Consider the following 72,089-nt stretch of genomic DNA (forward strand, 5'->3'; position numbering starts at 1 on the left):
GTCAGGGGAGGGAGGAGACCTGTATCGCTCTCCCTCGCGGGGATCCCACTCGACGTCGATTTCAGCGCTGTCGCCGGCACACTGCTGCGGCTGGGTGCTGTCGAGGTCGTCAGTTTGCGAGATGTCAACGTCAGCGGCTCGCTTGCAAGCGGCGGCGGCGCCGGAGGGTGGAGGTGCGGCCAGAAGCTGGCTCAGCTCGACCTGTCCGGGAACATCATGCTGCGTGGATCCGTTGCTGATGCCGGCGCTCTCGCCGACGCGTGCGACGGACTGCGGGAGCTGAACCTGTCTGGTAACTCGCTCGTTGGCGGTGGCGGCGGGAAGGGAGATGGTGTGGACATTTTTACCCGCCTGGATGTCCTTGACCTGTCGGACAACAAAATCACCGGCGACGGCGAGCTCAACTGGATGGGTAGTGTCCGCCGGCTGAACCTCGCCTGGAACAAAATCTCTGGGCCACTCCCGGTCCCGGTGTTCGCCAACTGCTCCAGGATGGAGTGGCTTGATCTGTCCGGAAATTTATTGTCCGGCGAGGTGCTCCGAGGGGTCCTGTCTAGCTGCACTGCTCTTGTTTTGCTCAACCTCTCCAACAACCACTTGATGGGCGCTTTCCCGCCGGACATCGCGTTCCCAGCGTCGCTCTCCTACCTCAACCTGTCGAACAACAACTTCTCTGGTGAGCTCCCTGGCGACGCACTCGCTGGGCTCCCGCGGCTGTCGTCGCTCTCTCTATCCTTCAACCACTTCAGCGGCTCCATACCTAACTCTTTAGGCTCGCTTGCCGAGCTCAAAGTGCTGGACCTTAGCTCGAACTCGCTCGCCGGCGCTATACCAGAATCACTCTGCCCGAGCACCGGCTCCAAGTCCAAGCTCGAGGTGTTGTACCTGCAGAACAACTACCTCACTGGCGTCATCCCGCCGACGATCTCCAACTGTGAAAGCCTCGAGTCCCTAGACCTCAGCCTCAACTACATCAATGGCTCCATCCCCACATCCCTCGGCAGCCTTGCCCGGCTCCGAGACCTCATCCTGTGGGAGAACAAACTCAAGGGTGAGATCCCGCCGTCGCTGGCTGGTGCTCGCGGACTCGAGAACCTCATCCTCCAGTACAACGGGCTCACTGGCATCATCCCAACGGAATTCATGAACTGCAAGAAGCTGAGATGGATATCGCTCGGGAGCAACCGGCTCTCCGGGTCGGTGCCAGCATGGCTAGGGCGGCTAGACAACCTTGCAATCTTGAATCTCAACAACAACTCCTTCTCAGGGCGGATACCGCCGGAGCTAGGAGACTGCAAGAGTTTAGTTTGGCTGGATCTGAATGACAACCAGCTTATTGGATCGATACCACCGGAACTGGCAAAGCAGTCTGGGAAGATGGACGTCGGCCTCATCATCGGGCGGCCATACGTATACCTGCGCAACGATGAGCTGAGCAGCAAATGTCGCGGCAAGGGGAGCTTGCTCGAGTTCGCCAGCATCCGTTCCGAAGATCTAAACAGGATGGCTAGCAAGAAGCTGTGCAACTTCACACGAATGTACATGGGCAGCACAGAGTACACTTTCAATCTCAATGGCTCCATGATATTCTTGGACCTGTCGTTTAACAAGCTCGACTCCGACATACCCAAGGAACTTGGGGCGATGTACTATCTGATGATCATGAATCTTGGGCACAATCTACTTTCTGGTGCCATCCCAACCCGGCTTGCAGGTGCTAAGAAACTGGCTGTGCTTGACCTGTCACACAACCAGTTGGAAGGCCCAATCCCCACTTCATTTTCGTCACTATCATTGTCGGAGATTGATCTATCATACAATAGGCTGAATGGATCAATACCGGAGCTGGGATCCCTTGCTACTTTCCCGATGAGCCAGTATGAGAACAACTCAGGCTTGTGTGGCTTCCCTCTGCCAATGTGCCAAACATCTTCTCAACTCCACCCCCCACTAGTAAGCAACACCTTCAGTAATAAGTACCATCTGCTAAAAATCCTACTCCCAACTATCACACTAGTTTTTGTTGTTATTGTTATTTTCTTATACTACCCATCGATGAGAAACAAACTCAAGAAAAGCAGGATCAAAGCTTCCGATGATCCCACAGATCCAGCAAACCATCAGTTAATCTCACATCTTGAGCTTGTTCGCGCCACTAATAATTTCAGTGAAGACAACATGTTGGGATCTGGAGGGTGTGGAAAGGTATTCAAGGTTCAGTTGAGCAGTGGTTTGGTGGTTGCAATAAAGGTTCTTGACATGCGGTCCAAGCGTGCCTTTAGAAGCTTCGACGCAGAGTGTGGTGTGCTTCGCATGGCGCGGCACCGTAACCTGATACGAATAATCAACACATGTTCTAACATGGATTTCAGAGCATTGGTGTTAGAGTACATGCCCAATGGTAACTTAGAGGCACTACTTCACTTCTCACAAGGGGGCAAGAGACAATTCGGCTTCCGTGAGAGGCTGCAGGTTATGCTCGAGGTGTCGATGGCAATGGAGTATCTACACCATGATTACCATGAAACTGTCTTGCATTGCGACTTGAAGCCAAGCAATGTGTTGTTTGACAAGGACATGATTGCGCATCTGGCTGATTTTGGCATTGCAAGACTACTGCAAGATGATGATAGCTCTGTGTTCTCCTTGAGCATGCATGGCACTACTGGGTACATGTCACCAGGTACTTAGTAGTTAGTACTAATTATCCTGCTCAATCTATTGATTTCTTGTTTTATAGTTGATTAACTATTATTGGTCATTCATGTTGGAATTTGTTTTATCCTTTTCTTCCACAGAGTATGGGTCGTATGGGAAAGCATCACGAAAGAGCGATGTATTCAGCTATGGAATCATGCTCCTTGAAGTCTTCACCGGAAAGAGGCCGACAGATGCTATGTTTGTTGGAGGACTGAGCCTTAGACGATGGGTTCACCAGTTATTTCAGGCGAAACAACTTGTCCATGCCGTGGATAGACGGCTACTGCAATGCTCCGACATGGACATTGGTTTTCTTGCACCAATACTAGAGATTGGTCTGCTCTGCTCCGGTGACTCGCCACGCGATAGGATAACGATGAGCGATGTAGTCTTGAGGCTGAACAAGATCGAAGCAGAGTACGCTAAAAATACAACATCTACTTCAGGAAGTGCGTCACAGTGACTGGCCGCACTTACTTCATGGCCACATGCAGGATTCTGGAGAAAGAAAAAGAAAAGGGTGAGCAATAAATATCTGGATATACTTGGTAGCCTCCTTTTGTTTTGTTCATCAGAACGATTTGCTACCGACTTTGGAGCTGAAATCTGCGTGTTCTTAGTCAGTATCCTTTTTGTTGCATTTCTGAGTGTATTGTCCAATTTTATGCCAGCAGCACGACATGATTCCTAAAGCATTTGGATGTTCATAAACTTGCACACTTACTATTGTTTTGAGGACATGAATAGTATCACTTTCTTTGCTGGTTCACCTCAAGGTTCTTACCTCTTACCGTGGCAAATGTAAAAAAAAAACATCTCCTTGTCTAAATTCTCATCGTAATTATCATACTTCAAACTTCAATCCATATCATGCTACCAACTTCGCAACCAATTCGGCAGCCCTTGCTTTGCTTCAGGGCCACATGACATGCACAACCGTTCTTGAGAAAGAAAAATGGAAAGAGATGAGAATATATAATTTGGACACAGGCTGTAGCACTAAGTTCGTCAAGATAATGATTTGCAACCAGTTTTGGAACTTAAATTTTGTGTATCATTCTGCCATGTGTGCTTCGTACTGTGTGAAACGAAACACAAAATGTTCATAGAGAAGTCGGCATTATGTTGATCTAACTAAACCTAGAAAACAGGGGTATAGTTTATCTCTTACGGAGGACAACAGGATCAGCCAATTTGTGCATGGCAGTCATATAAGCCAATATTTCAGTTGTACAATCAAGAAAAATGCCGAGTATATGTCATATGGTAGTATGCTGGAAAACGGACAGAATTTGCAGGACAAGGTGTATGATAAACCCTCATAATGCTTTACAGAGGGGAAAGTGTCGATGTATCATTTCCATGGAAAGGAAAAATAACCTTGATTCCTAGAGATGAAAACTAACCTCGATACCAAATCATTAAACACTCCACAAACAGTAGAGCAGCAGATTTATTACAGATTTCAGTCTGCTGACAACACATTACCTGAATGTGAAGTAAAAATGTCATCAAATAAGGCATATTATACAACACTCACAGCACAAAACACCAAATAAGAATTGCAAAATAATAACACGTTCATGCGCTGCTTCAATCCTTCTTCTGGACCCTGAGTGTGAAGGCCTGGAGGGACAAGAGCACCTGCTTGATACGCTCTCTGATTTCGGCGTCAATCAGATTACCATCACTGTCAAACTTGGGCGGCTGCTGAAATGCTTGGACGAACAGCTCTGGCTTGTTGATGAAATGAAGATCTAAGAACACCCCGACCTGCCGGAGATGGTACTGCGATCTACCTCCTCCAAAGCCACCTCCTGCGCTGACAATCGCAGCAGGTTTGTCTGCCCAGCAATTCTTTCCCCTAGAAGCCCAGTCAAGTGCATTCTTCAGAGGGGCTGCAGTTGAAACATAGCATGTGAAGCAAATACATATACGAGCATCAATGATACAGTACAATCTAACAGGAAAAGCAGCGCCTCTGTTCCCAGTTCAGGAATCACTGAACTAGTGTCTATTGGGCCTTCTCGCCTAAGCCATTTTCTACAACTACAGTTTGTCTCAAGCTTCATAATAGCTGAATTTTTCAGGTTAGTTATTTGTCCTTTTGCTCCAGAGTCCAGACAATAAGGTGTTACGTCAACTGATTATTTTATTTCGCACGCAAACTAAGCATGGTATTCCATCACACCTGGTATTTATGGACTATGGACCAACCACATCATAAAATTATTGATTATGACATTTTTCAGAATTCCAATTTTATGTCCCAGATACTGGTTCAAGCACTAATGGCTCAATTTGGCTGCCATGTTTTTCTAAAAAATTTGGCTGCCATGTTTTTCTAAAAAAATTGGCTTCCATTCAGCAATGTTGTATAACAGAGTGTATTAGGCTCAACATCTTGGTCGGGTTCATCAAAAAAGGCACAGCAAAGAGGGAAAACAGCAAGATAACTTGATGAGAACCATTGCAAGGATCAAGAGAAATAGGGGCAACCACTGTCAATTAATAGTACTGAACAAAGTTTTACAGTCAGTGTGAGTAGTTCACAGCAACACAGTCTTAGGATATCTGGCAGTGCTGAGATATACTGCTAAATTACTTCTATAGTCGGATTGCCAGTAGGAGCTAAATGCAATAGATGGCTAGTAATATCTTAGATCCATCCTGAAATTAATATAAGTGAAACAGCCAAGTATCAAATTGCCATAATTGTTTGTTAAGACTGCTCAATTATCTTATATAACTACTGAAAGACAGAGTAAGATCTGGAGCTGTTACAGGACGGGCAATCATGTGAAGCAAACTTAACTGAGCAACAACTAGTACAAGAATGTTGGTTGCTGTTGGGCAGGGGTAGAGGGAAGATCAGCTGGGTATTCGGTGCGGCAGAATTGGATCGGGTCGTTTTTCAGCTGTGCCAGTTATCACTGAACTACATTAAAGTGAGCTAAAAGGATAGGATAGAATATCGACGCCCTTTTTCTTTATATAAAAAATTTGCAAGAAAGGAATAAAGGAACTTCCAATACTAGATGATGGCATGTTTACTGTCCCAATACTAAACTTTCGGCAATCCTTAATCGCTACTTTAGCGACATCTACTGACAGGACTGCACTAACTGGGCATCATGAGAGAAATTGGGCATCATGGGAATCAAACGAAACCCACCACTTCAGCACCACGAGAACAAAATGTGAATCCACCTTGTCAGACGTCGCACTATGCCACCAGAGTTAGTCTCTATTACCGACAGTTCCGGATAACAAAATCCTTCGTGGAATTGAGACGAAACAAGTGCACGCAACATTGCACATCACTAAGGAGAGACGCTCCAAATTAGGCTGGCCGATATAAATTGCAAATTATATCCATGTCAATTTGTGTGGCAGCAGCGACTGCCAATTTGGGCGACATATATATGGTTTCAGCAATCGAGGAGTGCTAGGCAGGAAAACGAGGCTAAAATTACAGAGATGGGGAGGGGGGACATTCGAGCACTTACTCGCGATGGAGTAGTTGTACTCTGGCGAGCCGAAGAGGAAGCAGTCGGCGCTGGCGATGCGTTCGCGGAAGGCCTCGACGGCGGGCGGGAAGCCCCCGTCGGGCGTCTCGAGGTCGGTGTTGAGCAGCGGCAGCGCGGAGATGTCGACGTGCTCCACGCGCATCCCCGGGACGGACTCCTCGCACACCTCCGCCGCTAGCCGGTCAACGGCGGGTCAGCAGACGACTAGTGCGAGTAATAAGAAGGGGAGAAGAGGATGGGCGGGAGAGCGTGCGTACCGGCGCGGAGGAGGCCGCGGTTGTAGGAGGCCCTGCGGAGCGAGCCGCAGACGGCGGCGACGCGGAGGATGGGCTTCGCCGCGGCGACCTCCATGCTCTCTCTCGTCTGCCGGCCTCTTCTTTCTTGGCTTTGGGAGGGGGGGGGGGGGGGGGGGGGCCTTCGGGTGGGTGGGTTCTGCTTTGTTTTTGTCCGAGTGAGTGTGACTGTAACCTGAACCTGATTATGTAAGTGCAACCTGCAGCGGTCAATGTAAACAGGAGGCTCGCACATCAGCTTGGATGGATGACGGTCAAAACTTGCCAAACAAAGCCATAAAATTCATCAGCAAAACAAAGTGCTGTGCTGTCGTTTTTTGAAGCAAACCAGAGTAAATTTCAAAAACAAAAAAACTCGGTCTGTGTCATAATATAAGAGCATTTTTTATACTATAACGGTGTAAACAACGCGCTTATATTATGAGACGGAGGGAGTACTAGACTAATAAAACTGGACGGACTTTTGTGTGCAGTAGGTAAGTTGATGGCATTTGCTCGTACATCAACATTCATCAGCCAATCAACATACATCAGCCACGATGACCATTATGATGTTACTTTAGCATTTGCCGGCGCCTAGCCGCCTGGTGTTCTACTATACTTACCATCTTTTCGATTTAAAATGGATTTTTAGCTCCCACGATGACCAATGGGCTCCGCCAGTTCCATGGCGTTGCCTCGATTGAGATGCGCTGCCACACCAACCGCCATGGGATCATGTCAGCAGCCGGCAGCGAGAAAAGTCCATGACGGATGTACCAAAGAAACAACAACAACAACCTGCCCCTACAGATGGATATAAAAAGTAAACATGTGTGGAAATGCAAAATGGAGACTGAGCTTCATGAAGGCCTTAATTTAAGAACTTTGAAATTCAAACTAAGGCTTTTTAGCACATGTAATGTTCATCTTTACAATGCATGATTTTTTTGTGCGGCTCGCAATTCACATGTATGAACTAAGTATTTCTGCTATAGAAGGGGATAAACAATGTAAAAAGGGTACCTATGCCTTCTTATATGCTGATGATGTTGTGATCTTTGTAGCTCCAATCAAGGGTGACATTCAGTTTCTGACTTTCACTGTGCAATCCTTCGATGAGGTCACCGGTTGGATTACCAACTGTCAAAAAACTAGCGTGGCACCAATCCGTTGTGGGGGGAGTGGACCTTGAAGACATCCTTCAAGTCTTCCTAGCCAGCAGAGCTACCTTTCAGATGAAGTATCTTGGACTGCCTCTTTCGGTGACCCGCCTTAGAGCAATCCATTTCCAGCACCTCAAAGACGAAGTTGCTGATATGCTCACTCCATGGCTCAGAAAGCATGTTGCTTCCGCTGTCTCTTCGCTATCAGTCACTAGGATCAACCATGACAACGGTGGGCATGGCGGGGAGCTTGCACTGTCCCCTTAACTTTGCCTAATACGGATTCTCCGGTGGCAATGGAGGTGGGACCATCTTTCAACAACAACATGCATAGCCACTAAACTCAAAATGATGGGTCGCTCGTCTTTTCAGTCCAGGTGGATCTTTCTTCAAGTGCTTGTCGGCAAAGATTGGTCCAATTGCCTCGAACTCGATGGCAAGGCTCAGCGATGGTGGGGGAGCCAACCCTGGAACCCCAAACTCTAACCCCCCACACCCATGTACAGGTCGCGGTGGCAGTGGCGGGAGGAGTCCTCCATGTGGTTTGTGGCAAGGCTAGGTAGCGAAGGCAGTTATTGCACTAGCTCACTTACTCTGACTTCCTTACCTCCTCAGATGTTGATGCTAGGATGGTGCTTCCCCACGAGACTCTAACCATGCTCTGACCCTTGGCAAATCCGATGGAAAATCCTCGCTGCCATTTCTTCAGAGGTGAAGAAAACCAGTGGCAGCGGTAGAGTAGTTGGTGCTTAGGTTATGTAGAGGATAGGTGATGGGTATGATCACAGGCGGTGAGAACATAGAAACCACCTCCAATAGTTACGGACTACATGAAATTTCAGATTCTAATCGCCTCCACATTTCTATAGACGCTTTCAAATTCCTATTCACCTATGATGAGTTATAAATTATAGGCGACTTAGTATTTCACAGCACAACCGCCTCCGAAGGCTAACTCTAATGCCCGTTTTTTGTAACAATGAAAATTTCCATTATTATTTAAATCTACAGACATCGCCATGTTAGCCAAGTCGCCTTTTAAATCCTCGCTCCAGCATACCAAATACATTGAGAGACCAATGAATGGCTCTATGGAGCTCGCCCGCTTCTTGATCACGATGATGGCGTCGGCCTAGTCCGTGGACGAAGGCTTCACGGACCTAGTGCTCTTGTTTGTCGTGCTTTGCCCCGATTCAATATTTTGTAATTACTCCAGCCGTAAGAAATATAAGAGCGTGTAGATCAGTACTCTAGTGATCTAAACGCTCTTATATTTATTTACGGAGGGAGTATATATTTTAGTTAAGACAATATATAATCAGCATAGCGAGTTTAGAACAATAGTTTCCACTTATTTATATTAAAAAATTACATGCTAAGTCAACATGAAAACCTATTTTTTTTAAATGTACATTGTTTTCAAAATAATAGTGTGCTAAATTCTAAGGTTAGGTGTTTTATGTTACAACTCAAACATGTATCTTCGCAAATTGAATCGAGCTAAATTGATATTGTATTTTGTGGTGAAATTATGCTCATTTTCCTTGGAATCTCGAATGGGACATTCTTAAGAAAATTCGTTGAATTGTGTCTCTCATAGAACTAAAGAAAATATTTGACATAATCATATTCCTTTTGTTATAAACTAGCGGTGTGACCTGCGCATTTGCGCGGCTAAATTTGTTGGTTATTGTTATGTTCATTATATAATCTCCAAAGTACTATTATGGTATAGGGTAATTAATTATATCCGTAGAAAACCTGGTAGTAAAATTACTTATGGAATTCTTATCTTCTCAAGTATTTTTATGCCCACACCCTTTGCTGCTCATATCCACATATCCACATAATTCCCGTTAGTTATTAACACTTGTGTGACCCGCTCCTCATATCCACATAATTCTCTACTATATAAATGTGGTAAAATATCCATCAAATAAGTTAAATTGTGGTATGAACATTGTTGTCTTCCAAAAGGTTGATGGTCTTTTGGTAGTCATGAAAAATCATAACATTTCAGACTAATTTTGAACAACAAGTAGTGCGTAACTTTTCAGCAATAGATATATTTTTGAGAAGGTTTCCACTAATAATTAAATCCAAATATCAGGCTTAACCTTTTAATTTGCTTCCTCCTTCTCCTCTGGACATAGTGGATTGGGTTTTTAAATTTTGTGCAACGTCATGTCTGTACATGCTTTCATGCATCTATACTTAACTTTAATTTGTATCCAGAACTTGTCCACCTGGAGGATATACCATTAGAAATGTTAAAACATTGCGCTCTTGCTTACTCTAAACATAACTTATTCTTTCTAATTACATCCATGCTAACAATAATGTTTGGTACAAAAGATCTCTCTCCCCCAAGGCGGTGGCGCCTCGCCGGCCCCGGGGAGTCCCCGTCCACACTGCCCACAGCCCTCCCCCCTCCATCGCCTCCCTCTACCGCCGCCGTCGTTGATGACACTGCGGGGCGAAGCCCATGTGGTGAGGCGGCGGCGGCGGCGCAGTCCTCAGCCAGTGGTAGCGCGTGGGCGCAACGGCGTCCATCTCCCTCCTCCTCGAACGACAGTGCGCAGTGGGTTGGCGGTGGCCAGGAGATCTCCGGTGGCCGCTTGGCAGATGAGAGGTTGCGATGAGATCTGATCTGGGCCCGAGGGGTTTAGATCGAGATCCACTGCGGATGCGCCTCGTCTTGACAATGGCAAGAGGAGATTGAAGGAAATATGCCCTGGAGGTAATAATAAAGTTGTTATTTTATATTTCCTTATATCATGATAAATATTTATTATTCATGCTAGAATTGTATTAACCGGAAACTTGATACATGTGTGAATACATAGACAGAACACCGTGTCCCTAGTAAGCCTCTACTAGACTAGCTCGTTAATCAAAGATGGTTAAGTTTCCTAATCATAGACATGTGTTGTCATTTAATGAATGGGATCACATCATTAGGAGAATGATGTGATGGACAAGACCCATCCGTTAGCTTAGCATATTGATCATTCAGTTTTATTGCTATTGCTTTCTTCATGTTATATACATATTCCTTTGACTATGAGATTATGCAACTCCCGGATACCGGAGGAATACCTTGTGTGCTATCAAACGTCACAACGTAAATGGGTGATTATAAAGATGCTCTACAGGTATATTCGAAGGTATTTGTTGGGTTGACATTTTGTCACTCCGAGTATCGGAGAGGTATCTCTGGGCCCTCCCGGTAATGCACATAATAATAAGCCTTGCAAGCAATGTGACTAATGAGGTAGTTGCGGGATGATGCATTACGGAACGAGTAAAGAGACTTGCCAGTAGCGAGATTGAACTAGGTATGTGGATATCGATGATCGAATCTCGGGCAAGTAACATACCGATGGACAAAGGGAATAACGTATGTTGTCATTACAGTACGACCGATAAAGATCTTCGTAGAATATGTGGGAACCAATATGAGCATCCAGGTTCTGTTGTTGGTTATTGACCGAAGAGGTGCCTCGGTCATGTCTACATAGTTCTCGAATCCATAGTGTCCGCACGCTTAACGTTCGATGCCGATTTGTATTATATGAGTTATGTGATTTGGTGACCGAATGTTGTTTGCAGTCCAGGATGAGATCACGGGCATGACGAGGAGTCTCAAAATAGTTGAGAGGTAAAGATTGATATATTGGATGATAGTATTCGGACACCGGAAGTGTTTCAGAATGTATCAGGTACATATCGGAGTACCGGGGGGGGTGTTACCGGAACCCCTCGGGGGAAGATATGGGCCATATGGGACATAGGAGGGAGGCACACCAGCCCACATAGGGGTGGCGCGCGCCCCACAAGGGAGGAGTCCGAACTGGACTAGGGGAGGGGGCGGCGCCCCCCTTTCCTTCTCCCTCTCTCTCTCTCTCTCTCTCTCCTCCCCCCTTTCCCCCTCCGATAAAAGGAAGGGGGTTGAATCCTACTAGGAGTCCAAGTAGGACTCCTCCTACTTGGAGCGCGCCTAGGGCCGGCCTCCTCCCCTCTCCCTCCTTTATATACGGGGGTGGGGGCACCTCTAACACACATCAATTGTTCCAAGCCGTGTGCGGCGCCCCCCTTCACAGTTTACGCCTCCGGTCATATTCATATAGTGCTTAGGCGAAGCCCTGCGCGGATCACTTCACCATCACCGTCATCACAACGTCGTCTGATGAAACTCCCCCTCGACACTTTGCTGGATCAAGAGTTCGAGGGACGTCATCGAGTTGAACGTGTGCAGAACTCGGGGGTGTCATAAGTTTGGTGCTTGATCGGTTGGATCGAGAAGACGTTTGACTACATCAACCCCGTTAAGCTAATGCTTCTGCTTTCGATCTACGAGGGTACGTGGACACACTCTCCCCCTCTCGTTGCTGTGCATCTCCTAGATATATCTTGCGTGAGCGTAGGAATTTTTTTGAAATTGCATGCTACGTTCCCCAACAGAGATCCCCCTGGGTAATCTTCGCGGCACGAGGACGTCCGGGTCTCTTGGCCTGGTCATGGTGGTGGTGGCTGCCTTCTCCACCGAAGGAGGTTGGCCAGGCTGGTAGTGACGGATCTTGGATCCCACAATTAGCATCGGCGGCGAGTTGGGGAGACATAGTCGCTGGTGAAAACCGAGCCGACTTCGGCCATGGCAGGCGATGGCGACGTCTACGTTGTTACCTTGATGAAGGCATCGTCAAGCAACTATCGTCAACCTGCTTGTGCCGCTCCGGGAGAAATCCTAAGATCTTCGAATCGGACGATGGCGGCGATGTGGTGTCGTGTTCCCTATTGGGGGTATCATTGTGGAGCGGCGCCGGATGGAAGTGGCGTGAGGTGGTGTGGCGTGCCTTCGCTTGCGTCGACGACGGCAGGTCTCGGTGACATGGAGCAGCGGGGTCTCGCCGGTGGGCGTGTGATGATGGACGAGCACAGGATGGTGGCGTTGTCTGGCGTCGTGTGATAACCCACAAGTATAGGTGATCAATTGTAGCCTCTTTCGATAAGTAAGAGTGTCGAACCCAATGAGGAGCTAAAGGTAGAACAAATATTTCCTCAAGTTCTATCGACCACCGATACAACTCTACGCACGCTTAAAGTTCGCTTTACCTAGAACAAGTATGAAACTAGAAGTACTTTACATGTGTAACGGGATAGGTTTGCAAGAATATAAAGAGCACGTAAATAAAAACTAGGGGCTGTTTTAGGTAAAGAAGCAATAAAGTTAGTATAGTGAGTGTGGAAAAGTGGTGGTAGGAGTTGCGAAATTGTCCCTAAGCAATTGACTACTTTACTAGACCGATAGCAAGTTTTATGTGGGAGAGGCCACTGCTAGCATGTCATCTCTGGCTTGGAATTCTATGCACTTATGATGGGAACTATTAGCAAGCATCCGCAACTACCAACGTTCATTAAGGTAAAACCCAACCATAGCATTAAGATATATTGGTCCCCCTTCAATCCCGTAAGCATCAATTTCTATACTAGGTTGAAGCTTTTGTCACTCTTGCCCTCCAATACATAGTCCTATCAACATACAACTAACCCTATGGTGTGATCCACGTGCGCGCTCATATGATGGGCACCAAAGGACAGCAACATAACCACAAGCAAATTAAATCAATCATAGCAATTCACCAATTACCAATAGGACAACGAAAATATACTCAGACATCATAGGATGGCAACACATCATTGGATAATAATATGAAGCATAAAGCACCATGTTCAAGTAAAGGGTACAACGGGTTGCGGGAGAGTGCACCGCTGTAGATAGATGAGGGAAGGTGATGAAGACAATGGTGAAGATGACAGAGGTGTTGGTCTAGATTGCGGTGACGATGATGGCCCCGGCGGCATTTCGGCGCCACCGGAAGAGAGGGGGAGAGGGGCCCCCTTCTTCTTCTTCTTCTTCTTCTTCCTTGACCTTCTCCCTAGATGGGAGAAGGGTTTCCCCTCTGGTCCTTGGCTTCCATGGCATGGGAGGGGCGAGAGCCCCTCCGACATTGGATCTGTCTCTCTGTCTCTCTCTGTTTCTGCGCTGGCTGATTCTGCCCTTTCACCGTTTCTTAAATTTCTGGAGATCCGTAACTCCGATTGGGCTGAATTTTGGACACGATTTTTATCCGGATATTGGATTTCTTGTGGCGAAAGAAGGGCACCAACTGCCTTACGGGGTGGCCACGAGGGCCCAGGGCATGCCTGACCCCCTGGGGTGCGCCCCCTGCCTCGTAGCCCCCTCGGGCATCGTCTCGCGTTGATTCTTCTTCCCAAAAATCACATATATTCCAAAAATAATCTCTGTCAGTTTTTATCCCGTTTGAACTCCGTTTGATGTGGATTTTCTACAAAACAAAAACATGCAACAAAGAGGAACTGACACTGGGCACTGGATCAATATGTTAGTCCCAAAAATAGTATAAAAAATTACCAAAAGTATATGAACATTGTATAATATTGGCATGGAACAATCAAAAATTATAGATACGATGGAGACGTATCATCGTGGTGGCGTCGAGTAGCTAGACCGGGCAAGGTAGATGCAGCAGTACATCACTGAAGATGGATTGGTGCCAGGTGGCTGTGGCGGCCTCATACCCGGCAGGCGTCCTGGTTGAGGAGTGCGCCGGACTGGTGGGTGCCCCATACCCAGCAGGCGTCCTGGTTGGGACCTTAGGTCTTAGATGTTAGGTTTGACTGCGAGGTATGTTTGGTATTAGGTCCAGACTATCAGCAACCCTACATCAACTGGATAGGAGTAGCGACAGATGTTGCCTAGACGGTGGCTTTTGTCTTATTGTTGTATTACTTTGTAAAGTCTTGTGTGAATAATTAATAAAGTTGTTGCATGCATCGTCCAGATGCAGAGGCCGGGGGTCCTCCTTCATTTCTAAAAAAACAATAATGTTTGGTTTCCTACATACAATATGATCGCTTGCATATGTGGAACATTCCTGTTGATATTGGCATTCCTGGTGTATAACTTGGTCAATCATAAAGTTGTTGAATCTGAAACTTCCCACAATTTTCTCGTAATTGTTGAATTCCTTCTTTTGCTATAAAATTTTCTGTTTATTTTTTCATGTACGTGCTACAATGCTTATGTATTAGTAGCTCAGATAAACATCATTTTGTCTGAAACAGAATGAACTGTATTTGCAATAAATTGTACCACCGGGGATACACCATTTTGAGAAACAATTGTACAACTCCACTAAATATTTTCTTTGATGCACAACAACAGATTTTTTTTTTGTTATAATGAATATGCAAATAATTTATTATAGGTTTGGAAATAAGATTAACCATTATGTCCGAGTAGAGGTTGCTATGTCATTGTCGTGCAACAAAATAAATTGACGAAAACAATTATTATAAGGGCCCTAAATGTTTTGGTTTATGCATGTATTGTCACACTCTAAACTTTATTTACATAGGAATGTCATTAGTCGAAAGATGTAAGCACATCAATGGAGAATCCAACAATCTGCATTCATTAATTTTAGTAACCACTAAATTGGGATAAGCAGAAGATGAACAAACCTGAAAACTGATGAGCCAAAGATGAGTCAGAGCTCGAGCATCACGTACATGACATACTTGTCAGCTATGGTGGCCTGTAAGCAGATGTGTCTCGGACCTAAGTCATTGCCGCTGGTACATGGTTCCATGCATCATCGTTTGGAGGCAGTGGGCCTGGGAGATATGCATGAGCAAGGTGAAGAAACGAACCAAGGGAAAATAAGCGGTCTCTACCTCACTGTCGCTGCGTCGCTCCTTGAGATCCCACCGTAGTTACAGCCACCGTGTCCTCCCTCTCGAAGATTTGGACCTGACCACTTCGGATGTAGACGGTGGACGTCCATATCGATCCCTATGAGCACACGAGTGAACCTTTGATTATCATGTGATGTTCCCTTTGCTTCGCGATACTTCACAAAAACCGGGATGCATCTGTATGCTCCTGAGTATCACCATGCTCATTATACCGAAATCCTCGTCACCTTTTTGTTCTTCTTTCTTGTTATTGTGTTCCGGCATCCCCGTGAAGTCACATGTGTTTGGCCAGAGGATGATTGGTGCCGTCACACTGAGAGGGCCCTAAGAATATTTCTCCATCGTCAAAGGAGCAAATCTCACTCTCGAGCTATCTCGTCCCCTGCCAAACTTTCCGATGAATCTGTAAGTTGTTGTTAGACTGTGTTACAAGTGACGTTTGAGCGGTCCCAAAGTCCACCATACAGTAAGAAGTGATTACGAAACTCTCATGGTCTAACGAGCAAATTCACATGTTAACACTTCGTGTTATTATAATTGATTACAGACGATATTAACTCAATTCATAGAAAACAAGTTCGGGTCGATTCAATATGATCGTTCTTCCAACATCATAATCTCAATGTTGTTTTAGGACTATCGTTACACTTAACGATATCCTAAGATCCGAAAAATGTGATCACCAACAACACTTGAGGTAGTCCTAGAGGTAAGACTAGGAACCTTTTATTTAACCGCTATTCCACATGTGCATATGAGTTTTCCACTGGATCACATATTCCATGATCATAGCAGTTATAGCATAGAATATAAACTCTATAATTATGAACATTGAAATATAATGATACAGACATTATTGCCTCTATGGCATATTTCCAACAAGTACCTAGTGCTTAGGTTGATGGGCATGACCGCAGGTGGTGATAACTCAAAAACTGCCTCCAATACTTACGAACTACATGTAGTTTTAGATTTCTAATCGCCTCCACATTTCTATAAGCGGTTTCAAATTTCTATCCACCTATGATAGTCAGTTTCTGGAACAAAAATAATCTCCTTCGATGAGTTAAATTACAGGTGGCTTAGTATTTCAAGCACACTACCACCTGTGAGGGACGCCTCTAATGCCCGTTTTGTACCAGTGAAGTTTTTTGTTATTTTTTAAATCGATAAGCATCTCCATGGTAACCTAGTCGCCCTCTAAATCCTTGCTCTAGCATACTAAATACATTGAGATGACACTGACCAATGAATGGCTCTGTAGGGCTCGCCCGCTTCTTGATCACAATGACGACGTCGCCCTAGTCCGACGATGGAGACTTTCTTGTCGGTCGTTCTTTGCCTCGATCCAATATTCGTAATTATATTTTTAGTTAGGAGTCACGCTTCAATAAAAACCCCCCACTAAGGGGTATAAAGGGTAATATGAACCTTTCGAATGGAACTCCAAACCTCATCGTTATATCCTAGCCACGGTAACCGTCTAGGACTACTAGTTTGATATGCCAACTCCTACCACTTTTACTTCTTGTTCTATGTCAAATGTGACACTAAAAAAGGTAGTGCCTTCTTTTTTTTTCAGGTTTGGTTTCTCCGGTTTTCTATTGTTTTATTTTTTTTCCTTTCTCTTTCTTCTTTCATTTCCTTTTTCTTTTTACAAATTCATGAACTTTTTTCAAATGGTGAACTTTTCTTAAATTCGTGAGCATTCTTTAAATCCCTCAACATTTTTAAAAATTTACAACTTTTTACAAATTCATGAACTTTATTTTCCGAAATGTTCTCACTATTTCTTTTAATTTTACTGTTCTTTTTTTCTTTTTCAAAAAATACTCGCACATTTATATTTTTGTTCAATATTTCAATAAAATGTTTGCATTTTCAATTTTGTTCAAAAATACAAATATTTGCATTTTATAAATTGTACAGAAAATTTAAAAAATGTTTCTTGTCTTTGAAAATTGCTCAGAATGTCAAAACACGAATAGTTTTTAAAAAAGAGTGAATAAATTTTTCAACAAGAACTTTTTTTGAATTTTTCAAATATTTTATGGAAAACACTAACAAAATTGGAATTAAAAAACATAAAAATATGAACAAAAAATTGAAACCAACCTTTTCAAATTTCACCTAACATTTCTTGTGTTTGTGTAGAGAATTCTTGAAAACAAGAATATTTTTGAAATTCTAAACATATTCAAGAAATGGAGGTAGTCATTTGAAGAATGTTCATTGATTTGAAAAATATATTCCCGTTTTAATGAAATTTGAACAGAAATAATAGAAATGTTCGATGAAAATTCAAAAAAAGTAGTTTTAGGTTTTGTTTGTATTTTTTTCTATTTTTTCTAATCCAAATTTGTTAGTGTTTTTGGCATGAGTATTTAGATGTCCGCGAATTGAAGAACAACCAATGGCTTCCGTGAATTGAAGAATAAGAACACAACAAAAAGAAGTAATTGGCATTAGTGTTTAGATATCCTAGTTGGTTACAGGTGGTATGTACACATGCTGCCTATCGGCGCGGGCGACATATTTTTTTAAAACAACATCCCGCCCTTTATTATGAAGGGATATAGAGCCCGTTGATATGTTTAGGGGGTTGTACCGAAGCAGAAGTGTTTAGTTAATACAATCTATAGCCAGCATAGCGAGTTTAGAACAGTAGTTTTCAATTAATTATAATAAACTTTTTTACATTCCAAGTCAACATAATAGTGTGCTAAAATAATAGTGTACATTTTTATTTAAAAAGGAACGTTTTAAAAATAATAGTGTGCTAAAATGTAAGGCTAGACGTTTTTATGTTACAATTCTAACATGTATCTTCGCAAATTGACTTGAGCTAAATTGATATTGTATTTTCTAGCAAAATTTATGTTCATTTTCCTTGAAATCTCGAATGGGACATTCTTAAGAAAAATCGTTGAATTGTGTCTCTTAGAGAACTAAGGAAAATAGTTGACACAATCATATTCCTTGGTGGATTACTATGCATGTTTGGATATGATATAGTGTACTTTTATGTGTTTGTTGTACTTGCATATTGTTATAAACGTATGTGTATTAAGAGCTCTACAGATTATGCCTAACTAATATCTTTGTAGATATTTCTGGAGTATGATTGTCTATGTAAAATGTAAACAAATTGAAAAACAGAATATAAGATGTCCACAAGTATCGTGAGATCACTGGAATTGCTTATTTCGTAGTGCTCCATGGACAAACATAGCTTTCATGATTCCACAATTAGCCGCCAGCACATGTAATTCATAGTTGGGATCAAACATGAGTTGTGTGCAACAAATTTATATGATAAATTAGAACACATTATAGTTTTGTCCATAGTCCGTGTAAAGCCATGGAGCAACAACTCGAAAGGCAAGGTACACAGGTAGCATATTGACACGCCAAGTGATGGAGAGTGTTTCATTGGACTTCCTCTTCAGTTTGTGTGTGTGGGGGGGGGGGGGGGGGAGGGGGGGTTATAGTCCTCTTCAGATTATACCTGAAATGAGACGTCAAAGGGCAAAGTCACCACTATAACACATATGTGTCGTCCGAACAAGGAGCGAGCAGTCGCTCGGAATTGACAGATCGTGTCAGTTTTCTTGATTCCCTGGTCACACGGTTGATAGTTGACCTTTTGAGAAAATGTGATAAAAAAGGATTCAGAAAAGAAGTTCATGAATTCAAAAAACTTAAAGGATTTGAAAAAAGTTTGCAAATAAAAAACGTGCTTTTGGAAAAAAAATCAAAAAATTGAAAAAGTAGGCAAATTTGAAAAAGTAATCAAATTTGAAAAAAACCATGGATTTAAAAAATGCGGATTTGAAAAACTCCAATGATTTTAAAAAAAGTTCACAAATTTGAAAATTTTCATTGATTAGAATTTTTTTATCAATTTTTAGAAATGTTCACAAAATAGAAAATTTCGTATATTTTCAAAACATGCTCACGGATTTGGAAAAAAGTTCATCAATTTTGGAGGAAAAACTCACGAATTTTAAAAAAGTTCATGGTTTTTTTTTGGAAAAATCATAAATTTGAAAAAAGATTGTGGTTTTGAATATATTCATACAGTTGAAAAAAATTAAGCATTTAGAAAAAGAAAAACAAAAGACTTAATAAAAACCGACCAGAAAACCCAAAAAAGGTTAGAAGCTTCTAAAATCTTCTCAAAAGTGGCTAGAAGCTTCACAAAACCAATAGGTCTCGTTTCCGTTAAAAAAAGAAATAACAAAGTTGCAGTCGAAAGAAGGAAAAAAATGATATGGGCCGAGCTCAAGTGAAAGATGGGCTGTGCGCCGGTTTGCACTATGTACTGTAACTGGCGCCTGAAGTGCCAGATAGGGTTTGGGGGCCTGCAGAGAGAGCCGTCGATGGTCGCCATGTGGAGGATGTGCGTCACCAGCGCGACTGAGACGGCCTTCATGCTTCCTTTTTTTTAGTGTAGCCTCCATGCTTCCGATCTGGGCTTTGCAATGCGTCGCGTGGTGCTTCCGGGTGTGTGGGCTTGATTGCTCTCCCGCATTGGTGTCCGAATGGGTCGAGACTAGGGGTGCAGAGCGAGGTCCAGCGTAGACCCGCCAAAGTGCTAAATTAGCAGTACAACTTAGCCTTACAACATCACAGCCTAACTAGAACTAACGTTTTCTAATTTGTACTAGTAAGCGTGCACGTGCAACGCACGTATCATAATCTAACTCTTATAAAAACATTTATTTTGAATATAGTTTCTCTTTTAGCAAGTTATTTTTACCGAAGCATTTAAATGTGTTATATACCAAACAACATGATCGCACATGTAACATACAATCCGCGGGATCTGTGTTGTTTGCATCATTTTTCAAGTCTCAAATTCTTAAATTATCATAATTCAAGTCCACTAAAATGGCAGCTAGTTTTGTTCTACAATCTGGTGTATGAGCCGATAAAGTAGTAACCAGACTTAGTTTCGAAATAGTGGTACAACGTAGGATAAGTATAATGATACGCGGCGGAAAATACCTGTGTAGGAGTGTCAGAAAAAATATCTCATGTGAAGTACTTCACAAAATTTAACATCCATAGACCACAAGATGATCTGCATGATTACAAAACTTAAACATATTCAATAAAAAATATCAACACTTATAGAGATTCATATAATAAATTTTAAAATCATCAAACAAAAATGAGTGTAACCAGCCCTGATGATTTTTAGAAGATAAAAAAGATGGCAGGCATGCGGGCGAATCAGATAAAAAAGAATGGGTCTTTTTAGAAGATAAAAAAATTGATTTGGACAAGCCGCACAGTCACAATCTCTCTCTGGTCACTGCATAATTTTATTTTAAAAAATGTTAGTTATCCTCCCCACCGCCCCCTCAGTCCCTCACATTTCTGTCCCCATTCCCCATTCTCCCATGGTGGCCACACCCCTCACTCCACAGCCGGCCCTCTTCATCACCAACGCCGGCGCTCCCTGGTCTGGACGCCGCTCACCTTGGTCACCAACGTCGGTGCTTCCTGGTCAGGCCGGCTCCCCTTCGCAGCCGCTTCTCTTCCTCCCCTTCATGTCGAATCGGTCGCCGAAGTGGCCGAGGAGGCCCTCGAGCTCGGCATGCTCGCGCCAGCGCTAGGCGCCGGCGGAGGTGGACGCGGAGGTGTGGCACTCGCACGCGCCTGCTCTACCCTGCACCTTCTCCGAATCCGTTCGCTGAAGTTCTCAAGAAGGCGCTCAAGGTCGGCATGCTCGCCGGTGACACTGGGCCCCTCCCTCTTCCTGATGCCGTCTCCGTCGCCGTCGCCGCCATGAGCCTCTCCACCCTCTCCCATGCGGTCATCCGGGTCCAGGTATGTCCCTCTCTCCAAACCCGCCACCTGCTCCACCTATTGAGAAATCACCATGAATGTTCCCAAGACTCTGAATAATTGTTCTGTTATAGGGCTTTGTTAGAAAAGCTGATTTAACTGAGTATTATTCTGCTCTAGATTGATGCACCTTCTGGTTGTGAGTGGATCCAAGAGTTAACATGATACAATACCTTTTCAAAATATGATAAGATTATCTTCATGAAAGAAAGGAAGTTGGAGAATTATTATTGAAGAGGAATTCAGTGCCATGTGTTCCTCAAGAGCTAAAATGGAACAAGAAGCACAAAATTGGCAATTCTTTTTGTAATACTATGAAGCTCGCCATGGTGGTTACCATGAATGAGTGTCTGGTTTAATCTTTAGAAAGTGAGTTTTCTGTTACAATGTTCCCTTTCAGGACTGTTATATGAGAAATCATCCGCTTTGTTGGTGGCTATGCTGATGATAAGGCCCTTAATGGTTCCGATTTCCCGAGGGAGGAGAAGGAGGTGCCGAATGGGGATGGGAGCAAAAAGTATAATTCGAAGAGTATGTCTTGATTCTGAGTTGCATTGCACAGTATTTTTATTGCTCTAAGAAATCCATGGAGTTGTCTATGGAACATTCCTTCATGTGATAGGCATATTTATTTACAAAATCAAACTGCGTAGTTCCAACAAACAGACATTCAAATGCACCATTTTACACTCTGGAAGTAGGAAGTGCAACTTCTTGTGCTTAGAATGGATCAGGTGTACTTCAGACGATGTTTTCAGTTTTAAATAATTATGCACATCTCAATCATCATGTGTGCAAAATGTGGGTTTATACAGATCTATACAATTCATTGTAACGTCCTGGAGCTGAAACTAATTATGATTAATTTGTAGTTCGCTAAGCTAAATTCAATATTTCAGGTGTTTTGCGACAACTCAAGTCACCTTCGTAAATTCTGGAAGCCAACTTTTCTGACACCAGTCCGAGGAGATAGAGTGCATGATTCAGTCAGTTACAAAATTGTAGTACCCAAAACACTAACCATTTTCCACATAGAAAACCATTAATTACCGTTCCCTCTCCATTTTCCTCTTCTGCTCCTTACGGTCTACATCTATGATACATTCTAGTTAGTTTAGCATCTCACCAGTTATCTGAATAATACATAAGCATCCAGTAGAAGGGCATTTTTACCTTGGTACATGACATCTCATCAGTTATCTGAATAATAAATAAGCTTGCAGTACAAGGGCACTTTTACCTTGGGACATGGCCAGGGGTGTATATGGTACATTTAGCTCGTCATTAAGCAGTGCTGTTGAAGCCAGTTTCTTCTCACGGGCTTCACGGCGTCTTTTAAGAATATCATCTCTATCGCGTGCAGAATACCCTTTTTTCCTCTGCCTCTTCAATTATTCAGGGTCTGTATAAATACATACCGCAAGTTAGCGCATAAGCAACAGCAAAAACAGTAGCGCAAAGTAGGAACTGGTTGATGATAGTTACCCAATGATTGGTTGTTGCTTATATCCTGAAATGGTGTGCGCGCCCCGCACTATTGGGAGATGACATACCTTCGCCTTCATGTGAATATTCATGCCATTAAATTTTGAGAAGCATGGAAATTGTGGAAATTAATCATGAACACCACCATCAGATGCAAACATAGTGCACTGTCCGTTGTATTGATATTGTGTTTCAGCAGAGTTCTACTTAGACATTAATAACAACTTTGAATGGTAGATCCCCTTACTGGACCACATTCAGTTGTTGGCCCTGCTGTTTGATGTCCATGGTGATGCTGATGATGATCTTGGCAAGGGTAATGCTTTGATTCCATAAACCTGTTGCTTTGATAGCTAGAGAATTAATTTCTCAAGAGGACCTTTGTGATTTAGTGCACTTATGATATTTTCTAGCTGGGGCTGTTTTCCTTCATGGATTTTCTCTGTCCACTACATCATGAATCTAGTAATATAGAAGTAATATCTATTTCTGATTAGGTAATGACCAAGTGCTATCTTGCTTCTTACTCATGTATCTTCAGATTTTATGTATCTGCCTGGGGTCTTGGTATGTCCTTGAGCACGCATCAGGTATGTATGTATCTGTTGGTATCTTATTGCACTTTGTAGTTTCAGGTATATGTATGTGCATGTGTACTGGCCATAGGCCCGAGCTGAAACTAATTATGATTAATTTGCTAGTTCTGTGATGTGCGCTTACATTAAGCTAAATCCAATATTTCAGGTGTTCTGTGACAATTCAAGTCACCTTCGTAAATTCACAAAGCCAAGGAGATAGGGTGCACGATTCACTTAGTTACAAAATTGCAGTAGCCAAGACACTAACCATGTTCCACATAGAAAACCATTAATTACAGATATAAAACGAACGGCTTATAGCATTGTAATGTGCAACTGTTTGGTTTTTAGAACTCTATTCTAAAAATTCTAATCCTGTATAATGCCGCAACAGGTCAAAGGAAGAAGTTCAACCTGAAGAAGGGCAGGGAAGAATTACAGCTTCGTGTGGCCGGCTGGTTCAGGGGATGTGCAGCGCGGGCGGCAGGCTCCTGGGCGCTGGCTATCTCGCGGACGGGTCACGCTGCGAGGGCGGGTCATGGGCGCTCACTATCTCGCTGACGGATTGCTGTGAGTGGCAACAATCGGCGGTGGCGATCGTGCAGGGAGGCGACTGAGCGGTGCAATGTCGTGAGGTATCGATGCAGGCAGGAGATAGGGTTGGAGGGAGGCATCGAGGTCAAGGGCGAGGGGAGCTGATTTAGTTAAATTTCCTTATTAGTTTGCGATCACAATTGCGTGATTGCAGGGACGTGGGCTGGTAGTTGGAATATTCCTCCGGTGGTGGAGTACGGTCAGTCATAGGAATTTGCTAAGTGCACACCGTGGAGGTATTAGATCAATGATGGCCGTTAGATTGATATTTGTGGGTCTAACTGTGTGGCGTTGATTGGTTTGTATGTTTTATGGGACTAATTGTTGAATGCATATAAGAAAGTTTTTATTTGATTGTTTAATAGTAGTGGAGATACGGAGCGGGACGAATTCGAGCGCCGCCATGCATCCTAGTCGGGACGATGCTTGTAGACGGAGTCCCGTCAGATCACAACTCCGATTGATTCCTTGATTGTCAAAATTTGTCTGTTTTCCCCCTTTGTTATCCTACTATATACATGCCCTCTTTTTCTTTGCTAGTGGTCGAGGCGGCAATCGAGCAGCCGTCGTCACAATGTGGTACGCAGTGAATGAGTGATCCTACTCGTTTGCGTGCAGCGCAGACATACATGCACGTGCAGTCCAAGATACGACCGCGGACGAATCAAGGTTCGTTGGCCCCGGGAGGACCAATCACCAATGAGCAATGGCCTCCACCAGCTCCATAGCCTCGCCAAAATAAGTGTGCTCGACGATTGATTAACTAGTGTCTACCCCAGAGAATCACAGGCACACCGGCCACCACAGAACGTGCAGAAAGAAAAATGGTTACGATAATGGTGTATAATTATACGATGAGGGACCGTATCACTTTGCGTACGTTTGTCGTAGAATCGTGGAGATGATGATTACTTTTGCCCATCACCAAGCTTGAGCAATACGTATGACATTACCCAGCTACTTACTGATTGGAAATATGCATGATGCCAAACGGACACTTGTGCACAATACATATATAGAATATAAAATGGTAAACATCTCAATGAAATGAAGATGGGTAGATGAAATCTGAAGCCGGCCAGGTCGCTCTCTCCTTGAAACCAAAAGGTTCTCTACAAAATGACGTCGGGCTCTCACTCATTGCTCCGTTTTATAATACAGTATATTGATAAACACTGTCGGTGGGTGAATCAGCGAGCGCAGCCCAACGTTGACGATGAAACCCAGTCGTACGCCCATTTATACCAGAGCATATGACACACGAGAGGATTCAACCATGGAAGCCATGGCGTCATCGCCGGCGGCTAAGCCTAAGCCCACCACCACCCTCCGCGTGGCCGCCTTCAGCGGCTCCCTCCGCAAGGGCTCGTGGCACGGCGGCCTCATCCGCGCGGCCGAGGAGCTGTGCGAGGAGTCCATCCCGGGGCTGCGAATCGACCACGTCGACATCTCCGGCCTGCCCATGGCCAACCCGGACCTGGAGACGGACGACGGCGACGGCTTCCCGCCGGACGTCGAGGCGTTCCGCGACAGGGTCCGCGCCGCCGACTGCTTCCTCTTCGCCTCGCCCGAGTACAACTACTCCGTCACCGCCACGCTGAAGAACGCGCTGGACTGGGCGTCGAGGGGCAAGCACAAGGGATGGGCGGACAAGGCGGCGGCCATCGTCTCCGCAGGCGGCAGCTGCGGCGGGGGCAGGGCGGCGTTCCACCTCCGCCAGATCGGGGTGTTCCTCGACATCCACTTCATCAACAAGCCGGAGCTCCAGGTCAGGGCGTACGAGGACCCGCCCAAGTTCGACGCCGACGGGAACCTCGTCGACGCCGAGACCAGGGAACGGCTCAAGCAGGTGCTCCTCTCGCTGCAGGCCTTTGCGCTCCGGCTCCAACATTAATTAGGAGGAGTGGACGACTCAGTGAAGAAGAAACTTGGCGCCGTATGTGGTTCTGTAAGAAAGAGTAGCGCTGTTAATGCTACTGTAAACTACTGTGCTTGTAAGAAATCTGCGAGTAATCGATGACTTTGAGTTTGATGTCCATGGTCGGTTGGCGGAGTCGGGGAAGAAGCCATATGACGGTTGGGTGGCTGCGTCAATCCCACATTCCCACAAAGCCATAAAAGTGTCATTTTTTCATCACTTTGGAGTCGTGTTGTGACTGTGTTTGTCTACATTTCACATCGACTGATGTAATGACCTTTTCTTTTTCTTTTTTTGATTCTCAATACAATGCTACAATGTTCTCATCACTTTTTGTGGTGTGTTTGTTGTGATCCGAATTGCGAGTTTATGATCAGTTCTATCTATGAATATTATTTGAGTCTTTTATGCTCTCTTATATACATGATTATTATAGCCTCGTAATTTTTTTAAAACTTTGATTTGGTTTGACCAACTAGATTGATTTTCATAGATAGAATTAACTAAGAGGTGCTCCTCTCGCTGCAGGCCTTGCGCTCCGGCTCCAACACTAACTAGGAGGAGCGGAGGACTGAGCGAAGAAGAAATTTTTTTTTTTTTGCGGGGGGAGCGAAGAAGAAACTTGGCAGTTGGCACTGAACGTTACCTAAATGTTAATCTGCATTTCCTTTGGGTGTTGGATATATATGTACTGTTCATTATTTCACTTTTTTTAGGGTTTATTTTTCACTTTTGAAGTTTGTATATGTGGTTATGTAAGAAAGAGTAACGCTGCTAATGCTACTCCCTCTAGTCCTTTTTACTTCGTATATTAGATTTGTATCAAGTACAAAGTTTGACCAAATTTATATTGAAAACTATCAACATCTAAAATATCAAATATATATATATATATAGTGTTTATATATATATATATATATATATATATATATATATATATAGTGTTACTATTCATCACCCAGGGTGTAGAATAAGTTATTCTTCATCCGAGGTAATCTTACGATCATTTCATAATTAAATTATGTTTGGAATTCAAATAGTTACATTTCTATCGATTCACTACGTAAAATTTGACATAAGAAAATAAAAATATAGGTCATAAGATAAGAAAATTTGCAGTTTATGTGTATTTTAGACTATATTTTTACGTTTGTAGTTTTACATAACATAAAATATTTTTTACGGCGATTATATATTTTCTTACGGTCTCTTTTTGCGTCGAAAATAAAACAAAACTTACGGAATGTAAAATTACGATGCATTGATGGTAAAATAGAGGGGGGGTGAAGAATAACTATTCCTCACCCAGGGTGACGAATAGCTATATATAGTGTTACTATTCATCACCCAGGATGCAGAATAGGTTATTCTTCACCCGAGGTAATCTTACAATCATTTTATAATTAAATTACGTTTGGAATTTAAATAGTTACATTTCTATTGATTCAGTACGTAAAATTTGACATAAGAAAATAAAAATATAGGTCATAAGACAAGAAAATTTACAGTTTATGTGTATTTTAGACTATGTTTTTACGTTTGTAATTTTACGTAACATAAAATATTTTTTACGGCGATTATATATTTTCTTACGGTCTCTTTTTGCGTCGGAAATAAAACAAAACTTACGGAACGTAAAATTACGATGCATTGATGGTAAAATAGAGGGGGGTGAAGAATAACTATTCCTCACCCAGGGTGACGAATAGCGCGACCCTATATATACTATGAAATTATATTTCGTAATGAATCTAACAATGTTGATTTAGCATTATGAATGCTGATACTTTTTTTCTATAAGTTTGATCAAAGTAAAGATACTTTAACTTCAAACAAAATTTATATGCAGACTAAAAAGGACAAAGGAAGTACTGTAAACTGTGCTTGTAAATCTCGGAAGTAGCTTTTTATAAACGTTTTTGTTTTACTCGAATGGTTTAAGTCTCGGTCAACAGTGAGATGTCATAGAGAGCCGTGTACATTTACATTTTTTAAGGCCAGAGAATAAACAGTACTAGTACAGTAGTACTGATTTTTGAAGTCTCTGTCTAACACAGAGATCTGTCATAGAGAACCATGCCAAAATTACATTTTAATGGCCTGGGAATAAACAGTACTATAAGAGCATCTATAGCCGGACACATTTTTATAGCCTGGGAACAAACAGTATTATAAAGAATATACTTAAAAAAAGGAAACTGCCAGGTTGCGACAAGTGTGCATATGCAGTGCACCAGTTCTCAACCTTTGAAAAGGTAGGAGTGACATTTGTAAGGGGTATCCCTTAATTGGTGATCTCGGAGAATTTACTGATTGACGCTCATTGCGTCAAGTTGTTAATCAAACGCATAGATCTTCTGAACTGATTTAGTGATGGTTTTTCTGAACTGATTTCCACTGTTTTGGGACCTTCCTTCTAGAACGTTCCTAGTCATTTTTTTAGGAACCATGGTTTTTTTTCTTTTTTTCATTTCATGTTTTGCCCCTTTTTCTCTCCATTTTATTTTTATACTTTTTTTTATTTTCCTTTTCAAGTTTATTTTTCTTTTTCATCTTTATGTGTTTTTTGGAACATGTTCATAATTTTTAATTTTGTTGTCTTTTCCGTAAATTGTTCAAAATTCAAACAATGTTTCTGTTTTTAACTTTTGTTCACAAAATAATAAAAAATCTTCAATTTTTGTAAAAAAATGGTAATTTAAAAATATATTTTGCTTTCCAAAATTGTGCTTGCTTTCAAATTTGTTCACAGAGCAAAAAAGTGTTCACTTTTTCAAAGAATGTTCACGCTTTTCAAAATTAGTTCAGAAGTTCAAGAAATGTTCTTGTTTTCATTTTTTGGTCACAAATTCCAAAAAATGTTTCACAAATTCGAAAAAAAGTTCGCCTTTCCAAAATATGTTCAGAGTTTCAAAAAAAAAATTCAGAGATCCAAAAATGTTCACATTTTCAATTTTTTGTTCTGGTGATAGAAAAAATATTTTCAGAATTTTTAAATGGGTCTTGCTTTGAAAAGTTTGTTCTCAAATACAAAAAACGTTCACCTTTTAAATAAATGTTCAGAATACAGAATCTATTTTGTAGAAAAATGTTCATAATTTTGAAAAATGTTGATGCTTTAAAAAAGAAAATTTAATTTTTTCCTTGTGTTATTCAAAAAATTGTTGGATTTTTAAAGAATATTCTTTGTTAAAAAAGAATTCTGTTCAGAAAACTGAAAAGGTGTCAGAATTCTATGTTTTAATTAGTTCTTAATCTCATGCGCTCTTCATTCTCACTAATGGTTGTTAGCTCCACTAGTTAACTAGCATCGCTCACATGCCAGATGTTCGCCGTTCGATTCCTAGCCAGGGCATGCGCTTTTTCTTTTGTGAATTTATTCATGCCACGAACAGGCCTACTTGTCACAGAGGTCACTAATGGGCCAGCCCAGTCGGAGGGTCCTTGCGTGTGTCGTGAGGATATTTTCAAGCAAAAATGCATCAAATAGGAGCTCCCCGAAGCGAGACATTCCCGCGAGGAAGAAAGGCCAGACCAGGTGATAGTTGCAGATTATTGGGAGGCATAAAGGATGAAGCCCTTAACAGGATCAGGCACACTGGGCCGTTGCCTGACATCATTTCCGCGGCTTGGTGATGGTAAATGCTAAAAATCGCTTGCTACGGAATGAAGGTCGCATTGCCCTATGTAAGTGCGCCCGCCCAATAACAATAGTATTTCTCCAACACAAAACTCTCTTGTTCCCACTGTCCCACAATGACATGCAAAAAAAGGGTAACGAATATTTTTTGAGGATCACCGAGGGGAGTTCCCCCACCTGAATATATTACTCAAAGAGTCACAACAAGCTATGTAACAGAATTACAGGGGCAGATTACAACGTGCAGAGAGGAATAACAGCCAAGAGGAGATGGCCTCCTTGTCACAAGGTTTGGAGAGCTTTTATGACCAAATGTCCCAGTCTGAAATGCTTAACCTAACAGAGGTAGATGCGCGTCTATCTATGGCCCTAAATGTCATATCGTTCCTGGCATCGCAGATCTTCCAGAGGATCGTTAGTAGCACGAACATCCAGTCACGAGCAAGGACAACTTGGGGAAGCGAAGCGTCCTAGAGGTCGTCAATGGAACAGGATATAGGGGTGATTCCCAGCCGCTGCCAGATGTGGCCGGCGAAGGGGCAACTGACGAAGAGGTGAGCGGCGTCCTTCGCGGTGGAGAGGCACCGCGGGCAGCCGGAGATGGTGATGATGTGCTTTTGGGCGAGGTTGACACGTGTCTTGAGTCTATCGCGGAAGAGTAGCCAAGGGAGGATCTTGATTTTGTTGGGCACTTGCGATCTCCAGATCGGTTGTGCGTCGTTGTCGATGTCTGCGTCCTGCGTAAGGACATTGTACCAAGTAGAAAGCGCTAGTCCTAATCTTGTGACTCCATGATGTGCTGCAACACACATAAAAGCAAAACCAATTCTTGCGAGGCAGCACGAGTTAAACGATTCCGCAGGTTATATTCTAAACCGAAGCGCATGATATTTCCTACCCTAAACATAGGTACTCGAGTGGGAAAATAGGTTTAGAAAAGTAACTGCTAGTGGTTTTGGGGTGAGCCAGGTGTCAAACCAGAAATATGTTGAGATTCCATTAATTGTAAGAACAAAGGTGATTAATGATGGTGGGATTATGATCGATTAGCGCATCTATCCAAAGCATGGCACATTCGCACTAGTCGGATATTCGAAGAAATACTTGATTTAAGAAGCTAAATAGATAATGTACTGACAAAATCAAAGTCCAGCACAGAGGAGAGCAACTCTCCGGAGATTTAACAAGTAGACTGCTTACAGGCGAATCAACCTGTGGTTGAGATAGTTAGGTGGACAGTGGTATCCTCAACCCACCAGGGTTCAAATCCTTGTGCTCGCATTATTTCTGAATTTATTTCAGGATTTCCGGCGATGCGCTTTCAGTGGGATAGCGCATCTATCCAAAGCATGGCACATGCGCACTAGTCGAATAATCGGAGAAGTACTTGATTTAGGAAGCTAAATAGATAATGTGCTGACAAAATCAAAGTCCAGCACAGAGGAGAGCAACTCTCCGGAGATTTAACAAGTAGACTGCTTACAGGCGAATCTTTTTTTTTGAACAGAGAGGGGCACCAGAGGCGCCAATATTCCATTCATCTCATAGACATTGTACAATAGTGATTACATAGCCCTGCGAGCAAAGAGTTTGGAAGATGGACTCAACCGGACAGCCCCTATTTCTATGAGAAGAATTAGTACAACTAAAGATAGGCCTAGACAAAGATTGTCTAATTGCCTGATGAGCACAGTTGCGCTACCCCATTTATATCTCTTTTAATATGATACACTGCATGGGATAGAAATTGTACTATTTTGTGGAAATCTGCAATTTGCACTCTAGTCTCCCAAGGGACCCGCAGATCCAGTGTCAAGCTGTCTGTTAAGAATGTGACTTGTTGGATCTGTAGTAAGCTGGCCACCTTCCCTGCTAAGTTGAGAGCTGCAGCTTCAGCTTGTAAGACAGTTGGAGTCACCGGCATGGATGCTTGTATCAACACAATATCAATGTGATGCAAATTCTGAAGTTTACAATACACTCCTATTCTTGTCACCTCTTGTGCTTGAGATCCTGGAATTTTCTTGATTTTCCATGTTGCATCCGAGAAAATCTTGGGACCTGTAATTTGTAGATCAGACTTGAGTGTTTCCCCTTGCTCTGAAACAGAAGGAGCTCCTTGTTCATCAACCTGCAAAGCGGAAAAAGCAGCAGTAATGTTGTTGCACGGTTTTAGTTGTTGCTGCAGCGCCAACTGAGGCATGTCCAACATCTCCATATTTTGTCTAATTGCTTGTGCCATGTGATGAACTTGGTGTGGGCTGCCTGGCTTCCTATCAAAAAGATTGTCATTCCTGGACTTCCATATGCACCACATAAAGGTAAGGATGTTTGGCAAGGATGCATGTGGATGATTCATATTTAGGAACGTTATAAGAGGCTGAGTGAGAGAGTTACAGTTTAGAACTAGAATATCAGAACGAACAAACCAAGGAGCAGTGAACCAAGCGGCTCTAGCAAAATTGCATGTAAAGAATAAATGAATATCATCCTCCTCCATGCCGCATCTAGAGCATAGTTTACTGATGTGTTTAGAGTACTTCCCTACTCCTGCCCCTGTTGGCATTGCCTTCCTTAGTAATCTCCATCCAAAGGCCTGGACTCGTGGAGTTATTTGTCTGTTTTTCCAAATTTGATTCAGCAGCTGTATAGTGTGAGGATGCACCTGTCGCGGTCTTGGCTCTCCATGTTCCTGTAAATATTGAAGACATGCACAGTATGCACTTTTAGAATTGCATTTACCCGACAGCGTTAATTTCCAACAGAGGATGTCGTTCTCCTGAGATTGAATAATGTCCGTGCTCTTGATAATGGAAGCCATGGGCTGTTGGAACAGTGTGTCAATTAGCTGATTGTCCATGCTTTCTGATTTGGAACCCAAAGATCCTTAACTTGGGTTGGGTAAGAAAAAACTCCAGGTTGAATTATGAGAGCTTCATAGATGTGGGTCCAATTTTGGCACCATGGTGTACTCCAAATTGAAATGCAGCCTTGGGTGATTTGGTAAAAGCAGTGAGCTTTAAGAATGGGAAGAACCTTGATAATGGAAGCTAGGCTGATTTGGGAGCATTTGAATTTGGGCGCCAAATGGAAGAGTCTGGGAAGTATTTGGATTTGATTACAGCATGTAAGAAATCATTTGGTTGATCAGCAATCCTCCATGCTGCCATAAGAATGAGGCTCTGATTCATTGCTTGGAGATTTCTTATACCAAGTCCGCCCTCATTTTTTGGAGTACAAATGTCTTTCCAAGCTCTCAAGCAAAGGCTCCTAGAATTTGTTTCTTCTCTTATACCAGTCCACCAGAAGTTCCTAGTAACAGCAGTGAGCTTGGCAATAAACTTTTTGGTGAAAAGTATGTTGGACATATAGTAAACTGGAATGGAGGAGAAAACAGATTTGATGAGCTCAAGCCTTGCAGCATGAGAAAGTTTACCGGCCTTGTATGTTGTGAGCTTGTATTTGAATTTATCAAGCACGAAGTTGTAGGCTATTGTTCTATCCTTACCCGGGATGATGAGAGGATGCCCAAGATGAATGAAGTTGTTGTCAATGGTTGGCACCGGGAAAATCTGATTGATTAATTGACATTCTTTAGGATGAACATGTTTACTGAAGATTATCCCGGACTTACTCCTATTTGGAGTCTGGCCCGAGCGTATGCAGAAATCATGCAAGATCTGCTTCATTCTAGTTGCTTCTTATACTGTAGCCTTTCCACAAACAAGTAGATCATCTGCAAAAAGGGAGTTCCGCTTCGGTACCCCCCCCCCCCCTCATAAAACGTATAAAGGGTAATATGGACTTTTAACAATCATACTCACTTTCGTATGTATACGATGGATCACCTGTCAAATACGTCAACTTGCCCCTAACCCTGGGCCGGCCCACTTACACCCTTTTTTTCTCTTACTAAAGGGTAATATGGACTTTTAACAATCATACTCACTTTCGTATGTATACGATGGATCACCTGTCAAATACGTCAACTTGCCCCTAACCCTGGGCCGGCCCACTTACACCCTTTTTTTCTCTTACTATTAAGTAAATGTTCAAAAACTATTGCACGAGGCAAGCGTCGACCTCAAAACCTCCCTCCATCGTATAAACCGCGGTACCAACAGGTCACCATAACAGTTGTGACAATTTGAGGTACGACTGTGCTCTAAGTACGTCTGTCTCGGTGGCCGTTGGATTACCATTGCGCTGTTCGCCCGATCTGACACGTTCCTTCCTAAATCAGTGCTTCTAGTAAACACTCCCCACGTATATAGCATCTCCTCCCGCTAATCTCTCCAAAAAAAAATTCTCACCGTCGATAATTAATTATGTGCTTTTAGTAACAACTAACTGGTTCCCAGAAATTACGCTAATTGTTTTGGTAGTTCTTTTTTTGCGGGCAATTGTTTTGGTAGGTTGTGATTGCTTCCAACAAACAAACACGAAAAATATTGCTTCCCACTAATTACATATTTGCTTCCGATTTGTTTTTAGCGGGACAGATTTGCTTCCGATAAATAAACAAATAAAGAAATTTAATTGCTTCTGGATGATTTTTCTTTGCAACGCAAACGTGCCATGGAAACATTTTTTTATGGAAGCGCATGCGATGGAAATATATTATTCAGAAGAATCTGCTTTGAAAATAAAGGTACTTCAAAAATTCGTTCCAGATGTATATATTCTCAACTAAAAAAACAAGTGTATATATTCTCGATTGAAACTAGGACGTCTATACTGAAACATTGGGTTGTAGGCAACATGTAATCCCTTGAAGCATCAGGCAGTAATGCTGGAAATATACCTGATTAGTGTGTAAGAGAAATTCATTTATTTGGGCACATAGGAAGCCTAGTGTGCTGTTGTTTGAAGCATGATTAGCATCTAACCAAAATTTTGTTGAACTGTGTAGGAAGCATAAATGTTTCCTGAAACCTACACCTCTTGGTTATTGTGTAACCGAAGCTTCATTCTTTTGGGCAGGAAGCAAAATAGAGACATTTGTGATACAAAATTAATAAGATGGTGTAGCATACATGCGCATCGAGGCCTGCCATGAGCATGCCCACATGCTGGCAAACTTTGGTGTAATTTCGTGCTTGGCAAGAAGCACACCATGTTCAAAGGTGGTGGTTCGGATAGGCCGATAGGGCAAGTCTGGATGCACTTTTTCCACATCAATAAAACGGACCCAAAAATTTTCCACACACTAGCATTACCATGCCAAGCATCCATATAAATTTCATTGAGTTCTGACATTTTGTGCATTTTCTAGGGTTTTCTCGATGAAAAAAAATCATAAAACACTAGCCGAACGTGACGCAACACGCGTTCGATGTCCAAATTCCTTCAAATTTTGCATGGAGGCCTGCCATGAGCATGCCCACATGCTAGCAAAATTTGCTATAATTTCGTGCGTGGCAAGAAGCACACCATGTTCAAAGGTAGTGGTTCAGATAGGTCGGTAGGGCAAGTCTGAATGCACTTTTTTTCACATCAATAAAATGGACCCAAAAATTTTCCACACATTAGTATTATCATGCCAAGCATCCATGATCAATTTTATTGAGTTCTGACATTTTATGCATTTTCTAGGGTTTTCTCGGTGAAAACCCCAAAAACAATAGCCGAATGTGACGCAACATGCTTTTGGTGTCTGAATTCTGTCAATTTTCGCATGGAGGCCTGCCATGAGAATGCCCACATGCTAGAAAAATTTGGTGTCATTTTATGCATGAAAAGAAGCACACCATTGGTGGTTCGGGTAGGCCGGTAGGGCAAGTCTGGATGCATTTTTTCACATCAATAAAATGGACCCAGATTTTTTTCACACACTAGTATCATCATTCCAAGCATCCATGAAAAATTTCATTGAGTTCTGATATTTTATGTATTTTCTAAGATTTTTTCGGTGAAAACCCCCAAAACACTAGCCGAACGTGACGCAACGTGCGTTCTGTGCCCGAATTCCTTCGAATTTTGCATGGAGGCTTGCACTGAGCATGCCCACATGATGGCAAAATTTTGCGTCATTTCATGCATGGAAAGAAGCACACCATGTTCAAATGTGGTGGTTCGGGTAGGCCAGCGGTAGGGCAAGTCTGGATGCACTTTTTTTCACAGCAATTAAATGGACCTGAATTTTTTTTCACACACTAGCATCACCATGCCAAGCATCCATGATAAAATTCCATTGAGTTCTTGCATTTTTTTGCTTTTTCTAGGGTTTCCCCAGTGAAAAGCCCCAAAACACTAGCCGAACGTGACGCAATGTGCTTGTATAAATGTTTATGAATTTGAAAAAAATTACGGGCTTTTATAAAACGTTTGTAAAAGTTGAAAAGAGTTCCCGTATATGGAAAAATGTTCATGAATTTGAAAACAACGTTTGCGAATTTAAGAAAATGTTCATGAATATAAATGGAAAAATATTCGGGTAGAGCGTTCGGGTTGGGCGGAAGGTTCCGTCTCAGAGTACATTTTTTCGACATTGTTCAAATTGACGAAATTTTTCTAGGGGCTTGCATCACCATTCTAAGGCAGCATGCCAAGTTTAAAAATCTGATTGGTAAGAAATAAAAATGATTGGAGGGAGTATAAAAAAGGATCGGATGGAGTATTCCTTGCCAACAGAACATGTACGTGATGCTGTACTCCTTGAAGAAATAAAACAAGAAATATATATTGCCCGCAAAAAAAACAAGAAATATATATTGATTTCCTTCCTTTCAAAGCAGCGCACATTTTTCTCATCTTCTACTGGAAGCATGGATGCATGAGTCCAACCGCATGCACAACAATAGGAGCAGGCTTGGGAAAAAGGTGCTACAAACCAGGAACGAGCAGAGTAAATAGGCAAAAAAGAAAACTATAGGCAAGATAAAAAGGATCGGAGGGAGTAATAAAATCAAGACAACTAAGGAGTCCTGTTGGTTACGACTGTTAGTACTTTGTGTGGTGGTCTTGAGTTCGAATCACGTTGGACACTGATTTTTTAAATTTTAACCGTAAAGTGAACGTTCGTAAATGGGCCAGCCCATGGTGGAGGTGGAAATGTAATGGCAGAAGTGCTGCAAAAAGGAGAGAGTGTATAGCAGGGCAATTTGGTCCCAGAGTTATACCTTCAAAACAGTTAGCTGCCATGGCCTCTTGTAGAGCAATTGAAAGTTCATTGATTGCTAGGACAAAAAGGTATGGGGACAGGGGACAACCTTGTCGAACACCTCTGTCTCCTCTGAATCTCGCAAACGGTTGACCATTAATAACAACAGAAAAAGTCGGCGAAGAAACACATGAGTGGACTAAATTAATAAAATGACCGTGCAACCCTTTACGTGCAAGAGCAGCAACAATGAAATTCCACTCGAGTCTATCAAAAGCTTTGGCAAGATCTATTTTAAGCATAAAAGCTTTATTCTTCCAAGAAGAAAGAGCAAAAGAATGTGTTATCTCTTGTGCTATGATGATGCTACTGCTAATACGCCTACCCTCAATGAAAGCTTGCTGAGAAGGATGAACATAGTCCGGCAAGTGAGGTTTCAGTCTATTGGCAAGGCATTTTGCAATAATTTTGTAGATGACATTGCAAAGACTAATGGGCCTATAATCTGCCGGCACTAAAGGAACAAGCTTTTTAGGAATCAGAACAATGTGGGTATCATTTATATGTGCTGGCATTATACCTGTTTGGAAGAAATTCCTTACCAGCTGCACGACATCTTGCCCGATCCACACCCAAGTTGCAATGTAGAATTCTACATTAAATCCATCAGGCCCTGGCGATCATACCCTTGAGAGTGCCCAAAATCTCCTCTTCATCTGGAATAGAATATGTGTAGTCTTGTGTTTGTTGGGAAAAGTGAACATTGAAGAAGGACCTGCCATTGTTAGTTTGAGTGGATGCAAAAATAGATCTGAAGTAATTGACAAATGTATTACTGATTTTGTCCGGCATGTGTTGTATAACATCATTTTCATCTTTGACTGAAGCAATGGTATTCCTTCTTCGTCTTTTGATGATAGCACGATGGAAGAAGGAAGTGTTCCTGTCTCCATCTTTGATCCACTGTTTTTTCGCTCTCTGCATGTAGGAATCCGTTAGTTTTGTCATTGTTTGCTCATACCTTTCAACTAACGATGCCTCCAAAGCATGGTCTTGGTCTTGAAACGGCTTCATTTGAATTTGCTTGATCTGCTCCTCTAAATTATTTAGTTCCTGATTATGTGGCTTCTTTTTCTTACACCATATCTTAAGAGAGCCTGCAAGATGGTTAGTTCTATTTGAGAAGGATTTATTTTTTGAAGAAACCCAAACTGATCTTGCATGGTTTAGGAAATCTTGTTCTTTAAGCCACCAATTTTCAAACTTAAAAGAGCGTTTTATTTTACAAGTGCGACCTTCCGTGGACAGCAAGATTGCAGCATGATCACTGAGATTGTGGAAAATAGGCATGTTGTAAACATTAGAAATAGGATAAGCAGCACACCATTCAGCATTTACCAAGCATCTGTCCAATCTTTCAAAAGTGGGTTTAGAGGCAAATCTTTTATTTGTCCAAGTGTATGCCGGACCACTGAAACCCAAATCAAAGAGACCACATTGTTTCACTAAAGCACGAAAACCATACATGCGAGAGCGATTTATATTAGGGGAGTTTGTGTCCATATCATACAAAAGCTCATTCATATCCCCTATAATAGTATGGGTAAACTCGAGTTATTATACGCAAAAGCAGCCACCTCACTCCAGATTTGAAAAGTTTGACGATGATACGGATCACCATAGATACACACGAAGCCAAACTTCAGATTGCTAGTACTATGTACAGCAGTAGCTAAGATAACATGGAAGCTAGCACTATGAACATGAACTTGCAGATCATCATTCCACATTAGCCATAGCCCACCCGAGCGACATCGAGAGGGAACCACTAAAGCGTCATTCATGTTGAATCTGGCAGATAGATCAGAAGATTTTACCTTTGTCGATTTAATTTCAGAAACAAAAACTATCTGAGGTTTCGCAGAATGGATCATCCTGGCAAGAAAGGCCATCTTCTCACTGCCAAGATTCCTTCCCATACCTTGGCAATTCCATCCCAGGGCCCTCATGACGCCTACAGAACTGGCTTCGTTCCCTCAAGGTCCAGCTACCTATTCTGTTCCTCCAATGCCTTCTTGCGCCTTTGAGGAGTGGATGTACTAGGCAAGGGCATAAATAGCTGACCTGTATTGATGCTTCAACGGCAAGCTAGGATTTTGAGAGCTTGTATCCAGCGGAATCAGAGAGCACAGCTGGTCAATCATCCACACAACAGCAAGAATAGGGAGGATTTGTGGATCTTTGGTTCGTGGGTCCCTAGAGAAAAGAGGGGATTCTGTTGGGGGAGTAGCAGATCGAGAGTGTGAAGCAATTAGCGAGGGCGAGAAACAACAACGGATCCGGATTTGGGAAAGATTAGAGAAATCTAGGCAAGAAGAGAAGGAATCAGGAAGGAGATTAGAAACGGCATCACGCCAGTCGCCGGCAAATCGCCAAAGTCGCCACGGAGGGCAAAGTCCGGAAACTTCCCTTGCCGTTGATTCGTCACGGCCAAAAGTGTTGGCGCTGGCTATGGCTACAGGCGAATTAACCTGTGGTTGAGATGGTTAGATGGACAGTGGTATTCTCAACCCATCAGGGTTCAAATTCTTATGCTCGGATTATTCCTGAATTTATTTCAGAATTTCCGGCGTTGCGCTTTCAGTGGGAGGAGACGTTCCTGTCGACGACGAGGCGCCTACGGTGACTTCGTAAATCTCAAGATGATATGCCGGCTCAGTCTCTCGGAGATGCTCATAGGGATAGTGTGTGTGTGCGTTTATAGAGATGAGTGTATGTGTATGTATATGAAGTATGAACGCTTTATCTGTACTGATGCTAAAAAAAAAGTAGACTGCTTACAGTAGCAGCAACGTCTTTATTTTTCACGGAAGTACAAAATACAATTACACGGATACGAAGTAAAATTGCTCAGACTAACGAAACCAAGGGCCATAGCCCAAACTAAAAGTGATCATCTGAGCAGAAATGCAGATTATTTAGCTAGCTCTGGTGCCAAATTCATTCGATCTTCAGTCAATTCTCCCTGCGTTGCAGCCTGAGCGCGAAGGCCTGCAGCGAGAGGAGCACCTTCTTGAGCCGCTCTCTGGCTTTGGCGTCGATGAGGTTCCCCTCGCCGTCCAACTTGGGCGGGTCCTCGTACGCCCTGATGTGGAGCTCCGGCTTATTGATGAAGTGCAGGTCCAGATATATCCCGATCTCGCGCAGGTGGACTGGTGGAGTGACGCCCTGCCCCCACCAAAGTCGACGTCGCCCCCGGCGCATACGATCGCCGCTGCCTTGTCGGCCCAGCATTTGTGCGTGCCCCTGGACGCCCAATCCAGCGCGTTCTTCAGCGAGCCAGTGACGGAGTAGTTGCACTCAGGCGAGGCAAACAGGAAGCAGTCCGCGGCGCTGATCCTATTGCGGAACGCCTCGACGGCCGGCGGGAAGCCGTCGCCGCCGTCCGTCTCCAGGTCTGGGTTGGCCATTGGCAGTCCGGAGATGTCGATATAGTCGATGCGCAGCCCCGGGATGGACTCCTCGCACAGCTCCTCGGCTACAGAATGCATGCAAGGCGCGGTCAGCACTCAGCAGGGCGCGTAACCACATGCAAAATGAAATGTGTGTACGTACCCTCACGGATGAGGCCGACGTGCCAAGAGTTGCTGCGGAGGGAGCCGGAGATGGCAACCACACGGAGGATGGGCTTTGCCGTCGTCGACGCCGTCACGGATCCCATGCTTCGATCTTGATGGTTGCCGTGACAAACTGTGAGTGAGTGGTTGTTCGGTTTACTGACGTGATATGGAGCTCGATTAGTGACTGGTGTCCGGTCATGGAAGCGGAGACGGCTTAAATAGAGGACCAAAGTTGATCTCAGCCAGGTCATTGTGAACGTCAGAGTTGCTGGCGTGACCGTTTTGTCCCGTTGAACAACAGAGTGAGTCATTTGATCCACTACCGTTAGTGGAAAGATATGAGATCGTCATCGATGGCATCATTTCCTGATCTATTTCTAGTTGCCTAATCTAGTACTAACAATATGATTAAGTTTCTGATCAATTGCTACTTGCCCAATCTAGTACTAGCAGTATGATTAAGTAATAGGCAGGCTCGTGGATGCATGTGTAAGCACTGTACGTGAGTATATGGCCAACGTCGCGCGTCCATCGTCTGGTTTGGCGTGGCGCGCAGCGCTGGCTCCAGCAGCCGCACTAAAATGCAGCGCGCGCCGCTCCAGCAGCGCGCAAAAATGCAGCACGCGCGACTCTCGCACAAACAACATATACATTCAAAAACAGAAGCAAAAAGATCAAACACAAACAAAAATAAATCAAAATAAATAGTTCAATTTCATTATTACAATTCAAACAAACAGTTTATCGTTCAATACAATAAATAGTGCAATTAAACATAACAAATAGTTCAACAATGCAATATCGAACGCACAAATCATGATGCTCTTTGTCGTCCATTCCATACCCACCACTCCTCAATGAGATTCTTCTGAAGATCATTATGCGCTGCGGGACATCTAATGGCATGATAGGAGGCAACAAAACGGGCCACCCTTTCAGCCCTCCGTCGCACTCGCACGGGATATCCCAAGAGCTCATACTAAGAGTCAGTGGCGGAGGCACCGCCCGGCAACCCTGGGCACTTGCCCGGGCTCGCTGGCTCCCCAACAACAGCGCTGGATTGATTAACAAAGGCCTAAAGTTTTTTTTTTTGAGAATCACAACGCACTTTATTGCTTAAGTTCAATGTTTACAGGGATACATAAATGAGCAGGTGGTGCATCAAGCCACACATGCCTACCTATATCAAGAGACATAGCCATACGTGCTAGTCTGTGAGACTCCCCATTACATTCGCGCTGTTCATGACTAAAAAGACAAGCCCTAAATAAATTGCTTCGTTCTTTAATCTCATGAAACACCATACAATGTCCACCAAGGTTCTTTGGTGCTTCGATTTCCTGGACGACTCTCGGACAGTCAGTAGCAATATGTACTCTTTCCAGGTCCAGGTCCTCACTCAACGCTAGTGCTTCTCGACATGCAAGTGCTTCTAGGGTTTCTGCATCAGAGATGCCCTCAAACACCACTGCCGAGGCCCCTTGGAAACACCCTTGTTCATCCCGACATACGGCCCCAACAGCCCCTCTGCATTGCGTCTTCGCCACAGCTCCGTCGACATTGATCTTGCAATGTCCTGTGAGCGGAGGAACCCATCGAGGCACCGCCCGAGCTGCCCCATGCCTGGTCTTGGTCTGCACATCTAACACCTTAAGCTCCTCCAAGTATCTGCTGATGAATAGATGCGTCGACAACGGACTTTGGAATTCATGCTCATGAATTGCTTTCCTCCGGGCATACCATATTGCCCACAAAGTGACTAACACCTCGATAAACTTCTTGTTGGACAGAGTCTCGCTTATCCCGAATAACCATAACTTTGCATCTTGTGTTTCATCTCCATATATCGGAAGGGTAGAATCATCATCCCGCAGCGCCCACACACTTTTTGCCATATTACAATCCAGTAAAGAATGTCTCCATGTATCATTTGCTGCATTACACAGGGAGCAGACCGGTGTAGTGGCCATTTGCCGTTGTGCACGTACCTCTCCCGTCGGCAATGATGCCTTGGCCAGCCTCCAAGCAAACATACGTAACTTTGGCGGTACTTTTGTGCTCCATAGCTTCTTCCAACCCTTCTCCTCCTGCTGTAAATTGGAGTTCCCCATGTCACCACTCAGCCAAGCTTCTCTCTGTAACTTAGTATCAACGAGAAACTTATAACAAGATCGCACCGTAAAAATTCCGTGTTGATCGTAGTGCCATGCCCAGAAATCATGAGAGTTTGAGTGACTTAATGGAATCTTTCGTACCACCCCGATGTCCATAGGCAGCATATAAGTGTTTAGCTTCTGAACATCCCATTCTTTTGTTGCTGCAGCTATAAAGTCAGCTACCTTCTCAGGTGGGTTTGCAGCCGCTGCACATATTGGCCGCAACATGAAATCACGTGGTAGCCAGCCATCCTCCCATGCATTCGTATCTGCTCCGTTTCCTATGCGCCGGATCAAGCCCAATTTGAGTACTTCCTTTCCTTCATGTAAAGCGCGCCATATCTGAGATGGATTTGTTCCCAACTCTGCATCAAGAAAATCAGTAGCCGAAAAATACACAGCCTTGAGTAGGCGTGAACTCAGGGAGTCTTGATCTTGTGTTATTCTCCACTCTTGCCGAGCCAGTCATGCTAGGTTGAATATCTCCATATCCCAGAATCCCAAGCCTCCTCTATATTTTGGCATGCACATGGAGTCCCAAGACACCCATGCCGTTTTTCGTTCGCCCCTTTTGCTGCCCCACCAGAACTTACGAACCATCGACGTGATACACTCGCACAAGCCCCGTGGCAATTTGAAGACGGACATGGAATATGTTGGTATTGCCTGCACAATAGACTTAATTAGCACCTCCTTGCCACTTCCTGCTAACATCTTCTCCATCCAGCCTTGCACACGCTTCCATATGCGCTCTTTGATATATGAAAACGTTCCATTCTTTTCACGTCCCACATCTGATGGTAACCCAAGATATTTTTCATTTAGCGATTCATCTGATGGTAACAAAGGCCTAAAGCTGTTCGGTAGCTTGCTTTACCTGGGCAAAAATAATTTGGGCCTTCGGTTCTCAATGGTTCACAGCCCAACAGGTAACCACACGAGACCCGCAGCCCAGCCAACAGTTCACGACCCGAGGGAATGCATGTAGGTACGGTGTGTGTCTCAAAAAAAACCTACGTACAGAGTGGCTTGTTCTAAAAAAAAGCACGGCATGGTTGGATCGATCGCTCCTGTCTCTTCGTTTCTCACAGGCGCCGAGCGCAGGGACTGGGCGACAGGGGCGGCGGTTAGCCTAGAGCCCTACTGCCCTAGACGGCAAGACGGCGCCGCGGCGAGAGGACGTCCTGCGCCCAGGCAAGCCTACTCCTTCCTCTCATGATCTCATCTTTGGCACAGTTCCTTGGCTAAGAATTCTCCATGGAAATTAGGGCTAGGTGCTAGGGATCCCTCATGTAATCATCTCTGAATAACTGGTTCTGGTCAACAGTAGGGATTGAAGCACAACCAAGACCTCATGTAGAATCGCAAAACAGCAGCGGCTCTGCGCTCCTCTGTGCTATCCTGCTAGTTAAAGTGTTAATTAGTTCTGTAGTACTACCACATGCCTCCGGAAACAGTTTTGATATTAATCTGTTTGTTGATTTCTTTAAATCCGAAAAGTCATTTGGCAGTCAGCAATGAACCAATAGATTTAGGGCTTAAATTTAGGTAGTGCTTTGTTGACGGCTTTAAGGAATTTTGATACAGTACATGTAGTTTATGTGTAAGTAGTTCTGTACTATTGTTATTTTTTTGTAAAGATCGTACTGTTGTTACTTATTGTAGCTCATTTTCTTATTTACTTGTGTGACAACTAACTTCAAATTTTATCATTAAATTTCAAAGATGAGGAGGTTTTTGGTGAATAGAGCAAGCACTGAAAATGCGAATCATGTGCAACCGGAACTAGAAGTTGAGGCGCAACCACCGCCTAACATTGCCAATCGGAAATAATGATTGGTTCAATGACTTGATGATATGTTAGACCAAACAGGAGTTATTGAACTCAGTTGATAATAAGGATATTATTCAAATATTTACTGCAATGAGGTCACGGAAAGGGTATTTGCCCCGTGATTTTCTTTAGTGCACTGTCCGTATGTTCCATCTGGCCATCTCTATTCTTGCAAGCTTTCAAGATTTAATATATTCACATCTCACAACTTAACTACAAATCCATTTTCTATCTTGTAGTGCCTTCTAGGACTTTGGCAACATGACGAGTTTGCCTCTACGCAAGGGCGATTGTATGTCTTTGTTTTGGCAAAAATGAACAAATGAGAGATTCTTTTGACCATGGTGGAAGAAGATGCAAGATCACACCTGGTGACATCTAGGTATGGATACCTTTAATTTTGTTGACAACATTGCGAGTTTGCCTCTATGCAAGGCTAGTTATTTATCTTTTGTTGTCAAGTCTGAACTTTATTTGGTCTATGAAATAGATATTGATATTTTATATATTAAGTTCACTTTAAAATTACATTTTGTGTGATTATTATATTTATGTTTTCACATCATTATAATGTGGATTTGTCATTCAAAAATTTGGTGATATATTATATGATCTGTATCCGAATACCCGATTTTTGATTTATAGATTATACACTTAGGCTCAACTTGCCCAGGCTCCACAAAAGTTCTGGCTCCGCCACAGCTGAGAGTAGTCTACATCTTGGCCACGCTCATTCTCGATGATCATGTTATGCATGATCATACAAGCGTGCATGATGTACCAAAGCATTTTCTGATCCCAAAATCTAGCCGGTCCTCTCACAATAGCAAATTGGGCTTGCAAAATCCCAAAAGCTCTCTCCACATCTTTTCTAGCCGCCGCCTGAGCATTGTGGAAATCAAGTTCTTTCTTACCTTCTGGCTTTTTCAACGGCTTGACAAAGGTTTGCCACTTTGGATAGATGCCATCCGCTAGATAATAGCCATAGTTGTATGTACGGCCATTTGCTACAAACTGCACCGGTGGCAACTCACCATTTGCAATCTTATTCATCAGTGGTGACCGGTTCACAACATTGTCATTCAAAGATCCAGGCATTCCAAAGAATGCATGCCAAATCCAAGTCTCTTGATTGGCCACCGCTTCAAGGATTATAGTGGAACCCTTTTTTTGGCCGTGGAATTGTCCATGCCATGCCTTTCGACAATTCTTCCAACTCCAATGCATGCAATCTATTGAGCCAAGCATGCCAGGAAAGCCGCGAGCTTTGTTCATCACCAATAGCCTTGCGACGTCTTCAGCATTGGGAGATCTCAAATACTCCTCGCCAAACACTTGCACAATTCCTACTGTGAAGCGCTTGACACACATGATGGCTTGGCTCTCACCCATAGCCAAGTGATCATCAACTAGATCAGCCGGTATACCGTATGCCAACATACGCAGAGCAGCTGTCACCTTCTGAAAAGTGCTATGCCCGAGCTCTCCGGCGGCATTCCTCCTTTGCTGAAAAAAGTGGTCATGGCTCGCTAGTTTCTCTGCAATGCGCCTGAACAACTCGATGCTCATCCTAAATCGGCGACGAAAATACGACTCGGGGTATGTGGGATTCTCCGCAAAATAATGTCTGATCAATCTGTTGTGGGCATCGATCCTATCCCTCCAAATTTTCTGCCGACCCATAACCAAACCACCGTGCTTCGGTTTTTATTGATATGCATAGCTAGGATCATTTCAAGATCCTCCTCCTCTTCCATATCAAATTCTTCTTCGGAAGAATCATACAACGAACTCATCTACAATGTTCAATACTATGCTATAAAAAACTACAATCAACATGCACGAAATTCATGGCTTTTGAGCAATACATACCTTCTAGGCGTTTTGTCGAACACCTTGCGGGCGCCGAGCGGCAGCGAGCGCGCGGGCGCTGTTCGTCGGAGGACCAGCGCGCGCAAGGGGCGGCGGGACTAGAGGGGGGCCGGAGAAGCCGCCGCAGGACGGGGATAGGCCGGGGAAGCGCCGGAACGGTTGCCGGGTGGCACGGTCGGCGGCGGCGGCGCGGCTGGATGGGGGGTGGGAGGTGCGAGCGAGTGCGCGAGAGTCCAGCGTGCGGGAGCGGGCGCAGCAAATAAGCGGCGCACGATTGAGTTTCGGCCCGCGCGCTGAACTACATATGCCGCGCGCGCTGTTTTCGCGCGCCGGCAGGAGCAACTATTCCGGTTGCGCGCGCACTAAAACAGGGAATTTTGCGGCGCGGCGCTAGTTTGGCGCGGCTGTTGGAGATGATCTTAGTGGTTTAGCGAGCCAATTAGGGTCCTCTTCAAGACTTCAACGATTCAACCCGGAGAAGATAATGGGCCACCATTCCCCTTCACCCCCCACTCCAGCGACAGGCGAACAGGGAGAAGGCTTCGTTTCCACCGTCGATAGCCGGCGACCCCGGCGGTTCCTCTTCCGTTCGTCGGCCGCTCCAGCGGTGGGAGGGGAGAGGAACCCTGGCGCTTCGTTCCTGGCATGTAGATAGGTTAGGTTTAGGATTTGGCCGAGGCGGCGCTCTGGTGATGGCGGTGTCTCATCGGCATTTGTTTCTTTCGGGGTTCCGTCCACCTCGCCGACGCCCTACAAGATGAAATCGAGGAGCCTTTGGGGTTGATTCATGCCGCTCTATTTGGGTGGTGAGGTTAGGTTCTGCCTCACTGGCGTGCGCGACGGCAGGCATCATTTCCTCATATGTGGTTGGTGAGGCGGCGGCGGTGGCCACATCAGGAGATTTTGATCTCCGCATCCCGCTCCTTCCATGGTGCTGTCTACTGCGGCATCGTTAGCGAAGATGGGAGAGATGTGTACAGGAGATATGGCCGACTCGCGGTACTGGCCCGTGCGGGAAGACGGCTGGCTCAGTGTCGGGTTTGTGGTCTGCGGCGTGCGGCTTCGGTGGTCTCCTCCCTTGTGGTCGGAGATGATGGAGTTGAGGACCAGCGAGCGTGGGGAGGATCCCTGGCCGATGCGCCCCAATGTTTTGGTTCTACCACCGGCGGACCGCTTCTTCGGCTCAGAAAGTGGCTTCGACTACGATGGTGTCTCTCCGTTTCAGGGTAGGATGGCGACTCGTCCCCTTCCTCGACGACACTTCGGCGGCAGCGCGGATCGTCGTGGAGTGTTTGGTGTTTTGCGTTTTGTCCCCCTGGGCCTTTACTTGTTTTTCTTGGGGGCTTACTGCAATGTATGTTGAGACAGCTGTGTTTCTGGACCCTTCTAGCGAGTACTACTGCGTGTATGCTATGGTTACAACTTGGGTAATGAACACATGGTTTCTCCTAAAAAAGGTGTCTTAGCACCCCTCCAAACATTAAACTACAAGAGTTTTAGGGATACACGAGCCCAAGCAATGCTACATACACGGGGACTTTACGTGTGTTTTACAGGACTAGGCTGACATGAAATATGCTAATTGGGCATTAGAGGACACGCCCCCCTGAAAATTAGGGGGCGAGATTAGTGAGAGGGGGAAGAAAAGTCTGTTGGGTTAAGTAAAAGTAGTCCGTGAGTCTAGCATTTTTGCACAAGCCCTCAGGCGGATCTATTAGCCGAACAAACCGGCCACTATTATTCCTAATCGATAATGGAGCAAGCCTATGAACTTCAAAGTTTAGGTCTCATTTGGTTTTGGGGATTTTTATAGAAAAACATAGAAACAAGAATTCCAGAGGAAAATTTTACTATAGATGCATTCGGTTTGTACGAAACGCGCATAATTATGAAAATAATTAATAACCTATTTAAAAAAATAAACATGCATGGAAACTATTCATTATGTATACAAAAAAAAATATACAATGTGTATGGAAAAAGTACACATCAAAAAATTAAATGAATTTTTTTAATCATGTATTTCACTTTTTTAAATATGTATAAATAATGTTTCTAATGTATACAAAAATGTACAACATGTATGAAAAAATTGGACATGAACATAATATAAAGGAAAAATCATGTATTTAGAAAATATGTATAAAACAATGTTCCTGATATATAGAAAAAATATAGAAGTTGTGCATAAAAAAGTGAAAAGGGGGCAAAGGTCCAGGCCGGGTCAGCCCATTAGTCCCGGTTCAGTCCAGAACCGGGACCAATGGGGGCATTGGACCCGGTTCGTGAGCCCAGGGGGCCTGCCGGGCCACGTGGGTCATTGGTTCCGGTTCATCTGGACCTTTTGGTCCCGGTTGGTGGGACGAACCGGGACCAATGGGCCTCGCTCCTGGCCCACCACCATTGGTCTCGGTTGGTGGCTTGAACCGGGACCAAAGGCTCCCCTTTAGTCCCGGTTCATGCCACCAACCGGGACCAATGAGGTGCCTATATATACCCCCTCGCGTAAGAGCAGAGCACACTGCTCTGTTTTTTCTGGCCGAGGGGGAGAGGGCTTGGTGGTGCTCTAGCTCACCTCCTATGCACACAAGGTGTTCGATGGAATTCCCGAGCCACACTACTTAAGCTTTCTCCTCTCCAAGCTCGACCTCCAAGCTCCTTTTTCCTCAATATTTGTCTAGGTTTAGCGGTCCGTCACGCCCCATCCCCGTCTTCACCGCCGTCGATCACCCGCGCCGAGCTCATCGCCGGCACCACCATGGTGAGCCTCTTGTTCTTATCTTCTTTCTGAAAGGAAAAAAATATTCTTACTTGTATGTTTACATAGATACTTGTATTATTTTCTTACTTATATTATTGCATCTTATATAGTGCGATGGTTTTGGTATCCGCCCCCGTCGGCCCTCGTCCTGTCTATGATTCGGATGTGGTATATATATATTATCTTTATAACTATTGGTTCATTTATTGTTTATAAAAATTATGCCGACCAACGTGACATAGATTTTATTTATGTAGGATGTATGTGAATCGGAAATTCCAACCGCCCTATTGTCGAGAGGTTAAATTTAGTTGAAGAAGAAAACAATTTGTTGAAGGAAAAAATAAAAAAATTGAGGAGGAGAAGATGATATTGGAGTTGCATGTTGCGGATGTCGTCGATGATCACAAGATCAAGATGGATGCAATGCGCTTGAAGATTAGAAAGATTAGAAAATATGCCATTCATACCGAGGCTTGGTATCATTATGCCGTTGGATCAATTGTTACCTTGGTTGCGATTATGATCGCATTTGTTTTCGCATTGAAATGTTTTACATAGTTTCAATGTATGGTTTAATTAATTAGATGCTCTGGAGAGCTATATGTTGTTAGATGAGAACTATGTATGTACTTTGGTTTTAATGTGATGATGAACTTCTATTAATTTGGACACTTAATTATATATAATGCACGCAGATGAACTGGCAATGGATGTACGGTGACAAACACACCTCCGAGTACATTAAGGGCATGCATGAGTTTCTCGATGCGGCTGAGGCAAACAAGCAGAATGGTTTTATGTGTTGTCCATGCATTGAATGTGGGAATACGAGGTCTTACTCTAACCGGAAAATCTTTCACTCCCACCTGCTTTACAAGGGTTTCATGCCACACTATAATGTTTGGACAAGGCACGGAGAAATAGGGGTTATGATGGAAGACGACGAAGAAGAAGAGTACGATGACAACTATGTGCCCCCTGAATACGGTGATGCTGCAACGGGGGTAGCTGGTGAAGATCAAGAGGAACCAAACGATGTGCCCAATGATGCTGCAACGGGTGAAGCTGCTGAAGATCAAGAGGAACCAGACGATGTGCCCGATGATGATGATCTCCGTCGGGTCATTGTCGATGCAAGGACGCAATGCGAAGATGGCAACACAAAGCTCGGTACCGTACTAGAATTGCTGCAGTGGAAGGCAGAGAATGCTGTGCCTGACAAAGGATTTGAGAAGCTACTGAAAATATTGAAGAAGCTTCCAAAGGATAACGAATTGCCCGACAGTACATACGCAGCAAAGAAGGTCATATGCCCTCTAGGATTGGAGGTGGAGAAGATACATGCATGCCCTAATGACTGCATCCTCTACCACGGCGCATACAAGGATCTGAACGCATGCCCGGTATGCGGTGCATTGCGGTATAAGATCAGACGAGATGACCCTGGTGATGTTGACGGCGAGCCCCCCAGGAGGAGGGTTCCTGCGAAGGTGATGTGGTATGCTCCTATAATACCACGGTTGAAACGTCTGTTCAGAAACGAAGAGCATGCCAAGTTGATGCGATGGCACAGTGAGGACCATAAGAAAGATGGGAAGTTGAGAGCACCCGCTGACGGGTCGCAGTGGAGAAAAGTCAAGAGAAAGTACTGGGATGAGTTTGCAAAGGACCCAAGGAACGTATAGTTTGCTTTAAGCGCGGATGGCATTAATCCTTTCGGGGAGCAGAGCAGCAATCACAACACCTGGCCCGTGACTCTATGTATGTATAACCTTCCTCCTTGGATGTGCATGAAGCGGAAGTTCATTATGATGCCAGTTCTCGTCCAAGGCCCTAAGCAACCCGGCAATGACATTGATGTGTACCTAAGGCCATTAGTTGAAGAACTTTTACAGCTATGGAATGGAAACGGTGTACGTATGTGGGATGAGCACAGACAGGAGGAATTTAACCTAAAGGCGTTGCTGTTCGTGACCATCAACGATTGGCCCGCTCTCAGTAACCTTTCAGGACAGACAAACAAAGGATACCATGCATGCACGCACTGTTTAGATGACACTGAAAGTATATACCTGGACAAATGCAGGAAGAATGTGTACCTGGGCCATCGTCGATTTCTTCCGACGAACCATCAATGTCGAAAGAAAGGCAAGCATTTCAAAGGCGAGGCAGATCACCAGAAGAAGCCCGCCATGCGTACCGGTGATCCGGTACTTGCTATGGTCAATGATTTACACTACGTAATCTTTGGAAAGGGTCCCGGTGGACTAGCTGTTCCGAATGACGCTGAGGGACACACACCCATGTGGAAGAAGAAATCTATATTTTGGGACCTACCCTACTGGAAAGACCTAGAGCTCCGCTTTTCAATCGACGTGATGCACGTGACGAAGAACCTTTGCGTGAACCTGCTAGGCTTCTTGGGCGTGTATGGGAAGACAAAAGATACACCTGAGGCACGGGAGGACCTGCAACGTTTGCACGAAAAAGATGGCATGCCTCCGAAGCAGTATAAAGGTCCTGCCAGCTACGCTCTTACGAAAGAAGAGAAAGAAATCTTCTTTGAATGCCTGCTCAGTATGAAGGTCACGACTGGCTTCTCGTCGAATATAAAGGGAATAATAAATATGCCAGAGAAAAAGTTCCAGAACCTAAAGTCTCATGACTTCCACGTGATTATGATGCAACTGCTTCCGGTTGCATTGAGGGGGCTTCTACCGGAAAACATCCGATTAGCCATTGTGAAGCTATGTGCATTCCTCAATGCAATCTCTCAGAAGGTGATCGATCCAGAAATCGTACCAAGGCTAAGGAGTGATGTGGCACAATGTCTTGTCAGTTTCGATCTGGTGTTCCCACCATCCTTCTTCAATATCATGACGCACGTCCTAGTTCATCTAGTCGACGAGATTGTCATTCTGGGGCCCGTATTTCTACACAATATGTTCCCCTTTGAGAGGTTCATGGGAGTCCTAAAGAAATATGTCTGTAATCGCGCTAGGCCAGAAGGAAGCATCTCGATGGGCCATCAAACAGAGGATGTTATCGGGTTTTGTGTTGACTTCATTCCTGGCCTTAAAAAGATAGGTCTCCCTAAATCGCGGTATGAGGGGAGACTGACTGGAAAAGGCACTCTTGGAAGTGACTCAATAATATGCAGGGATAGATATTCTTGGTCTCAAGCACACTACACAGTTCTACATAACTCTACCTTGGTGACCCCGTATGCCGATGAACACAAGAACAGTCTGCGCTCCAAACACCCGGAGCAGTGCGACGACTGGATTACATGTGAACACATCAGGACTTTCAGCAGTTGGTTGGGAACACGTCTCAGAGGTGACAACACTATTTCTGATGAGCTGTACTTGTTGTCCAGGGGACCATCTTTGACTATATTGACTTACAAAGGATACAAGATAAATGGGAATACATTTTACACGATCACCCAAGATCAAAAGAGCACCAACCAAAACAGCGGTGTCCACTTTGATGCAACAACCGAGAGCGGAAAGGACACATATTATGGTTACATAGTGGACATATGGGAACTTGACTACAGACATGATTTTAAGGTCCCTTTGTTTAAGTGCAAATGGGTCAATCTGTCAGGAGGCGGGGTACAGGTAGACCCACAGTACGGAATGACAACAGTGGATCAGAAAAATCTTGGGTACACTGACGAACCGTTCGTCCTAGCCAATGATGTGGCACAGGTTATCTATGTGAAGGACATGTCTACCAAACCGAGAAAAAGAAAAGATAAGGAAGCGAATACATCATACGATGAGCCAAAGCGCCACATAGTTCTTTCAGGAAGAAGGGGCATCCTGGGAGTGGAGGGCAAGACAGACATGTCTGAAGATTATGAAAAGTTCCATGAAATTCCTCCCTTCAATGTCAAGGCTGACCCAAGCATCCTGATAAACGATGAAGATTATCCATGGTTACGGCGCAATAAGCAAATGACACAAGCGAAGAAAAAGTGAAGACTTTCTCCCGCAACTATTATGATGATTGAAGGAAATATGCCCTAGAGGCAATAATAAAGTTATTATTATTTCCTTATATCATGATAAATGTTTATTATTCATGCTAGAATTGTATTAACCGGAAACATAATACATGTGTGAATACATAGACAAACAGAGTGTCACTAGTATGCCTCTACTTGACTAGCTCATTAATCAAAGATGGTTATGTTTCCTAACCATGAACAAAGAGTTGTTATTTGATTAACAAGGTCACATCATTAGTTGAATGATCTGATTGACATGACCCATTCCATTAGCTTAGCACCCGATCGTTTAGTATGTTGCTATTGCTTTCTTCATGACTTATACATGTTCCTATGACTATGAGATTATGCAACTCCCGTTTGCCGGAGGAACACTTTGTGTGCTACCAAATGTCACAAGGTAACTGGGTGATTATAAAGGAGCTCTACAGGTGTCTCCAATGGTAGATGTTGAGTTGGCGTATTTCGAGATTAGGATTTGTCACTCCGATTGTCGGAGAGGTATCTCTGGGCCCTCTCGGTAATGCACATCACATAAGCCTTGCAAGCATTGAAACTAATGAGTTAGTTGCGAGATTATGTATTACGGAACGAGTAAAGAGGCTTGCCGGTAACGAGATTGAACTAGGTATTGGATACCGACGATCGAATCTTGGGCAAGTAACATACCGATGACAAAGGGAACAACGTATGTTGTTATGCGGTCTGACCGATAAAGATCTTCGTAGAATATGTAGGAGCCAATATGGGCATCCAGGTCCCGCTATTGGTTATTGACCGGAGATGTGTCTCAGTCATGTCTACATTGTTCTCGAACCGTAGGGTCCGCACGCTTAACGTTACGATGACAGTTATTATCAGTTTATGCATTTTGATGTACCGAAGTTAGTTCGGAGTCCCGGATGTGATCACGGACATGACGAGGAGTCTCGAAATGGTCGAGACATAAAGATTGATATATTGGAAGCCTATGTTTGGATATCAGAAGTGTTCCGGGTGAAATCGGGATTTCACCGGAGTACCGGGAGGTTGCCGGAACCCCCCGGGAACTATATGGGCCTTAATGGGCTTTAGTGGAAAGGAGAAAAGGGGCAGCCCAAGGTGGCCGCGCGCCTCCCCCTTCCCCTAGTCCTATTAGGACTAGGATAGGTGGCCGGCCCCCCCTCTCTCTCTCTTTCCCCCTTGGGAATCCAATTTGGAATAGGATTGGGGGGAGTCCTACTCCCAGTAGGAGTAGGACTCCTCCTGCGCCCTCCTCCTGGCCGGCCGCCCCCTCCCCCTTGGCTCCTTTATATACAGGGGCAGGGGGGCACCTCTAGACACACAAGTTGATCCTTGAGATCGTTCCTTAGCCGTGTGCGGTGCCCCCTGCCACCATATTCCACCTCGATCATATCGTTGTAGTGCTTAGGCGAAGCCCTGCGTCGGTAGAACATCAAGATCGTCACCACGCCGTCGTGCTGACGGAACTCTTCCCCGACGCTTTGCTGGATCGGAGCCCGGGGATCGTCATCGAGCTGTACGTGTGCTAAGAACTCGGAGGTGCCGGAGTAACGGTGCTTGGATCGGTCGGATCGGGAAGACGTACGACTACTTCCTCTAAGTTGTGTGATCGCTTCCGCAGTCGGTCTGCGTGGGTACGTAGACAACACTCTCCCCTCTCGTTGCTATGCATCACCATGATCTTGCGTGTGCGTAGGAATTTTTTTGAAATTACTGCGTTCCCCAACAATGATACCATGCCAACTTTGTAACACACGAGTATGCTATGCCAACTTTTTTAGAGTTCATTTGAAAACTATGAATATAGGTCGAATTTTCTCTATAGGTGCATCTATGTTCATTTTTTTAGTAAAGTTAATCACAAACTTGTGATTCACACAAATTTCAAAGAATTCAAATTTTAACTATTCAAATTTGAAAACTAATGGCACTAACAGAAAGTTTATAATATTTCTAAAACTAATGGCACTAACAGAAAGTTTATAATTTTGCTGACCTAAAAGCAAAAAAGAATTAAAAAATAAAGCGAAAAACAAAAGAAAATAAATAATACAGAAACAAAACAAAAAAACTGGAAAAAAATAAAAATAGCAACAATAAGTATTTTGTTGTAAGTAGAAACAAAATAAAATAAATAAAGCAACAAAGAAAACAAAAAAACTAAAAAAGTGTTTTCAAATTTGAAAACTAATGGCACTAACAGAAAGTTTATAATTTTTCTAAAACTAAAAGCAAAAAGAATTAAAAAATGAAGCAAAAAACAAAAGAAAATAAATAATGCAGAAAACAAAACAAAAAACTGGAAAAATAGGGCTCGCCCCTAGCCCATGACCATTAGTCCCGGTTTGTGCCACAAACCGGGACTAAAGGGTTGGTCCTTGTTGCGCTCAGAGTTTAGTCCCACCTCGCCAACCGAAGGGCGCCCACACCGGTTTATAAGCCCGTCCCTCTCTGCCTTGTTGAGCTCCTCTCAAAGTGAAAATAGATGCCCCTATAAAGGGAATTTGACCTAAATTCATAATGAATTTATCTGAAATTCATAGAAATTGATTATGAATTTAGGTTGAATTTTCTCTATAGGTGCATCTATGTTCATGTTTTTAGTAAAGTTAATCACAAACTTGTGATTCACACAAATTTTAAAAAATTCAAATTTAAACTATTCAAATTTTAAAACTAATGGCACTAACAGAAAGTTTATAATTTTTGTGACCTAAAAGAAAAAAGAAATCACTAAAAAAATATAAGTATTTAGTTCTAAGTAGAAATGAAAAAAAATAGCAAAAAAGAAAAAAAAATGCCTATAATATTTGTTATGACTAACTAAAATTACCAAATTGAGTATAATGATAAAACACAGTAATATTAAATAGCAGGAAAAAGAATGACTCAAAAATCAATTTTTATAGTAAAGTTATTGATAAACTAGTGATTCACACAAATTTTTTAAAAAATTCAAATTTAAACTATTCAAATTTTAAAACTAATGGCACTAACAGAAAGTTTATAATTTTTGTGACCTAAAAGAAAAAAGAAATCACTAAAAAACTATAAGTATTTAGTTCTAAGTAGAAATGAAAAAATAAATAGAAAAAATAAATGCCACCTACCGGGCCAGCACGGCCTGAATACGACTAGAAACCCAACCATGGGCCAGGATTCAGGCCCACAGCAGGCCCAGTAGGCCCACAGGCATTGCAGTGTCTCATTAGGCCCGTAAGCCTGCAGTTCAGAGGAGTTCGAAAGGGAACACAGAGCAGGGCTTATAAACAGGTGGGGGAGCTCTTCAGCTAGCGAGGTGGGACTAAACTCCCACCACCGCGCCAGCGCAAGGCCATTGGTCCCGGTTGGTGGCACCAACCGGGACTAAAGGGGGGCATTGGTCACGGTTCGTGGCACGAACCGTGACCAATGCCTTTGCTATATAAGCCAACACTTAGGAAATTTTCACATTTCCCTCTTAGTTGCCCCCGATGACGCCGAGCACATCGACGCCGCCCGCCACCCTCGCCGTCGCCGTCGCCCGCGCCCTCGCCGGCCGTCGCCCGCGCCCTTACCCGACGCCGTCGCCCGCGCCCTCGCCCGACGCCGTCGCCCTCGCCCGACACCGTCGCCGCGCGCCGCCGTCCCCTGCCCCGACGCGCGCCGCCCCTGCCCCATCACCGTCGCCGTGCTGCCGTCCCCTGCCCCGACGCGTCGCCGCCTCTGTGAGCACCGCGCGTCTGCCGCCCCCGCCGCCACGGTGCAAATTTTTTTAATTATACATGCTATTTTTTACATGTTTTTAGATTTTCATATATATATGTATGTATGTATTTTTTAGATATATGTCTTTTTTGATGTATGTTCATATATGTATGTATGTATTTTTTACATGTTTTTTGTATGTATGTATGTATTTTTTCAATTGTAATGATGTTTTAAAAATACATATATGCAAAAGTTAGATTTTTAATTAGAAATTTTTTATCTATATATGTTCTCTGATTTAGTACATTTTAGGTTAGTTTCATTTTTAAAAAAGATTTTATATATTTAGGAAGAAGGAATAGAAGGAAGAAGAAGGAAGAAAAGGTTCTAGGATCGTCAAGGGGTCGAGAGGGGGTCGAGGGTCGCCGAGGGGTCGAGGGTCGAGAGGGGGTCGAGGGTCCCCGAGGGGTCGAGGGTTGAGTGGGGGTCGACGGTCGCCGAGGGGTCGAGGGTCGAGAGGGCGTCTAGGGTCGTCGAGGGGTCGAGGGTCGTCGGACATGAGAGGAAGAAGTGGATAAAAAAAGAAGAGGAAGAAGAAAAAAAAAGAGGAGAAGAAAGAATAGAGGAGTTCTTCTCCTCTATTCTTTCTTCTCCTCTTTTTTTCTTCTTCTTCCTCTTTTTATTTATCGGGAATGAGGGTCGTCGAGGGTCGCCGAGCGGTAGAGGAAACCCTAAATAGCAAGCTTCTCGGCGACCCTCGACGACCCTCGTTCCCGATAAAAAAAAAGAGGAAGAAGAAGAAAAAAAAGAGGAGGAGAAAGAATAGAGGAGTCTTTCTCCTCTATTCTTTCTTCTCCTCTTTTTTTTCTTCTTCCTGTTCTTTTTTTATTCTTGAAGCGTTGTCGAGGCCACCCCAAACCCTAGAGAAGCAGCATCGAGGCCACTAATTAATATTAGTTCTACGTTTGCCACTAATATGTCCATCTGTCATGTTTGAATAATAATTGCCATGTTGTAAATATTTGTAGAAACTATGGACACCGCCCGAGACGAAGTACAGGAAGAGTTGTTGGGGGACATAATCACACGAGGAAGTGATGCCGTCTACTCGTTGTTTCTCAACGACACCGATGGTCTGGAAGCAGCTGGCTATGGTTATGATGGCTCCGGTGACCCAATGTCGGTGTAAGAAGGAGACCGTGAAGACGGCACCGGTGACCCAATGCCGGTGCAAGAAGGAGACCGTGATGACGGCTCCGGTGACCGAACCGAGTCCGGCCAGGTATATATATTAGTTAATCATGTGATGACTAGCTAATTGATGCATTCATTGTTTTGGTATGTACACATATTAATTAAGTCTTTGTTCTTTTTTCTAGCCCTTCGGATCGAGCACAACTTCGGTAAAGAGACGAGGCCCGAAGAAAAAGTTGAGCTCGGATGAAAGGTTTGAGATCATAGCAATCGCGCCCGACGGCCAACCGATTGAACCCATTCGGACAAAGAACGCATTTGTTGCTCAGTGCGGGGTTCTGGTTAGGGACAAGATCCCGATCAGCATCCAGCAATGGTTAAAGCCGGCTACAGAAGACCCCGATGTGTCTTATGTCAATGATATGTAGAAAAATGATCTTTGGATTGAGCTGAAGTCAAATTTCACCCTACTGCGAGAGGATGATCCGGAGAAGCCAGTTAAAGAGCAATTAATCAAGTCTTTTGCTCTTAAGAGGATGGCAGACCTATTCAGGATGTGTAAGAACGAGCTGAATAAGTTTGTTGATAAAAAAGAGACACCAGAATTCAAGGGCAGATATGAGAAGATCAGAGATCACTGGCCCGCATTTGTGGCCCACAAGACATCGGAAAAGAGTAAGAAGATGTCGGCGACAAACAAGCAAAATGCTGCGAAGAAGAAGAATCACCATCGCACGGGGTCAGGTGGCTACCTCGTAGCCCGGCCTAAGTGGGCCAAGACTGAGAATGATCTGGTTGATAAAGGGATCGAACCAAAGACAATTAACTGGCCAGACCGTTGCCGGACTTGGTTCTCCGGGGCTAGCGGAAACTTGGACCCTGTATCAGGGAAGTGCATTTGGACGGACGAGCAAATGGAAATACCAGTCCAGAGGCTTAAGCACTATATCGAAGCAACGCAGCAAGGGACGTTCGTTCCAGACAGAGAGAACGACGAGCTCACAATGTCCCTCGGGAATCCTGAGCACCCTGGACGGACACGAGGCATGCCAGGCTCTATTCCGTGGAAGGCTGGGTTTCCGGACGCAGGCGGTTACAAATGCCACGAGAGGAGGAAGAAAGTGGAGCAGACCCAACTGCAGGCGCTGCACGCTAGGGTACAAGCGATAGAGCAAATCACAGCAAACAAACTGCCGAAGCTTCCCCCGAAGCTACCCCGCCGTCTCAGCGGAGAAGCAGCGTGGCTTCCACCGAGCTGCCTCAACCGGAGCATGTCTTGACGGTTCCTGCCAGCTATCCCGTGGATGCTATCACGGAGTCTCAAAATTGCCACCTTATGATGCAATGGATTAATATGAAGGTCAAGGCGGTTGTTGGCTCTGTTTTTCCTACTGAACCCAGCGCAACTTTTCACTGTCGGCCGATTCTAGAAGGATATTCTAGCATGATGGTGGATGAAATAACGGAGGGATTTGAGGACCTCCATCTTGACCACCCTACCGGTGAAGGGGAGACTCGGCTGGGTTCTGCTCTCAAGACTCCATGCCTATGGCGGAAGGAGCTCATCAATCTTCCGAACTGGACGCCTCCGCCTCCTCCTCCTCCTCCGGCGAGTCAGGGAACTCCACCTCCTCCACTGCCTCCTCCTCCAGCGAGTGACGATCAGGGCACTCGGCCGGCTCCTTCTCCGGCGCGTGGCGGCACTCCGCCTCCTTCTCCGCCTGCGCCGGCGCGCCCGAGCAGCCAGCCTCCTCCTTCTCCGCCTCGTCAGCAAGGGCGGAAGAGACCCGCCGCCGCTCCGGCTGCTCCGGCGCGTCGTAGTCCTTCTCCTCCGCCTCATAAGCAAGTAAAGAAGACAGACGCTCCGTCTGCTCTGCCGGCGTCTAGCAGTACAACCATAGGCGGGAGGACATACAGATTCGGTCCTTCTCTGAAGACTCCAGAGAAGTTACCATACGAGAGGACCCCGGAGGAGAACGCCGAGATCGCGCGAGAAGAAGTGAGGAACTTCTTTGAAGGGGTGAAAGCAAAGAAACATCCACCTCCGGAGGAGAAGGTAGATCCGGTGAAAGCGAAGCGCACTCTGGCTGCCCTGACAAAACCACCCAAGTCTCCGCCGAAAGGCAACTATGAGCGCATTATTGGAAAGGAATTTGCCAAAGCGGAGCGGTCGGGAAGTACTGTCAGTGATCAAAGGCTGAAAGAACGACGAGCTGGGAAACAAATTTCCCAGCTCGGCGAACAAGCGAAGCAATCGTGCCCCCTGCTCAAGGTGCCTAGCGACATCGTCGCTAATGATCCGAGGATGGTGCCCGGTTATAGCAATCTTGGAGATTACCTGCCCGACGATGTACATTATGATTTCTTGGAGGTGCAGATACAAATTTACGAGTATGGGAAGCCTCTCATCAAAGATGAAAGATCTCTATCAACGATGATGCGAAGATCGCATGATTGGTACTTGAAAATCTGCAGAGAGTCTGGGGGGGAGGAATACTTTGTATGTGAGAGTTAAAAAGGAGCATGACCTCGTTGGAATTGAACTGTTGCCTATTCCATTTGAGGAGTTCTTTCAGTTTTTCAATCAATTGGCCCTCGATAAAGCAACGGTCACCTAATACTGTCTGTAAGTAGTACTACTTCTGTCATTAAGTCTCTCTATATAGCTCAGCTCTTTCATTGCATGTATTTATAATTATCCTCACTATATTATGCAGATTGAAGATCGTCGAATTGAACAAAAGACAAATCGGTGATATTGGGTTCATTAACACAAATCTCATAGATGAAACTGAGGTGAAATTTCATGCCGCAGATACCGAGGCCAACTTGCTACGATCGTTGGTAATAAATGAAAACAAAGATATAATACCCTTTCCTTACAACTTCAAGTGATTGTTACTGTCTTGTGCATATTCAGTTTCCCTTATATATTAGTCAAGGTTATAGTAATGTAATTGATGAGTTATGCATGTGTGTGCAGTTTCCACTATATTCTCCTAGAGATTAAGCTTCAGCAGGGACTAGTAACCGTCTTAGACTCGAGACGAAAAGATCCCCAGGACTATGCAGACATGACTCAAATGCTCAAGAAGTAAGTGATGAAGCTACGTACCTAGGGTGGGGACACGGACCTGTCCAAAGGGCCCTACCCAAGGACGTCCCCAAAAGAAGCTACCTTCCAATCGACTTGGAGGGATCCCACTCGACAGATTCAAGACACTCGACTAAGAAGCTATCACTCGACCAAGAAGTAATCACTCGACTGCCAGGAGACCTAAAGTCACTCCGCAGGCAAACATTCGGTTATTAAGTAGTCTTCATGCTCATTATAGCACTTTATTAGGGGCGTTACCAGTAACGCCCAACCTTAAATGTACCTTAAACCCTGCATTACTGAGGACAGGAGAGGGCCAGCGAACTCTATATAAGCCACCCCCCTCCTCAGTAAGAAGGGTTCGCACCCCTGTTATCGACACACTCATAATCCAATCGACCGCCTCCGGGCACCGAGACGTAGGGCTGTTACTTCCTCTGAGAAGGGCCTGAACTCGTAAACCTTGCGTGTTACAGCTTCCCAATAGCTAAGATCTAGCCTCTTCATACACCCCCCCTACATAACTGTCAGGCTTAGAACCACGACAGTTGGCGCCCACCGTGGGGCAGGAGTCTTAGCGCCTAATTGGTGAAGTTGCGTTCTTTCCGATCCATTTGATCATGGTTTCCTGCGGAGCATCGATGGAGGGCCGCGAGATCTGTCTCGGCGCGCTGACCTTCATTGCCGATGACTCCGCCTGGCTTCAGGAGGCGCCGCTCGACGTCGACGCGCTCCCTGTCCGCGGCGCAACGCACTTTCGCGCGTGCGTTCGTGGCGTGCTCCTACGACAGCCGTCGACCCAGTACCAATCGGTTCCCATTTCGTCTCCTGGCCTCACCTCCCGCCAGCGCAAGCGTTCAGGTCGGTCGAGGCTTTAGCGGTGGGTGAGGCATGCCGTTGCCCGCCAGTCGGCGGCCCCACAAGTCGCGGCGATCGAGCCCGACGAATCCCTCTACGGCCTGTTCGACCTGTCGACTAGTTCCGCGGAGACGACATCCGAGTGCGACAGCAGCGACCCAGCGGCTGAGGTCCTGGCGGTCGAGGGGGCACACAGTCCTCCCGGATTCCCTCGCGCTGACGGAGGTGCAGGTGGGGGCGACCCGTCGCGTCCCCATGATGAGTACCGTCCCAAACCCCTCACGTCATTGCAGCGAGAGGAGCTTCGCCGTAGGAGCATGGACGCGCTCCACACTCCTATTGTTGGGGAAACCCCTGAGGCCCGGGCCTTGGAGGACGCGCGCTTGGCTAACCTGGCTGAGCACACCCGACTGGAGAATCTCCGGTAGTTGATCGACGAGCAAGCGCGTCAGCGGGCTCCCGAGTCCAGTCGACGTCAGCAAGCTCCCGAATCCAGTCGACGTCAGCTCTTCCGACCACCGCAAGTATACCGAACCCCGGTTCAGAATTTGGCTGCTGCGGCCCGTATAGCGGAGTCGATTGAGCCCTCCCAGTCGGAAGCTGGCAGAGGCTTGCTGCAGATCAGAGAGTTGCTCCGGGCGGCGGGAAATCAGAATTCCGCCGTCTCACAGTCGCGGAACAGGATCCACAGTCGATCCATTGCATCAGAAACAGTCCAGTCGGCTCACAGCCCGAGATCGCCCCCGAGGCGTGAGGGGCGAGACGATCGGCGTGATCAGTACAGGAGAGAGGAGCAATATGGCCACCGACTCGGTCGTGATGATCGGTGTCGAGTGCCCACCCCTCCTCCGAGGAGTGAGTCGTATGCGCCTCGACGGCAAGATGACAAGCGCCCTCATAGCGTTGGGCAAAGGATTCCAGTCGACCCCAGGGACCCAGGCTTTGATGCGAGATCTATCCTCGTTCAAAGCCTGGTTGACAGGAATAGGGCTCATAGAGGAGGCCGCAACGGAAACGCGCCCACCAGCAGTAGAGTACATGCTTCAGGGCCAGAGTGTTTCAGTCGAGCCATCAGGGCCGCAGTGATTCCTCCCAATTTCAGGTTGGCGACTGGAGTCAGCAAGTTCACCGGTGAGTCCAAGCCTGACACTTGGCTCGAAGATTACCGAGTGGCTGTACAGATTGGCGGTGGCAATGATGAGGTGGCCATGAAACATCTACCTCTCATGTTGGAGGGTTCAGCCAGGGCGTGGCTGAATCAGTTGGCACCCAGCAGCATTTACACCTGGGAGGACCTCTCCCGAGTGTTTGTCACGACCTTTGAAGGAACATGCAAATGACCTGCGGGCCTCACAGAGTTACGATCTTGTGTACAGAAGCCGAATGAAACGCTGAGGGAATACATCCAGAGGTGGATCACACTGCACCACTCAGTTGAGAACGTGCCAGACCATCAAGCAGTTTGCGCTTTCAAGGAAGGCGTCAAGTACAGAGAGTTGAACCTGAAGTTCGGTCAAACTGGTGAGATGTCTCTGAATCGGATGATGGAGATCGCCACCAAGTATCCTAATGGTGAGGACGAAGACCGACTCCGAAGTGGCAAGCTCAAGTCAGTCGCCCAAGAAACCGGAGGAAATTCCAGTCGGAAACAGTAGCGAAAGGCCGAGCCAGCCGCTCCTGGGGAGGCCCTAGCCATCACCCAGGGAAACTTCAAGGAGAAACCCAAGGGAACCTGGAATCCCAAGAAAGTCAAAGACCAAGATGGGAATGATGTTTTGGACTTACCATGTCACATCCACACCAAAAAAGATGAAGAGGGTAATTTTATTTACCCAAAGCATACCACTCGACAGTGCCGGCTCCTGATCCAGCAGTTCCAGGGCAAACAGCCCAAAGACAAGGAAAAAGAGCCACTGATGATTGAGGACAGGGAAGACAGTGACGGTGATTACCCTCAAGTCAATTCCACTCTGATGATCTTTGCTGACATTGAAAGCAAGAGTCGATTGAAAGTCATCAACCGTGAGGTGAACATGGTTGCCCCGGCAACACCCAGTTACCTGAAGTGGTCACAGACTGCCATCACATTCGACCAGTCTGATCACCCGGCGCACATTGCCACCCCTGGGAGGCAAGCTTTGGTGGTCGACCCAGTTGTCGAAGGCACTCGACTGACCAAGCTATCGATGGACGGCGGCAGTGGCCTGAACATACTGTACGCTGAGACTTTGAAAGGAATGGGCATTCCGATGTCCAGACTCAGTACCAGCAACATGAGCTTCCATGGGGTCATTCCTGGGAAGAAAGCCGAGTTGCTCGGCCAGATTACTCTTGATGTGGTTTTCGGTGATTCAAAGAATTACCGCAAGGAAAGGTTGACATTCGAGGTTGTGGATTTCCAAAGTGCCTATCATGCCATTTTGGGCAGGCCAGCTTACGCGCGCTTCATGGCTCGACCATGTTACGTGTATCTCAAACTAAAGATGCCTGGCCCTAAAGGTGTGATCACTGTTACGGGCAACCGAAAGAAAGCGGAAGAATGCCTTCAGAAAGGCTCAAAGATCGCTGACGCTCAGATGGCGGTGGTCGAGCTGAAAGAGTATCAAAAGACCGCCGATCCGAGTGAATTGCTGCGAGCCAAGAAGCCTGCTTCAGAATCAGCTTTTCAGTCGGCTGGTGAAACAAAGACAGTCAACATTCACCCGACCGACCCCGACGCTGCTCCGACTCACATCTCGACGACGCTCGATTCAAAATAGGAAGAAGCGCTCATCCAGCTCCTCCGTGAGAACTGGGATATCTTCGCATGGAAACCCTCTGACATGCCTGGAGTTCCCAGGGGGCTGGCTGAGCACCGCCTACGAGTCGACCCAAAATTCAAGCCTGTGAAGGAACATCTTCGACGGTCCGCCGTCCAGAAGAAGCAAGCCATTGGCGAGGAATTGGCTCGGCTCTTAGCAGCAGAGTTCATCCGAGAGATTTACCACTTCGAGTGGCTCGCCAATGTCGTGATGGTCCCCAAAAAGGACAAATCGCTCCGTATGTGCATTGACTTCAAGCATGTCAATCGGGCCTGCCCGAAAGATCGTTTTCCTCTCCCTCGCATCGACCAAATAGTCGACTCGACTGCAGGGTGCGAGAGACTGTCTTTTCTGGATGCATATTCCGGGTACCATCAGATCCGTCTGTATGGGCCCGACGAGATAAAAACAGCTTTCGTCACTCCATTCGGATGCTTCTGTTACGTCACCATGCCGTTCGGCCTCAAGAACGCCGGAGCCACGTTCATGAGAATGATTCAGAAGTGTTTACTCACTCAAATCAGTCGGAATGTGGAGGCATACATGGATGATATTGTGGTCATGTCCCGGAAAGGTTCCGACCTGTGGGATGACCTTGCTGAAACCTTTGCCAACCTGAGGAGGTATGATATCAAGCTCAATCCATCAAAATGCACATTCGGAGTTCCAGGTGGAAAGTTACTCGGTTTTCTCGTTTCCGAACGAGGAATCGACGCCAACCCTGAGAAAATTGGCACCATACTCCGGATGAAGCGCCCTGTACGCGTGCATGATGTCCAAAAGCTTACAGGCTGCTTGGCTGCTTTAAGTCGATTCATTTCTCGCCTTGGTGAAAAGGCATTGCCTCTTTACCGACTGATGAAGAAGTCTGACAAGTTCGAGTGGACTCCAGAAGCTGACGCAGCATTTGCAGAGCTCAAAGCTCTGCTCTCCACCCAGCCGGTGCTTGCTGCCCCAATCAGCAAAGAACCTTTGCTGCTTTACATTGCAGCCACAGGACAAGTTGTCAGCACAGTACTTACGGTCGAGCGGGAAGAGGAAGGAAAGGCCTTCAGAGTTCAGCGCCCAGTCTATTACCTGTCTGAAGTTTTGACTCCTTCAAAACAAAGATACCCCCACTACCAGAAGCTTGTATATGGGATTTACATGACCACGAAGAAGGTTGCACATTACTTCTCTGACCACTCTATTACAGTCGTCAGCGACGCCCCGTTGTCAGAGATTCTGCATAACAGAGACGCAACTGGTCGAGTGGCCAAGTGGGCGATTGAACTCCTTCCCTTAGATATCAAGTTCGAGGCAAAGAAGGCCATCAAGTCCCAAGCAATCGCAGATTTCCTCGCTGAGTGGATTGAAGAGCAACTTCCAACTCAAGTTCACTCGGAGCACTGGACCATGTTCTTCGATTGATCCAAGATGCTTAGTGGTTCTGGTGCTGGGGTAGTCCTAGTCTCCCCCCGAGGAGACAAGCTCAGATATGTTCTCCAGATTCACTTTGATTCCTCCAACAATGAGGCAGAATATGAGGCACTTTTGTATGGGTTGCGCATGGCCATCTCACTCGGCGTCCGTCGCCTTATGGTCTATGGCGACTCAGATTTGGTGGTTAATCAAGTGATGAAGGAGTGGGACGTCAGAAGCCCGGCAATGACAAGTTATTGCAATGCAGTACGAAAGCTAGAGAAGAGATTTGAGGGGTTGGAGCTCCATCACGTCCCCCGACTGAAAAATCAGGCAGCCGACGAGTTGGCGAAAATAGGCTCCAAGAGAGAAGCCATTCCCAGCAATGTGTTCCTGGAACACATCCACTCGCCGTCGGTCCAAGAGGACCCTTTCACAGAAGAAGCCCCGCAGCCGAAAAGTGCCACAGATCCGACTGAAGTGGAAGTACCTGCTGTGGTCGACCTAATCATGGAAGTCTTGGCGATCGCTCCTGACTGGACGGTGTCGTACATTGCGTATATCCTAAGGAAAGAACTCCCGGAGGACGAAGAAGAGGCTCGACAGATCGTCCGCCGATCCAAGGCCTTCACAGTCATAAAGGGACAGTTGTATAGAGAAAGCGCGACTGGAGTCGAACAGAAGTGCATAACTCCGGAAGAAGGTCAGATAATCCTTGATGATATCCACTCGGGGACCTGTGGTCACCATGCGTCCTCTCGGACCATTGTGGCTAAAGCATACCGAGTGGGTTTTTACTGGCCAAGAGCAAATGAGATGGCAAAAGAGATAGTCGACAAGTGTGGAGGGTGCCAGTTCTACTCCAACATGTCACACAAGCCTGCATCAGCCCTGAAGACTATTCCACTCGTCTGGCCCTTTGCTGTCTGGGGCCTGGACATGGTCGGTCCGCTCAGAACGGGCAGGAGTGGATTCACTCATGTGCTTGTGGCAGTCGACAAGTTCACCAAATGGATTGAAGCTAAGCCCATCAAGAATCTTGATGCTTGCACTGCTATCAGTTTCATCAGAGGACTAACATTCAGATATGGATTCCCGCATAGCATCATCACTGACAATGGGTCAAACTTCGATTCAGACGAATTCAGAGCTTTTTGCGCCTCTCAAGGCACTCGAGTCGATTATGCATCGGTCGCCCATCCCCAGTCGAATGGACAGGCTGAAAGAGCAAATGGTCTGATCCTCAAAGGACTAAAGCCTCAACTGATGCGTGATCTCAAGCACGCGGCAGGTGCCTGGGTCGACGAGCTTCCATCAGTTCTGTGGGGATTAAGGACCACCCTAACCGGTCGACTGGAAGAACTCCATTTTTCTGGTCTATGGAGCCGAAGCAGTTCTGCCGAGTGATCTTCTTCACAACGCACCCCGAGTCGAGCTTTACACCGAAGACGAAGCAGAACAGGCCCGGCAAGACGCAGTCGACCTCCTAGAAGAGGAGAGAGAAATGGCCATGATCAGATCGACCATTTATCAACAAGACTTGCGTCGATTCCACGCCCGGAATGTGAAGAGTCGAGCCTTCCAGGAAGGAGATTTGGTCCTCCGAGTGGATCAACAGAAGCCTCACAAGCTTGCTCCCACTTGGGAAGGCCCCTTCATCGTCACCAGAGTCCTCCACAATGGAGCATATCGCCTTTACAATGTTGATCGACAGATCGACGAACCTCGAGCTTGGAACGCGGAGCTTCTCCGCCCCTTTTACACTTGAGTCCGCCCTCAAACCAGATGTAATAAGAAAAACTCCTGAAGTTCATTTTTATCAGAAATAAGAAGTGTTCCAATAATTGCTGTCACTTTTGTTTGTACCCGAAATCCCCCAGTGGGTGACTTAGCTGCGAATCCGATTCGCCTAAATATGAAAAATCCTACCGAGTGGAGAGCAAACCTCCCACTCGGGGGCTTAGCTGCAGTTTAGCACTCGCCTAAGTTCTCTACGAAGAGACTTAGCTGCAGTCAGACACTCGCCTAAGTTTGAAAAATCCTACCGAGTGGAGAGCAAACCTCCCACTCGGGGGCTTAGCTGCAGTTCAGCACTCGCCTAAGTTCTCTACGAAGAGACTTAGCTGCAGTCAGACACTCGCCTGAGTTTGAAAAATCCTACCGAGTGGAGAGCAAACCTCCCACTCGGGGGCTTAGCTGTAGTTCAGCACTTGCCTAAGTTCTCCACGAAGAGACTTAGCTGCAGTCAGACACTCACCTGAGTTTGAAAAATCCTACCGAGTGGAGAGCAAACCTCCCACTCGGGGGCTTAGCTGCAGTTCAGCACTCGCCTAAATTCTCCACGAAGAGACTTAGCTGCGGTCAGACACTCGCCTAAGTTTGAAACACATCTTCTCCTGGAGAGCTTCGCCACAAATACAATGTGAGCTTCGTCCCACTCTACGGTAACAGGGCGGGGGTCGACTGCTACCTTCTCCTGGAGAGCTTCGCCACAAATACAATGTGAGATTCACCCTACTCTACAGTAACAGGGCGTGGGTCGACTGCCACCTTTCCTGGAGAGCTCCGCCACAAATACAATGTGCGCTCCACCCCACTCTACACAACAGGGTGTGGGTCGGTCGTCACCTTTTCCTTCGGACAGAGATCAAGTTTCACTCGACTAATCATCCACAAAGACGTTCAACAAAAATCAAGTTCGGATAAAGCCTAAAAGATCCCAGACCTCGGATCAAAGTATTCGAGCCCTCGGCTCGGCAGAGTTTAACTGTTACACTTCCACTCGGCATTCCGAGGCAAATTTAAGGCAGAGTTCAACGGATCACAAAATACACTCGGCATTCCGAGGCAAATTCATAGAAAGGTATAATAGTTTTTTCATTCCTCAGGAGGAGGAGGACTGGAAGGGGCGACGAACTCGTCCAGATCAATCCCGTCTGCGATACGGGTGGCAGCAGCGATGAAGGTTTCCATGAAGTCCTGGAATTGGTGCTTCCTCGTGTTTGCGACTTGGATGGCAGCCAGCTTCTCCTCCCGTACCTCCTTGCAATGGACGCGGACCAGGGACAGGGCCACGTCAGCGCCGCACCGAGCTGAAGACTTCTTCCACTCCTGCACTCGGTCAGGGATTCCATTAAGTCGAGTCATCAGAGACTCAAGATCATTCTGGAGCGTAGATTCTGGCCAGAGAGCCGGGTCGTTCCGCGACATAGCGGCCTTCAGTCGAGCCAGGTAATCCACGGCGCCGTCAATGCGGGATTCCAGTCGGAGCAGATTCAGGGCAGCCTCGTCTTTCACAGGAGAGTTGATCGGATCCAAACCTGTCTCAATCCGCCCGGTCTCCTCTTCAAAGTTTTGGCACAACTCTGCATATACGATCCAAGGATAAGTCAATTTGCGTAGGCTGAGTCGACAAAAAGCAAAAAACAGTCGAAACTGGATGCGCACCTTCAAGTTTGATGTACAGCTTCTTGGCGAAGCTCCTCAAGTAGCTCTCCAGGTCGTCCCTCCTGCGAGCGATGCCTTCCATCTTCTCGCCCAAGAGGAGGTTATCCTTCTTCCATTTTGCAGTCAGCCTGTTGGCTTCAGTCAGAGCGGTCTGCAACCTGGTGTTCTCCTTTTCTAACTGGTCGACTGAAGCCAGCTTCTGTGCGGCCAGAGCTGTCTTGTCATCAGCCTCCTTGCGGGCAGCAGCCAGGTCCTGGTCCTTCTTCGCCAAAGCTTTTTCCAATTCTCCTGCAAAGAAATGGTGATCGAATCGGAAACGACAGAGGAATGCTCAAGCCTAAAAACAAAATCAGTCGACAAAGTCGCTTTACCTGCGGCGCCCTCCCTGACCTTCTGCAGCTCTGTCCTGGCCAGCTCTAGATCGAGGTTCAGTTGAATTTTCTGCTTTTCCAATTCAGCATAGCGAGCGGCAAGTTCGCAGGATTTCTGCAAAAAGAAAAAACCAGTCGACAGACGTTCGAGATAAGTTGCTTCCGAGTAACTAAGGAACAATGGTGACGTTTCTAAGACCACAGCCGAATCAAAAACATTCGATTGTAGTCTCGGGGACTACACCCAGTGGGTGCACTCAGCGTGCCCCCACTGGTTTGACCAAAAAAAAATTCGACTGCCCGCAGTCAACAGGACACAGTCCCACTCGACCTGGCCAGACCAAACCGAGTGAAGAAACACAGGTTCAGCAACACAATATAAAGACTACAGTCGACTGCCAGCAGTCCACCGTAGTCTCGGGGACTACACCCAGTGGGTGCACTTAGCGTGCCCCCACTCTTCCAAGAATTGGCAAACACACCCAGTGGGTGTACAGATGCAAAGATCTTCGGAAAAGAAATTCTTCAAACAGCATATCATAATAGACCAAGTGTTGAGTCGACTAACCTGGACATTACTCTGAAGAGCCGATCTCGCATCATAGGCGGCTTGGCTGGCCTCCCGAGCCACCTTCACTTGCTCCATCATAATCCCCGCCTGGCGTATAGCCTCTTTCGCAGCAGACGCTTGGTCCTCAGGGGCGGGGTACGCAGCAAAAAGCGAAGATGGGTCCGCAGTCGACGCCGCAGGCTGCGCACTCGACAGGGGGTTGGCGAAAGTCACAGAAGCCCGAGCGGGCTCGCCATCACCCCGAGCCACGGCCTCAGGTGCCGGAGCGGACCGTGGGGTCTTGACAGCCGGCGTCTTCTTTGTCCTCTTCACCCTCAGCGGCTCGTTGTCATCATCGTCTGGGAGATCAATAACATGAGGAGGGGCTGCAAGAGAAACATTCAGTTGACCAGAACTACAAGGGCCAGTCGACTCAAAGCAAAATGTCATTAATCGTACCAGGGTTGGAGGTGACAGCGTCCTCCATCTCTTGGTCGCCGTTCCTGGCGGAGACCTCAGAAGTGGCACTGCTGCAAATCTCAAAAGTTAGCCAGTTGGCAGAGTGAATCGACCAAGGATCCGTCCACGGTCGACAAAAGAAAACAAAGTTTCTATCATTTACCCGGAAATGGTAGGAACAGCTATCTTCATCTTGGGCAGAACTTTGGGCGGCTTGGATGACGTCGCTCGTGGGTGCTTGGGAGCCTTCTCAGTCGGCGGAGGAGGAGAACTCCGAGGGCGCTTTGACGTCTGCCCGGCAGGTGCGGCGGCCTTGCCACATCCCCGCGCTGGGTCATATGTGAGCTTGGTTCGCCCCTCCGGGCGGGGGGGGGGGGTTCAGCTTCCTCCTCCTCCTCCTCGCTGGAGAAGATGTCGTCGTCTCCCTCCCCTTCACCGTCAGACTCCCACTCGCCTGGGTCATCTCCGCTCTCGCCTCCACTCGCCTCACCTTCCTCAGTCGACCCCTGTGCCCCGTTAGGCGTTGAGTACATCTCGGTGGTCGCCTGGGAACGACGGACAAGGCAAAAATCAGTCGACCAACTCAAAGAAGACCAACGCAAGAAACAAGATTTCAGTCAGAAACATAAAGATGTACCTGATCCACTTCGTACGAGCTGTCGAGTGGAATTACCCTTCTGGCTCCTCGGGGGTTGTCTTTATTCCCTGTGATGCTTGACAGCCACCCCGCCAGCATCTCGTCGGTGACCTCCTCCGGGTGGACCCGACTGGTGTCGTCGAGGCCCGAGTACAGCCACATCGGATGGTCCCGGGCCTGGAGCGGTTGAATGCGTCTCTGAAGAAAGGCCTCCAGCAAGTCCATCCCAGTCACGCCCTCACGAACGAGCTCAACCACTCGGCCGGCCAGCAGTTTGACTTGGGCCTTTTCCTCTGGCGCAATTTTCAGAGAGACTGGCTTCGCGGCTCGGTCGAGGGAAAAAGGAGGGAGACCAGTCGACTGACCTGGGGTCACTTGGTCCTGGCAGTAGAACCAAGTTGCCTGCCAACCACGGACTGACTCCGGGAGAGTGATGGATGGGAAACAACTCTTTCCCCTTGTTTGAATCGCCAGACCCCCACACTGCTGGATCACTCGCGTCTTCTCATCACTCGACTTAGCCTTTTTTACCGACTGAGAGCGGCAAGTAAAAATATGCTTGAAAAGCCCCCAATGCGGACGGCAACCCAGGCGGGCAACCCAGGAAGGCCTCGCACATGGAAATGAATGCAGCAAGATAGACTATGGAGTTGGGGGTAAAGTGATGGAGTTGTGCCCCGAAGAAATTTAAGAA

General features: G+C 45.5%; 3 protein-coding genes and 3 pseudogenes across 3 annotated transcripts in view; 2 read left to right on the forward strand and 4 right to left on the reverse strand.

Annotated features, from left to right (window-relative positions):
- Window positions 1-3,469, forward strand: part of LOC147981915 (brassinosteroid LRR receptor kinase BRI1-like) — a 4,510-nt gene extending 1,041 nt beyond the window's left edge. Inside the window, exons 1-2 of the mRNA XM_087514155.1 lie at window positions 1-2,683; window positions 2,799-3,469. The exon at window positions 1-2,683 is cut by the window's left edge and continues 1,041 nt beyond it. Coding sequence (XP_087370281.1) covers window positions 1-2,683; window positions 2,799-3,163 — 3,048 coding nt within the window. The 3' untranslated portion in view covers window positions 3,164-3,469. The remainder of the gene's footprint in view (window positions 2,684-2,798) is intronic.
- A 626-nt stretch (window positions 3,470-4,095) lies between these two features.
- Window positions 4,096-6,628, reverse strand: LOC147981916 (putative NADPH:quinone oxidoreductase 1). The gene is made up of 3 exons (XM_087514156.1): window positions 6,488-6,628; window positions 6,210-6,404; window positions 4,096-4,598 (listed from the first exon to the last, which is right to left on the reverse strand). Exons 1-3 carry the CDS (start codon window positions 6,579-6,581, stop codon window positions 4,294-4,296), a joined length of 594 nt encoding a protein of 197 aa, XP_087370282.1. The 5' UTR covers window positions 6,582-6,628; the 3' UTR covers window positions 4,096-4,293.
- Window positions 6,629-25,136: 18,508 nt separating this feature from the next.
- Window positions 25,137-26,210, forward strand: LOC125549339 (putative NADPH:quinone oxidoreductase 1 pseudogene; annotated as a pseudogene).
- A 3,781-nt stretch (window positions 26,211-29,991) lies between these two features.
- On the reverse strand, window positions 29,992-37,631 carry LOC147981917 (uncharacterized; annotated as a pseudogene).
- A 1,847-nt stretch (window positions 37,632-39,478) lies between these two features.
- Window positions 39,479-40,410, reverse strand: LOC125549340 (putative NADPH:quinone oxidoreductase 1; annotated as a pseudogene).
- Window positions 40,411-41,352: 942 nt separating this feature from the next.
- LOC147981918 (uncharacterized) lies at window positions 41,353-42,354 on the reverse strand. Its single transcript, XM_087516143.1, has one exon. The coding sequence runs from the start codon at window positions 42,352-42,354 to the stop codon at window positions 41,353-41,355; it is 1,002 nt and encodes a 333-aa protein (XP_087372269.1).
- Between the last annotated feature and the right edge of the window lie 29,735 nt (window positions 42,355-72,089).

Source organism: Triticum urartu, chromosome 3A (genome assembly GCF_056163025.1).
Source record: "Triticum urartu cultivar PI428250 chromosome 3A, HENAU_Tu73, whole genome shotgun sequence".
Lineage (NCBI taxonomy): Eukaryota > Viridiplantae > Streptophyta > Magnoliopsida > Poales > Poaceae > Triticum > Triticum urartu.

Bases quoted from the DNA above. Each gene is read 5' to 3' on its own strand.
- LOC147981916 (XM_087514156.1), bottom strand. From the start codon at position 6,581: ATGGAGGTCGCCGCGGCGAAGCCCATCCTCCGCGTCGCCGCCGTCTGC. The intron at 6,405-6,487 runs GTACGCACGCTC...TTGACCGGCTAG, and splicing joins CCGCGGCCTCCTCCGCGCCG to CGGCGGAGGTGTGCGAGGAG. The intron at 4,599-6,209 runs GTAAGTGCTCGA...TTTCAACTGCAG, and splicing joins GTACAACTACTCCATCGCGA to CCCCTCTGAAGAATGCACTT.
- LOC147981918 (XM_087516143.1), bottom strand. From the start codon at position 42,354: ATGGGGAACTCCAATTTACAGCAGGAGGAGAAGGGTTGGAAGAAGCTA.